The 72089-nt window shown below is 48.3% G+C and overlaps 1 protein-coding gene, 1 long non-coding RNA gene and 1 other non-coding gene across 5 annotated transcripts; all 3 read right to left on the bottom strand.

The window, feature by feature from the left end:
• Positions 1–3377: 3377 nt before the first annotated feature.
• Positions 3378–6519, bottom strand: LOC122365362. The gene is made up of 3 exons (XR_006253727.1): positions 6331–6519; positions 4590–4852; positions 3378–3419 (listed from the first exon to the last, which is right to left on the bottom strand). It is a non-coding gene; the product is annotated as an uncharacterized LOC122365362 (long non-coding RNA).
• Positions 6520–15178: 8659 nt separating this feature from the next.
• Positions 15179–37070, bottom strand: LOC122365366. Of its 3 annotated transcripts, none has more exons than XM_043336520.1 (24): positions 37017–37070; positions 36251–36337; positions 32481–32576; positions 32063–32278; positions 31003–31116; positions 30479–30596; positions 30023–30137; positions 29176–29391; positions 28640–28751; positions 28289–28372; positions 27235–27364; positions 25385–25493; positions 24371–24577; positions 24031–24079; positions 23656–23733; positions 22900–23020; positions 21822–21939; positions 21265–21531; positions 20560–20922; positions 20069–20221; positions 19354–19557; positions 18644–18832; positions 18108–18242; positions 15179–16265 (listed from the first exon to the last, which is right to left on the bottom strand). In XM_043336520.1, the coding sequence occupies exons 2-24, from the start codon at positions 36255–36257 to the stop codon at positions 16092–16094; spliced, it is 3375 nt and encodes a 1124-aa protein (XP_043192455.1). In that variant the 5' UTR covers positions 36258–36337; positions 37017–37070; the 3' UTR covers positions 15179–16091. The 3 variants fall into 3 exon arrangements, with proteins under 3 accessions (XP_043192455.1, XP_043192456.1, XP_043192457.1); XM_043336521.1 differs by having other exon boundaries at positions 18609–18832; positions 37017–37065; XM_043336522.1 differs by lacking the exons at positions 15179–16265; positions 18108–18242; positions 18644–18832; positions 19354–19557 and adding an exon at positions 19566–19719 and having other exon boundaries at positions 37017–37033.
• Positions 37071–71729: 34659 nt separating this feature from the next.
• Trnan-guu lies at positions 71730–71802 on the bottom strand. Its single transcript has one exon. It is a non-coding gene; the product is annotated as a tRNA-Asn (tRNA).
• Positions 71803–72089: the final 287 nt, after the last annotated feature.

Below are 72089 nucleotides of genomic sequence, written 5' to 3'. Positions count from 1 at the left end.
TTGACCTTTGGTGACCTCGGGTGACCTCGGGTCACTTTTTCGAGTTTTACATGTTTCTAGGCTAGTTTTTGGAGCTGAATTCGAATTTAGCAACCATTTGAACATTTACAAAGTAGTTTTGGTGACTTCGTAACATGTTACGAAGCTGTCAGAGGCGGTTGACACGTACTACGAATACCCGTCACGACGCCTATTGGTTGACCTGACCTGACCTGACTCGACCTGGTCTAAATGCTTCAAGACATCATCTGTGGTCAAAACTAACACGATATTCGTGATCAGCACCCCGAAAAACCCCTTAGCAGCCACACTTTACGACTTTCTAACAGGTCCCGATTTTCCCGACTTTGGGTCATTGACCTGACCTGGAAGGTCAACCAATGACCTAGGACCTTAACCCTCGCCGGACCTATTGGTTTTCTACATACGCGCCGGCCGAGGGGGGGGGGGCGGGTACGACCCCCCCTCGCCGTTTCGCCCCTGGTGGAGCTAGCGCGTCGCGGAAAAAACGAGCGTGTGCGCCGTTACGAGACGCAGAGATTGGTACCCGATTTTAAGGTCCTAGGTCAACCGATGACCTCTGAGGTCAGGTCAAGTGCCCCAAGGTACGGTTCAGTTTTTGGTGAATAACTTCGCAAAAAACGGCCGCAGAGCGCCGATTTTGGCAGCATCGTGTTCGTCTCGCTCAGGCGCGTCGAATGATATACTTTTCGTCCGGGTCAGGTCAACTTGGGGTGTTGACCTCAGGTCAAGGTCAGGTCAGCACCTCCAGGTCACGAAGCTGGTCGAAAGGGGTCATGTCGCATATCATTCGATTCGGCAGGTCTTCCTGAGTCCATTGGTGGCTTTCCCGACTCGCTAGCTTAATTTGATCAAGAGTTATTGACGAAAAACTAATATGACCTTGATGACGTCATAAATGACGTCACGCAAGGTCAACATTGCAAAAGTGACGCATCTAACCTTGCAAGGAGTGCATAAAATCACGATTCTGTGTGCTTGAGATAGTTGGAGATCGTTCCCGGCGCCAGAATAGCAGTTTGAATTTTTCCCCATTGACTTATAATGGTGAGGTCACGAAAATGACCTGACCTCATATGACCTTTAGGAAAAATCCGAGATATACAAGTTGTGGGACTCATAATGGATACTAGATCCTGCAAGTTTCATTTCCCTGTGACATCTCCTCTGGCAGTGAGGGCGTTGCGAAGTTGCGACATCTGAAGACCGTGCAGAGGTTCACTTATGACGTCATAGGTCAGTGACCTGACCTGACCCAAAAATGCGGTTGGTGTCAAAAGATGCGGCTTGGATCAAAGGTCAGGTATGCCAAGTTTCAGCTCTTTATCGCCAGCGTGTTCGGAGCTATCGCGAAAAAACCCTATGGGGGGGGGCGGCACCCGCCCCCCCCCCTCGGCCGGCGAGGGTTAAAATTGGGTATCGTCGGCTTCCTCTCGTCACGGGCAACACGCTCGTTTTTTCCACGAAGCTCTAGCTCGATCAGGGGCCAAACGGCAAGGGGGGGGGTCCAACCGACCCCCCCCCCCCCTACACATTAGAAGCTGGCAAACGCCGCACACATGCGAGGGTTAAGGCGTCGGCCCGCGGTGCGGGTGGCTCTGTGTTCGATTCCCGGTGTCGCCCGTTCCGCGGGCGTCGTCCCCAGCTGTGTCACCAGGAGTGGGGTGGGCTCCCACGTTAGCCGTAGCCTAGGGGGAAGGGGTAAGGAAGAGGAGGAGCAGGAGCCTTCCTGTAAGTGGGCGCATCAGCCTGTTGGAAGGATGACGAAATAAATAAAAAATAAAAAATCGTTTATACCATACATAACTAAACGAGGGCTAAGAAAAAAATCAATTTTTCAACTTTTTATATTGGCATAAAAATGCATTTTTCTAGACGAACTTTGTCCCAGGAATCTAGTGGTGCCATTTGTTTTCACATGCGATGTTCAGAAGTGCCTCTAAATCACGAAAATGTTTATGACATCACCATGCCCTATGCATGTTGGAACTATTTTTTTACAATTTGGGGGTCAAAAATCAAGATAGAAAGTTGAAATTTGGATATCTAATGTTCTAATAGAGCTCTATATCATATATTCCGTTTTTTTGAAATTCCCAAAATTTTGCATTTTATTGGCTGTTTTCCAAAAAATGTAGTTTTTTTAATTTTTAGGGGTGAAAAACGCAATTTATGGAAATTCCGAGATAGTCATTTAAAGTACTTATTGATCTGTGTCAATTCATGTCCCTAATTTGCAGTTTGCTTTTAACCTCGATTTTTGGCGATTTTTTAAACATTTACCAATTTTGACTGAAAACGCCGTGTAGTTACATCACTAAAATCGATGTATCTAAAAAAATTGAGGAAAAAAATTCTTAAAAATTACCCAGGACACGTCAAATTGATGGGAGAGAAGGTATGCAAAGTTTCAAGTTGATAGCGTAAGCGGTTCATGAGTTATTTAAGAAAAACTGAGGGGGTCGGATCCGACCCCCACAGGCGGTCGCGGGATAATGAAATCAATCACTTGGTTTTTCTTTGAAACAAATAAAGATACCTTGAAGCAAATAAAACAAAACAACGCCAAAGGTTTAAACCTATTAGAAAAGGCAGTGTTGGTGAGACAAACACTGCCCTCGTATTCGATAAATAAATCCTGAAATATATCGCATTCATATTTCATGTTTCTACTAGCGTTATTCATCAAAACTCTTAGTTTAACTCATTTCATAACGCACACGTGATGCACAAGCCGCTTCCTCGTACGGTTGAACGTCCGTCGCCGGTGTAAATTTATAGCGTTCGCAGACGGAAGCAAACAACCCTATTGCTACCGAGGCGAGCTAAAAGGCATACGGCCTGGCCGTGCACTCGGGCTTTTAAACAAGCACCAACACCACGCAGGCCATCCATCTAGGAGTGTGAGGTCAGAGCTGTGTGTTATCTGATACGATAAACACCCCTATTGCAGATGGGATCATATTGTCCTATTGACCTTAGTTCGGCCAAAGATTTCTGCAGAAAGTATGAATCAGACGTGATCGTGTCGTTTGCACGTAGCTAGGATCACGCCATATCATGACAGAGAATTGATGACGTCACGCCATTGGCATCACGCCAGGTTTCGTGACGTCACGTGAAGTCAGTTGTGGTCACGCGGACTTAGTTGCCAGGTGCCTGTGTTGCCAGGCCAGGCGTACGGGTGTGAAATAAACATGAACTCACGCTCTTATGTTGATTGTTGGTGTCATGTTTCAGTATGCCATTATTGACATTTTCGAGTGAGCAGGCAGTGTTTTAGATCCAGAGGTGGTTCTTATGTGTGTGGCGATAGGTGGTGGCGGTGAAAAAGTTTAAAAAAAGCGTGTACTTACCGGTGGCGGTCCAATACGTAGCTACCGCTCCCACTGACGCCTCTGTGCGGGCATAGGAAGAGAGGAGAGAAAGAGAGAGAGAGAGAGAGAGAGAGAGAGAGAGAGAGAGAGAGAGAGAGAGAGAAAGAAAGAAAGAAAAAGAAAGTGAGAGAAAGTGAGAGAAAGAGAGAGGCAGACAAACAGACAGACAGACAGATAGACAGACAGAGAGGGTAAGAGAGAGAAAGAGAGAGAGAGGGAGAGAGAGAGAAGGAGAGAGAGAGAGAGAGAGAGAGAGAGAGAGAGAGAGAGAGAGAGAGAAGAGAAGAGAAGAGAGAGAAGAGAGAGCGAGAGAGAGAGAGAAGACAGAGAGAGAGCGAGAGAGCGAGAGAGAGAGCAGAGAGAGAGAGAGAGAGAGGCAGAGAGAGAGCGAGAGAGAGAGAGGGAGAGAGAGAGAGGAGAGAGAGAGAGAGAGAGAGAGAGAGAGAGAGAGAGAGAGAGAGAGAGAGAGAGAGAGAGAGAGAGAGAGAGAGAGAGAGAGAAGTACATGGACAGAATATGGGAAGGCAGGAAATAATTAATTAGTAAAAGAATTATCTCCCCGAGACAAAAAAAAACTTTTTATCAGTTACGATTATTATTCTATTAATATAGCATTATTATTCTATCGAGGATTATTCTATTACATTGAAAAAATCTTGAAACTAATAGCATTCTAACCAGTTCAATTGTTTTGTACTAATGTCCAGAAAAATGTACTACTATACAAAAACATGAGGCGAAATATTTCACGCCATTTGTACGATGTGAAGCGGTAATTCCCAGCGCGAGCTTCAAGCTTGGGCTGCGACCAACCTCGTGTAGCCATGACTGTGACAGTGACGGAACAGTAAAAATACCATACCGTCACAAACCTCCGTCACATTTTATGCGCTTATTCACAATATGTGTTCTCCACCGTGACCTTGTAGCTTGTTATGTCCGCACGTTCCTACTGCGATTGACAGCGCTGAACAAATGCTTTGCCGTGTAGATAAGCCTGAAGGAACATGCCACATGGTAGCAATTACGATTTCCGGTTTGTTTTCCTTCCGTTGTATTATTGAGATTAAACGGATAAAATGACCAATGAACTTTCATTGTCAGCCTTTTTCATTCACGCAGGTAGACTCTGCGAATATGGATGGACGGACATGCAGTGTTCGAATAGATGATAGTGCAGTGAATCCTCACCTTCGGATTTGGTCGGCCGTCTCCAGTACCGCGGGTGGCGCAGGTAGCCAGTGACGTCATCCACAGTCCAGTCGTCTCCAGTGACGTCACCGTCGCTCCAGCTGGGCGGTGTGACGTCACTGACTGCGTGCTCGGTGCGTTCAGTGATGGCGCGGGGCGGCGGCGGGGCGGGGTGTAGTGAGTTGGCGTGCCGCGCGGGGGGCGCCGTCTTCGGTGTGGCACCACCCCGCCAGCGACGCTCGAAGATCGTCAGCATTGTGCACCTGAGGGATCAGATGTGTGTTCGGGGGTCGAGCATTCGGACTAGACAATCTCTGATCAGAGCATGCATATACTAGATGCCGGCAGCGCTCGTGCGTTGCCTTGGGCCAGAATTGAAGGATCCATAGCCCAATGAAATGTGCATTATTTTGGAGGCCTTGCCTGGGACTACCATTGAACCGATTTTGAGGTAGATAGCTTAAAATTTCTTTGAGCCAGAGGACCTCACGTCAAAACGGTTTTCCGACCCCAGCACGTGCAGCCTGCACCCCTCGCAGACGGTGACCCCCCTGGAAACTGGTTCAAGGTGTTACCGATGTGTCCCGCCAGTATGGCTTTGCCCGTTACCTCGGGTTGACCTGTAGCCTTGACAAAAAATTTCGTGCCACCGAAACTTTGAAGCGGAATAGCATGTGCCACGAAGCACCGAGCGAACCGAGGCCAGCACCAAAAGTTTACCTCGCCGGAGACGAATCAAACGGTCCCACTTTCGTCCCGATCGGTCCACCCATTTTGACTCCAGGTCCAAAAAAGCTTCGGACAAACTCACTCACATACTCACATACTCACTGACAAACAGGTTCAGCCTTGGTTCAGCCGAACTTTTTTTCAGCGACCCACCAATGGGAATTTCCGGATGCAAAAGCATGCTATCGCATGCTTTTGATCCTCCAATTCTGGATTATGCTTTTATACGTGCGACATGGTCACATGTCGCACATGCACATGCGCTGCGGTGCGTATGAGGTGCACATGTGTTGCACATGTGAACGAAAAAAGGAATGCAGCAGTTGTAGTTCGTACCTACGTCGAACTTTCCATATCTCTGACCTAACTATTTGCGAATATCCAACAATTTAGAGGCTGAGGTCAAGGACATGATCTTCAAGATCGTCGAGCCTTTACCTTTTTCTTCAAATATCTTCTGGGCGCATCTCGACGGGAACAACACAATGACGGTAAAACCATGAAGGCAAGAACCTATGTATTAGAGCGATTTAAGAAATAGACTGTTAGTTAAAAAACTGTGCCTCTACCTATTTGGAAGTTTTGGGAGCTAAACGTTACGCGAAAATCAACTACTAAAAGGTTATTCATGACATTGTGCTCATGGGTCGAGTTATAAAAAAAGAGAGACTGTGATCTTGGAACATCGGTGATGATACGTTTCAACCGTCCAAAAACCAGTTCGCACCTTCTTGGGCATTTTACGGAATTTTCAAAACTCCTTTTCCTGTGTTGAGCACGAGTCGATTACTGTGGGGTTCCGGACGTGACACGCCCCCCTTCCCCTCCCCCTCCCGCTGGAACCCTTCTCTCCTCCTTGCAATATGCATAAGACTCAGCGTTCCGTCCACGGATGGGACGGGATACGCATTATATGTGGGTTTAACGTCGGAAGATATCCCGCACATTCTAAGAGGAATTCTCGGACTCTACACTCAGTTCCCCCTTCCGTAGAGAGCTCGTGTCTACCTACCTGTTGCACGGATCCTGCAGATGTGGCTGCAACCGACGATCCTTCCGATGCTGGCTCTGCCACTAGCTACCGCCGGCTCTGATACTTGCTTCGTCGGCTAAAGCAACACGACACCGACACTGCTTGGTCGTCGCTTCCGACACTCCTAAAAATACCGACAACGACACGATCCCTTCCACTGCAGACCGTTCTTATCATTTAGCACACTAAAAGCTAATCTGGCAGACCACTACTCTTTATAAATAAACTACGCTACATGCACCACTGCAGGCCGGCTGCAGTCGCGCCTGCCACACCACCCCGACCACCCCCACTGCCTGCTCCTCAGCCGACGACATCGGACGGCGGCGGAACCTCGGCGCAGCGCAGGCCACGTGACCTGTCGCGTGTGCCCGCAGTGGTGGCCGGCGCCGGACATGTGACCGCTCACGTGCCCCGCTGAGTGGGTAGCCCCTGGCGGCAGCGGACCGTCAGGATTGCAGTCTGCTGATCGGGGGTCTTGGCCGTCATGGAACAGCGGCCCGAGTGGGTGTTTGAAAGAGGAGTACCTACATCACGTAAGAGGAGTGCCATGCAACTTTGACTGATGTTGATATCAACAGTCAAAGTTGTTGTTTAGGTACATGGATAACAATTGAAACGTCTCGTCTCGAAAACTTGCGACGTCTGAGTCTCGACAAAAATGAAACAATCGTGTGTGTCATCATTTATGCGCTGTATGACCTGTGGCACTGATATTCCAAGGGAGAGAACTCTATTATTCCAAGGGTGAAACTCTTCGTAGAAATAAGGCATAAACAAAATAATGGCGCACTCCCGTTTCGTGGCCTTTGGCGCTCGTTGTTATACAAATACCGTTTATCATACATCAAGACCAAAGTTGTCCCTCGACCCTCCCCATCCAGTCTTTATTTCAGTACCTAACAACTGTGCGTGGCTGCCGCTCCATTCGCCGGTACCTGTGTTGAACGCAGAACGGTCAGCCGAGGTGCGGCGTCAGGGACACCTTGAGCGCTCCCTCGGTCACGCTGCGCCACAAGTGTATTTGCAGAAGAACTCACGTGCTGCAGAGCGAAGCGTGCAGATGGACATTATTCGACCTCGAGCCCCGAGCGGGCACGGGATGGGACATTATTCAGGCACTGACCAGGGTACATTGTCGTCCCCGATAGTCTAACGGGACTGCCCCCGGAGCGGCTCGCACGGGTCGGCACAAAGTCACATGGCCTGATCATAAAACGGTACGGAAACCTAACGGAAAATGGAAATCAAACCTACGGGTACTTTTCTGTGAACAGCTAACTTCACACGTATAGTTTTGCTTCTTCGGTTTTCTCATCGGAGCTGTATCAGATAAGGATATGATCCAAGTTTGAAAGTTATATCATATTTACTTGTAAAGAAGACGGAGACGAATTTCACACGACTTAACCCGGCACCGCCTGGGCTATTTCCGTACCCACGACACTCGACAGCCTGGGGGGGGGGTCGGATCCGACCCCCCCCCCCCTGTTATCTCGAGAACCAATGGTCGTATCGAGCCCCGCGAGGCGGCGTTCGAAAGGTCAAAGCACTCTTAAGATTTTAAGATTGAGGTCAACTTTCGGGTCAAGGTCAGGTCAAAGGTCAAATTCAGGGGTTTTGCATGATTAGGCTTACGGACAGCGGAATCGATAGCTGCCGCTCAAAACTCACCAAAAATGACCTCAAAGGCCTAGTGAAGGTACCATGTGCGTATAGGGGCCATACTAAGTACGGGTCAAGGTCAGGTCAAGTCACGAAAGGTCACGGTTTTCACTTTCTGCCACATGGGCGTGCGACACATGTTTTATGGCTTATTTTTCACGCCGAATCCGATGGTAATGGTTATATGTGACCCCAAGTCCATGTGCTGGTGATAAGTGTGCATTGAAAGCATAAAAAATCGTTTATACCATACATAACTAAACGAGGGATAAGAAAAAATCAATTTTTCAACTTGTTATTTTTGACATAAAAATGCACTTCTCTAGACGAGCTTTGTCCCAGGAATCTAGTGGTGCCATTTGTTTTCACATGCGATGTTCAGAAGTGCCTCTAATTCACGAAAATGCTTATGACGTCACCATGCCTTGTGCATGTTGGAGCTATTTTTACAATTTGGGGGTCAAAAATCAAGATAGAAAGTTGAAATTCGGGGCATCTTATGTTATAATAGAGCTCTACAATATATATTCCGGTTTTTTGGAAATTCCCAAATTTAGATTTTATTAGCTGTTTTCCAAAAAATATAGTATTTTGAACTTTTAGGGGTGAATAACGCATTTCATTGAAAATCCGAGATAGCCATTTTAAAGAACTCGTTGAGCTGCGTCTTTTAATGTCCTTGATTTGCAATTTGCTTCAAACCCTGATTTTTGACGATTTTTTTAAACATTTACCACTTTTTGACTAAAAACGCCATGTAGTTACATCACTAAAATCAATATATCTCAAAAAATTTTGTAAATTTTTCCTTAAAAATTGCACAGGAGACGTCAAATTGATGGGGGAGAAGGTATGCCAAGTTTCCAGTAGATAGCGAAAGTGGTTCATGAGTTATTCAAGAAAAACGGCCCCCAGGCGGTCGCGGGATAAGACACAAGACACCTCACTCACCAAGACACGTTTACAATGTAGCCCGAGTCCTTCAATACCATTTTTACGCAAAGAAAGCAAACGACTACGCTTGCCCGAGCGCACCCGTTGATTTTCTCGGGAATCTGAAGCCTTCCACTCGTGTGGTTATATCAATGCGGTGTTTACATAGGTATCCGGTTATATGTCCGATTACCGGTCATTGTCTATTGATAAAAATATCACAATGAGCACGTGCCAAATGGTGTCGGAGCGCACGTGCCCCTTGGGGACAGGGGGGAGTAGGGGGAAGGGAGTGACTTCCGCACGAGACATATAAACACCGTGTAAAGGAGCCGGAGCCGGAAGCGGATAATAGATCAATTTAATAGAATAAGACATTCATCTTATTTACCGTCACACAATCAAGGCACTGCTGGAAGCGCGGCATGATATTTCTTAGAAAAGTGCAATGACTTGCATCTTTTGTTCACTACAATCGAGTGCTGTTTTCTCAATCGTGCGGAATGTTTATCACATGGCAGCAAACATCCCCATTCGCCACATTATTCTTGTTCATGGCCTGTCTTCTAGCTAATGTCTGTTGGCTAGCAATGTAACGAACCCTCAATACTGACAATCAGCATATGCAAGCTCACACCTCCAACCATGCCACCTGACCCCCTCCCCCGTCCCGCCCCTCCCCTGTCCGTGCCCCGCCGCTTCAGATCAGGAAAGTCCCCCCGCTCCCCCACCGCTCTGCTCAACAGCGCAAACAATACGGTCACGCGCCACGGACGGCGTCAAACGTTCACACCCGACCACGAGCGGGTGACGAGGCATATCGCGTGACCTTGACAGTGACCTCCCCAGAAGGGTGGAGTCGGGGGTCAAAGGGCACGGCAGGTGTGTGCAGGACTGGCGTCTCGAGTATTCAGTGGGGTCTAATTTATGACACGAATGACTGTGTGTATAGCGTGCGTCGGCATAATGGCTGATGAAAAACCAACGGCTGATTAAGTAAGTGCGAAGTCTTTGGAATGTAGGTATTCAAACGAATTTCAGCCCAGACCCCAACGCATAGCAAAGAAAAGATTCACGAAACCCAACGGTCACCTCTGAATAATAAGCTGCATTAAACCGTGCGCCGATGGGTTATATCATATATGACCCACGTTCCACTGGGCATCGAGAATCTGCATACCCTGCTCCACCTTATTCATTTATCTATTCACTTGTCTGACAAATGAACAACAAACAAGCTAATTATCAATTAAATAATGACCTTGTACCTTGTACCTTGTAGAATACGAGCTGTTTGAGGTGTTCTACACCTGTTTTGCTCGCTCTTTGTTTGAATTTCTTAATCTTCTAAGTAGTTTAACCGTGATTTTTTATCATGTAGCAAGTATCATTGTTATAATTGGCTCTTGACTTCTAAAGATGCCTGTATTTTTCTCTTGCCCATAGCTTGTCTAACAATGATTTAAACTCGTTCAGTGATGGGGCCATTACAACCTCTGCAGGTAGAGAATTCCAGTCATTAATGACTCGTATGCTCCAGTGATTGCTTCTTGCCCTCGATTGGGCATGGGGCTTTGCGACCTTGAGCGGGTGACCTCTTGTAATTCTACATGTGGGCTCAGCAAAGAAGTTTTCCCTTGGCAGATCAAGCTTACTGTGCATTACCTGGTAGCATAATATAACATCGCCTCTTCTTCTTCTATATTGGAGTGAAGGAAGCCTTAGAATTCGAAGACGTTCACTGTACGGCAGATCACGTATGTGGCTTACCAACCTTGTAGCCCGCCGCTGGACCCTTTCCACCATCAACTGGTCTTCTTTATTGTGAGGTCCCCAGATAGCGTTGCCATATTCAAGCAGAGGCCTTACCAAAGTCTTGTATAGGAGCGGAAGGGTCTGTGAGTCGATGTTGGCAAATGATCTGCGTATTGCACCAAGCACACGGTTAGCTTTTTTAACTGCTTCTGCTGCTTGAGTTCTGAATTTTAGCATTTCATCAATTGTGACTCCCAAGTCTCTTTCTTCTGAAACTTGCTGCAATGGGACGTCATTTACAGTGTATTTTTGCTTGGCATTGTTTGTTCCTAGATGTAGGGACTTGCACTTTGATGTGTTAAATGGGAGCATCCATTCTTTTGACCACATCTCAAGAGCATGAATATCTGCTTGAAGTGACTGACATTCCTGTTTGGACCCAGAACAGCCATATAACTTGGTGTCATCTGCAAACATGCGAACCTTATTTTTCAGCATGGTGGGAAGGTCTGCAACGTAGAGAAGGAACAAAGTCGGACCGAGGACTGTCCCCTGCGGAATGCCACTAAGTACAGGTGCCCACTCAGACTTGACTCCATTTACAACGACTCTTTGTTTTCTTCTTGTCAAGAATGCCTCAAGCCATGCTAGAACTTGGCCTCTTATACCAAAACATTGAACCTTCTTTAGCAGTCTTTGGTGTGGAACAGAATCAAAAGCTCTTTGAAAATCACAGTAAATCACATCTACAGGACGTCCTTCATCTAGTTGTTTAGTCCAGTCTTCAAAGCATGTAAGAAGCTGACTAATGCAGGAACGACGTGGTAGGAATCCGTGTTGTTCGTCACATAGCTGCTCGGTTTCTTGTAAGTGTTTTATAATTGAATCTCGCACCAATGACTCGCAAACTTTGGATAAAACTGAGGTTAAGCTGATCGGTCTGTAGTTGCTTGGGTCATGCTTGTCGCCTTTCTTAAAGATAGGCACAATCTCCCCTATTTTCCAGTCTTCTGGAACCATCCCCTCCACTAAAGACTTGTTGATCAGGACACACAGTGGGAAGCTGAGTGGGCCTGCAAGGTCTTTAAGTATCTTCGGGTGCAAGCCGTCAGGCCCCGGTGCCGCCGACGGGTTCAGCTGACGAAGTTTGGCTTCAACTAAGCCAGGAGTAACACTGATGTGATCCAGTACTGAACCAGTCCATGTTGATGCAGGATGCGGTATCGATGACAGATCCTCAACCGTAAACACACTGGAGAACACTTGGTTTAAGATGCTTGCTTTGCTGCCATCATCTGTGATATCAGGCTCAGCTCCGTGATTCATCCGCAGGTTGGCAACTCTTGCCTTTGTCTTTGTTCTGCTGCTAACGTAATGCCAAAAGGCTTTCGGGTTTTCTTTTATATTTGCAGCAAGCCTTTTCTCGTATGAAAAACGAAGCGACCTAGTCAAGCAGCGAAGGTCATTTCGGGATCTGACGTAACGAGCATAACTTTCAGAGTCCTGATGAAGTACGTATCTGAGCCACATCTTTTGTTTCCTGTTCTTCATACAAAGGGCTTGTTGGTTCATGTATATGTTGCGATGTTGGCCAAACGACTTTTTGACCGGAACACAAGTGTCAATGGCATGGCGGAGTTTCGTAATAAAACAATTGTAAAAAGCATCAGCGTCGATAGAGTTCATCTCAGTCCATGATGTACTACACAGCATTGCCGTCATTTTTGGCATGTCAGCCTTATACAAGACTCGCTTGTTGACAGAACTACGTTCTGGGGCAGAGTAGCATTCAAGCTGAAATTCCAGCATCACATGGTCGCTGCAACCCAAACCAGGTCTCGTTCCCAACCATTTGACCATATTCTCTTCATTGGAAAACACTAAGTCGAGCTGACTTGGGACAGTTCCTTGCCGAAACCTTGTAGGCTGCAGCACGTGCTGGTAGAGATAGCAATCTCTTACGACTTCTAGAAATTCGTGACTGTAATGGTTGCGTGGAGCTCTGCTGAAACCTAATTCCCAGTCTATATCACCCATGTTGAAATCCCCCACTATGAGCAAGTGAGACGGATTCGCTGCCTCTACTTCCCGAAATAGTTGATTGAGCTGCTTGGTGTTTGATGCATCCGTCGACGGACTTCTATAGATGCAGCCTACTAGCAATGTATCATTGCCAGCAAGTCCAACTTCAATCCATAATTGCTCTCTGAAGTTCGTCTTCGGATAGTATTCCCCGACTTTGAGGTGTTCGGCACAATATATCATGACACCTCGGAGTCCACTGGCTCCCAGATCAGACTGGGCTGGAGAGAAATTCAGGTGCATGGTGTATCTTGGGATTTGAAGAAAAGCAGGATTAATAGGTACAGTTTGCGCTTTAGGGATAACTTCTGAAATACAAATTATGTCCGGCTCATTTCCTGCGATTTCCATGCACAGCTCATCCCTTTTGTTAAGAAATTGATCCGCATTTGTGTAAAGTATATGGATCACTTTGCCGAATGATCTGGTTTTACTTGACTGACATCATAAGGCACGAGGACGACTTCCATCAGCAGCGCCAGCTATGCACCTTCCAGACGACGTACGTGACACTTCATCACAGTTAGAAGGATGATCACTTCCCATCGATGTTGTCTGTCCATTGGTGGTTCTTGGTTGGAGCTGTCTTCTCGTACTGCTTTGTACAATTCTTCCTCTTTGAATGACTAGGTTCAGCTCGCCACCAGCTCTCCTTCGGGCTAGCTCATCACGCAGTTGTTTTCCCTCCGCTCGCTCCTGTGCTGACAGATCTGGGTTAATGAATATTCTTGGAGAAAACCTGCAGTGCTTCAGCTGACTGGCTTCGCGTAGAATATCCCATTTGTTCGCCTCACTCTCGAGCGTCACTATTAATAGTCGTGGCCTAGTGTCCTGCCGCTTACCAGCTCTGAAACACCGCACGGGTGTCACGATCAGATGCAGCTCTTCGCGTACGACCTCGGTAAATTTGGTCAGATCATCTTTCATTCTGTCTCTGCCAGTCTCGCTTGTGGATTCCGGCAAGTTGAAGACAACCACGTTTTTCTTTCGCTTTTCTCTATCTAGATGCTCATCAAACATCGCGACGATCTGCTGCCGTGTCGCTGCAGAATCCTGCTCTTGTGTCTTGGAAATGTCCTGCTGGGGTCGAGTAATCGCTTTTGAACCAAATGCGGCACGTTCATCAGCTGACTCTTCCGTTCCCATGCGATGTACGACGTGCGAAGCTGGTCGTTGAGTGGTCTGTTCCAGGCGGCCTACCTGGGCCGATAAGTCACTTACATTTGCAGACATCTTGCGCAGCTCATTTGTCATGGACTCTAGCCTCGCGCCCGTAACGTCAACAACGGCGTCACAGAGTCCAGACACCTGGGCGATGCAGGAGAGCTGACTGTCGTTGTGTTTTTCTATCATATGCTCCAGCATTTTTGCTTGGCTTTGCACTACTCTTTCTAGGTCTTGCTGTCCGCGCTGGATAGCCTCAGCTACCTTTGCTTGTGTTTCTATAGCAATCTTCAGCTGATGTTTGTGATCGTGCAGAGACTGACTAACAACGTCCATCTCATCTATCAGTGCCACTGTTGGAGTTAACTTCTTTTCCACTTTGCAATCACGTACTTTCTTCTCCACTTTCGTGACAGGTGTGTCCAAAGTGACTTTGCAAGTATCGCAAATCATGGGTCCATTTTCTGTGTCAGGAATGTCACAAGAAGTCCCAACACTGATCATGTGCTGCCTTATCTTGTTACGGTGTTTTCTTCTGCTGACACGAACCCACTCGTTACTGGATGGGTCGTACCCAGAGACTGAGCAGTCAGAATCTTCAGTTCCGTCTGAACTGATCATGGTATTCCCCCGTTGACGTCAGAAGAGCGAAGGGAGTGCTTAGCTTAAAGCACGCGATCAACAACGAAAAATCGAGCAATGTAGGCGAGACTCGACAACTCGAAATTGATGAATTTTACTGAAAATATTATACTTTTCAAAAGCTTATATCTTTATCACTTTACATATTCAGTCATTCAAAATATCACAAAATTATGCCACGTTAAATTACGAGCACTTCGATATCATTTTTTATGCACAAAGCTGATCAGTTACGCGAAACGGGCAAAAGATAACGGGACGATCAAAAACACGTCCGACCTTTACCGTATTGAGTAAGTAGTGACCGTATTGATAAGTAATGACGACCGAATATTTTTTTAGCGGACCTAATTTAACACCGCATTGGTATATTGCTACCATATGATATAAGAACACCTTATGCCCTGTTTTGTAGTCTAATATATCCACAACAGGCGAGGGCAGACTACCAGATAAGGTGCGTGATGCAAAGATCCTCTCCCTTGGGCGTACGGGTGATCAGACCCGGGCCCCGCCTCAGCCAGTGGAAGCAGTGGAGCACGATTATAAAATCGTCTGCGATGCAATAAATATAACAACAAAAATATAATGAAACGTCCTATGTATTGTCGACAAATACATGAGCAGGTCTAAGTAAGTCCAAAACACAGTCAATGTAGCAATATATATCAAAGGCAGACAAATGCATGAAGTATCAAACCGAGATCACATGCACGCCGCGACAGCATTATCCTGAGATACACTAACACTAGCAGCCTCACACTTCAGGAGCCTACAGCCAAACGGTGCAAACACTGATTGTGACGCGAAAAAAAAAAGAGAAAAAAAAAACTACAGTTCCGTAGAAACGGACGCACTTTTCAGAAATGCTAGCGGAACAGTCAAAGTGCGTCATAAGCTCGTGCCATAAGACTAAATCGTCGATAGGTCCGCAAGACTAGGCCCATTCGTTTACAAACGAAATATATAGCGCACCCAGGCAGAGGGTATACAGAGCAGTTTCGAAATAATCATATCCTACTGTCGTCAATTAAATAGGCCACTCAGTAGAGGCTACACGGCTGATGAGACTGCGCCCTCGGCAGAGGCTACAAAGCTGTTCGTAACTAAATGCACACGGGGTATACCGTGTGAACTCGACAGTACTCGACAGGCTGACGAGACGGTACTCTTGGCAGAGGCTTTTCTCAAGAAGACAGCACTGAGCACTCATATCAGAAACTACAAAACCCACAAATCATCACACGTCCACTTCTACATACTAGTATCACTTATATCCACATGACGTGTCCACCCACGTCCTCCACACGTGTCCACATGATGTGTCCACCCGTGTCCACCCACGTCCTCCACACGTGTCCACATGCGTCCACCTCCCGTGTCCACCCACGTCCTCCACACGTGTCCACATGCGTCCACCTCCTGTGTCCACCCACGTCCTCTATACGTGTCCACCTGTGTCCACCTCCCGCGTCCACCCACCTCCACACGCGTCCACCTCAGGCGTCCACCTCTATGGGCGGCCCCGTGAACGGCATCTTGCAGAAGGGACACAGTCCGTCTCCCTCCTCGTGGATTTGTCTCAGACATGCGGCACAGGCGCCGGTGTGGCCACAGGGCCGAGCAGCGGCCCGGCGGACGGCACGCCACGGCCGCAGGCACATACGACACTCCTGGAGGGGGGGGGGGGGACGGTACAGTGACAGGCACATACGGCACTCCCGGAGGGGGGGGAGAGACGGTACAGTGACAGGCACATACGGCACTCCTGGGAGGGGGGTACAGTGACAGGCACAGGCGGCACTCCTGGGGGGGGGGGGGGGAGGCGGTACAGTGACAGGCACATACGGCACTCCTGGGGGGAGGGGGAGGGGGGGGGGAAGGGTCAGAGTGATATACGGTACAGTGACAGGCACAGACGGTACAGTGACAGGCACAGACGGCACTCCTGGGGGGGGAAGGGTCAGAGTGATATACGGTACAGTGACAGGCACAGACGGTACAGTGACAGGCACAGGCGGCACTCCTGGGGGGGGGGGAAGGGTCAGAGTGATATACGGTACAGTGACAGGCACAGACGGTACAGTGACAGGCACAGGCGGCACTCCTGGGGGGGGGGAGGGGGGAGACGGTACAGTGACAGGCAGAGGCGGCACTCCTGGGAAGGGGGGGGGGGGAGACGGTACAGTGACAGGCACATACGGCACTCCTGGGGGGGGGAGGGTACAGTGACAGGTACATACGGCACTCCTGGGGGGGGGGGGGAGGGTACAGTGACAGGTACATACGGCACTCCTGGGGACGCAATTGGGGCTCGTATAGAATGCTGCGCTTAGTGCACATACAATCTTTTAATCAATTGGGGTTGATTCTGACAGATGCTAGATATTCAATTAAACATACAAGTCGTTAGTGATTTAATCGGCGACTGGTAAAAGAGAGCCAGCTCAGCGTATATATCGCACCCTGTAATTGATTTTGAAAACTCAGCATCATAAGTAGAGGTTTGTGCCGAACTGGAGATTCCCGAGCTCTCCCAATTCCACGCCGGCTTGGCTTCGGAGCCGCAACAGGCGGCCGAGGTCAATGTCACCGCGAGGGCGGCGGCGGATTTGTTGCGCCCGGGCACCCCCAGCTCGGCACAAAGTTCCACCTTTGTTCAGAATCATAAATCATCTCTGCCTCTCCAGTTTAAAACTACATCTCTGTAGGAAGTATCATTAGAATATATGACCTTCTCCTCGGAAAATGACCAAATGAATGAAAATGATTATTTATTGATGAATTGATGATATTTCGGTCACAGACCTTCGTCTAAATCGAATTCGTTAAATCGTACAAGGCAAAAGTAGCGAGTGAAATGCGCAACAATTGTCGACTGCCTGTAGAAAGTGAAAAATTCAAAATTCGTTTGTCTCGTGGTCGTCATACAGGGCTAACATCACATTTCGAGGTTCGCATCGCTTTCGATCGTAAAAACGTATCGATATCAAATCGTACAACAAAATCGAACAACAAAACATCAACAAAACATCTGATCATACACCCTAAAGATACCATGCACTTAAAAAGCAAAAATATAGCTACGCCCTAAAAGGTACACATGAGCTATCACGAATGCTATCACATAAAAGCTATCACATGAGCTATCAGCGATGCGAACCTCGAAATGTGATGTTAGCCCTGTATGACGACCACGAGACAAACGAATTTTGAATTTTTCACTTTCTACAGGCAGTCGACAATTGTTGCGCATTTCACCCGCTACTTTTGCCTTGTACGATTTAACGAATTCGATTTAGACGAAGGTCTGTGACCGAAATATCATCAATTCATCAATAAATAATCATTTTCATTCATTTGGTCATTTTCCGAGGAGAAGGTCATATATTCTAATGATACTTCCTACATTTATCATGCTCCTCGCAGCAGCTCTCAACGATATACGAAACTACATCTCTGTAATTTAATTGAACAGCGTGGCAACATTACTGAGCCATTCCACGGTCACCCACCGATGTCGGCGCCGGTGTCAGCTCCACGGGTCGGGCGTGCTCCTCGCCCCTGGCCCGGCAGACTGCGGCCGCGGCGGCCGCCGCCGCTGCCGCCACACCGAGCTGCGGAGCTGGGTCGTCACCAGAGTCCAGCTCCTGCGGGGAGGAGGGGTACTCTTAGGTGGGCCGGTAGCTAGGGGAGGTGATCGGTCTGCTACATCGACGGTTATCGACGGGAAATTAGCTGATTAGACGTCATAAGCGTTGTTCGCAAAGTCAAACTCATAATATATCGGGGCTCATTACTAATGCGACCCTCCCCCACTACTGACTTCAGAGATCATACTCCTTCAATTATGGACAAATGACTAAAAATGTGCCGCAAACGGCCTAAGAGAACCGTTTTCGGTACTCCCTCTCACCAATTAATACGCACATCAACAGTCAACACTTCCACCACAGCATCAGACCATACAGTGACCAGGAAACCAGCAGTGACCATACCAGTTCCCATCACCTCACCTCACCGCACCCACTCCTCTCCACACCGGACCCACTTGTCCAAAGACCATCCTCTCCAGAGCCTCTATCCGCGCCGCGAACAGCACGGCAGCTGCGTCCAGATAGGCGTCCAGCGTGCAGAGTCCCTGGTCCACAGCGAACGAGAGCTGCCGGAGTCCCTCGCGGGCAGGGTCCGGGTCGGCGGCGGCGTGCGGAGAGCCCGACCGGCCGGCGCGGTCTATTACCTGGGGGGGGGGGGGAGGGAGAGATTTGAGGTAAAGTAATCTTGGATTTGAGGTTAGGTGAGACTGAGAGCCTAGGCAGAGAGGGATGAGGCAGTGGAGCACGGCGGAGAACAGACATGAGGGAGATGGATGAAAAACGAATAGGTGTGTGGGGTGCGATAGGTGACAAATAGAGCACGAAGAAGTTACCGGCGCAAGCAATGAAAAGAAATTTTTCGAAAGAGGCCTCGATGATATTTTGGCTGAAGAGAAAAAGGAACAGTTGCGGCCTGCCGCGGGGCTTGCCACGGCGAAACGCAACACACAAAAACACTGCATATTCAAAGCGGGACTTGTTTGAATAACTTTTATCAGTTTGTCACAAACATGGCCAATGCCTATTCCATTTCACAGCATTCGCCAGTTCCTTTCGTTCCGTCCCGCTCCGCACTCTATTCTAAATGCATCCAATCATGCTGTCCTGTCCTACCTTGTTCTAATATACTTCATCCCTCCGCTCCCTCTCTCGTTCCCCTCCTCACCGCGTTAATATGCCGGACGAACATCCAGAAGAGCGGGTGTTCGATGAGGATCTGGCCCTGCAGCTCCGTGTAGAGCCCCTGGACGTCCGTGGTAGAGCTCAGAGAGGGCGAGTCGAGCTCCGAGAGCCGGTCGGCCGGAACTGAACGCCAGCGCTGCTGTAGGTACTGCGTCAGGCGGACGGTGCCGGGCTGGGACTCCAGCGGCTGTGGGGAGGGGGAAGGGGTAGTTACTGACACTACAGGACTACTGTGTCAGGCGGACGGTGCCGGGCTGGGACTCCAGCGGCTGTGGGGAGGGGGAAGGGGTAGTTACTGACACTACAGGTACTGTGTCAGGCGGACGGTGCCGGGCTGGGACTCCAGCGGCTGTGGGGAGAAGGAGGAAGCGCGGGGGTGTTACCGAAGGTCTAAGCTGTTACACTCGCCTCAAACGGGTCACGCCAGAATGAACATCAGGCAGCCGCGGCTGCGCCGACACAAATAGAATAGACCAAAGGCGTTTTTATAACCGTGCGTGGATCAGATTGAGATAGATAAACATATATCAAATAAGCTGTAAGAAGTTTGCAAAGCGAAAAATATTACGACAAAAGATACACTTCACGTTGGTAAAGAGGGGGAAAGGACTTCGTCAGCGAGTGAATATTGTGCAAGTAAGAGTGAGCGTGACAACAATTGATCACAGTGTGCAAGTAACAGTCCGGCCTCTACGCACCTCAGCGGGCGCGTTGTACAGCAGGTGGCCCCAGGCCACTTCCAGGTGTCTCTCTGCCACCATGGGCATAATGAGCAGGCTGCGGGCCCACCGGCCGAGCTCCGTGTCTCCCTGGGACCGGGTGTACGCGGCCTGGAGGTCACAGGCGCGGAGCTGGAAACCGAAGGGCGTGGTCAGTGGGGGATAGATACGCTCGAAATGGCAGGTGTGTAGTTGGCTTTCCGCCTTTGTGATTGACATTGAGAGCATGAGAGCCAGCACAGCTAGAAGACTCCAAACCAGGATATGCGGGAATAAAAAAGAAAATGTTTCATTTCAACAGGCTCGCAAATCGTTGCGGTGTTCGGCATGACCTCTTCCATATTCTAATAACGATTTGTACAAAATTGTAGCAAACAATTACCTGATAAAATGCCACCCTTCTATCCACTGCAACAAACCCACTACCACTTCATTCACACATTACTTCCCTCCCCCCCCCCCTACCGTACCTTCTCCAGGACGGCTCGCGCGTAGTGCAGCCAGCAGCTCTCGCGGGGCACGGCCGGCCAGACAGCGGCCGCCGCCTCCCGGAGCTCCGTCTCACTGTCCGGCACCACCAGCCGTACGGCCGGCCGGCCCAGCCGCTCCGCCATCCTCCTCAGTAGCTGCTCGTACAGAGACCAAGCTGAGCTCGTCATCAGGACGTACCAGCCGGGCTGCCGGGGCCCGGGTCCACAGCTGACCAGTACCACTAGAAGCTGGGTGAAGAGACGCGGTACGAACCGGCGGAGTACCTCAGCCTGGAGCTCCAGCGGCTCGGAGCTGTCGGCCGCAGAGTCCAGCACAGAAGGCATGTGGAACGCGATAGCAGTCTGGAATATAGAGACGCGGAGGTCAGAGGGGCTGGTGAGCCGGGGAGGGAGGTGATGGGTGCCGTATCAGAACAACTGTAGAAACTGAGACAGTCACTGAGCGTCGATTTCAGTTTGGATTGATTCCGATCATGGAACAGAAACAAAATAGCACCCGCCAAAACTATAGAACTATAAACAAAGATAGGATATACCACTGATTGCTATTAAATTATTATGCATAAGACCCAAAAAGCTACAATAATATACCTCGTGCAACTCCCAACGCAAGTCAGCCCCTAAACCACCCACCCGCCCCACCAAGCGACCCCTCCGACCTTCCCCACACTCCACAGCACTCACCTCCTCTCCGACACACAGACTGAAGGCGTGGTGTCGCCTCTGCATCTCCCCTGCGGCCGACAGGGCCTCCACGGCGTCGGCTGGGGTCAGCGGCAGCGCCGGCGCCTTGGCCCGCCGCCGGTGCCGGCGCAACATCTGTTGTACGGAGGAGTAGGAGAGCGAGGGGCCCCCCGCGTCCGCCACGGCCGCACGGTAGATGTCCAGGTTGGAGCGCTGCCCGCCGTCCGTATTGGCCATCTGGCGCAGTCGGTTCGCCGCGGCCATCGCCTGTGGGGCATGATGATGATGATGATGATGATTTGGGGGTGTAGGGCGCCCGAACTGCAGTGGTCATTGGTGTCCAAATATCATATCACAAAAAACTCAAGTAAAAAAATTAAAGCAAGGGGAGAAAAACAGCAATCTGTCAGAGATACTCCCAATTATTCAACAGCTGATACACGGCCTGGGCGGTACAATATCTCCCATCTCCCCCACCCGGTGGCGACCCTCCTCTCCCCGTCTCCTGTAGATCCCCTCCCTTCCGTCCCAGTCGGTACCCCGCTCTGTGACCTCACCTCCAGTTCCTTGCCGACCGTTTCCGGGGGATGGTTATGTGGCCGACAGGTAGTGAGCTCTGTACCGCTGGTCCGGGCAGAGCCACTGCACTGGGCCGACTTCGTAGCCTGAACACACCTGGCGACAGGACAAGGGCAGGACATTTAACACACTCCACGACTCAACTCTCACCAAGGCACACTGCACTCTAAACGACTCAGCTCTTGCATGGCAGAGAAAAGGCACAGGGCACATGTGACATTCAGGATACAGACTCCGCCAGGGGCAAGGGTGTAACCCAATTTGAACGATTCAGCCCCTGAATTCAGATACTATAGTTTGTTTATTGGGGCTTTAGGACGCGCCGACTACCAAGGTCATTTAGCTCAGATATTATAGCATGGACAGCGCGTGCTGGATTATGGATATATTACTGTATGAGCCCGAATGGTCACTTGTCAACCGGATAAGTTACGATGGTGGGGTAAAGTCTTATCAGGTGACATTACGCGATGCATTACGATAAAAATAAACGATAGGCGATGATCTTAAGCATTTTTCATGTATCATTTATTGCATTGACCAAATCATGAGCATATTTGCTGCGGAGAAGCAGCTACCCGAACCACAACAGCATATTGAAATGGGGTCCAAACTCCAAAGCGACAGCTAACAAATGCGCGGGCCGCGGAGACAGGATAATTAGGACCTGGGGCACCTGACCACCAGTACCGCACTTTAGATTTGTGACGCTGACGGGTCCCAGTGCCCCAAAATGTGCTGATTTGGGTTAGCAACAACATCCAATTGAATACAATTTTAAACTTTAAACAATCAAACAATTTTAAACATCTCTAATTTCTAAAGCAATTTTTCACTCAATTTTTACCGAGAAAAATATTTGCATGGATGGTCGTTTTACCTCGTACAGTTTGCTACACTTAAATATAAATACATGCCATTGATCCCTTTTCCGCTCTTTTTTAGCCCTATCTGACTGGCAACCTTCCACTCTCATCCCCTTTTGGAGATGAATTTCCATTCCGACACCCCAGCCAGAATACAGTTATGGGCCACTGACGGTGCCCTGCAGCACACCTGAGGAAGGTGACGGCTCCGGTCCGCTGCCTGGGCGAATACACGTGCCCGTCGTCAGCGATGAACTTCCGCGTGCCGGCGCGACGACCCTCCACGATCCGGAAACCCATCACACGGCGAGCTGGAACGGAGCAATCGATGAATACCGACACCCGACCAAATACCAGTCAAAACCACAGGGAAACAAAAAACACCGAACCAGCTCGGAAATTGAGAGAAATATCAACTTTTTGCCATTTCAGAACTTCTTAAACGTTAGTAAGCATTCACAATACCACCAAATAATTAAGATTTAAATACCAAACACCAGCTTGGTTGGTGGTGCTGGCATCCATTTGACATCTCCAGGCCTAATAAGTAAACAACACATAATCATAGTCAACCTACATGATGCCTGCTGCTGTAACAAATTATATCTTACGCCATGTACAAATGAGAACACATTAGCCTGCCGGCAAGAGGACAGCTTTTTGAAATTATAAGAACCAAAACACAGCGCATGAAATAAGACGCATCTGACATCCCACTGCCTCGAGCGCAGTAACAGACCTCTATAAATTGCTGACCATAAGTGCACCGGTGAATTCATTTGGTGAAACCAGCTCCCCGTAACTACCTTCTACAACTGAAGCGTCCATCAATTCACCAGCCATGGCTTCACCTACGATGGTTTACCTGTTTACCAGATCCTGTAGATTTACCTGACGTTACCAGCGCCGTGTATTTACCATCTGTTACCATTGCCCGTGCATTTACCTTCTGCGGGCGGCCGCGCTGGCAGGCTTCTCCGGCCCCGACGAGAGGCCGAGACCCGCGCAGCATTCGATTCACCAGCTGGGAAAAACAGCCTCAGTGAATACAAGCCACACAGAAACTACCAGTATATCAGGATACAAGTGCCGCGTGAATACAGAATGAAAACTGCGCAGTCTTTCGCAAATCCACGGCGTCATCTAACAAATTCATGTTCTATAGAAGATTCCCTTGTCTTTCAAACATTGTCAGATTTCAGCAGAAGGAAACACTCGACAAAGGTTGATGAACAAAAATGTTATTCAATTAATCTTGTAAAGAAGTTCATAAAATTATAGATCGAACTAAGCGGCCTGGTCTTTGCCCACAAATCACTACCTGCGGAGGGACTGGACGTTCCGTCGCCGTCCGTGGCTGGCTGGCCTTCCTGAGAAAATCAGAGATATAAAAGTCAGTAACTGCGTTTTACGGGAATAAATCCGTAAAAATAGTCATCAAGGAAAAAATATCAAATAAATATTCAAGCTAGCCTCCATTTAGATACCTAACGGAAGGTCGTGTTTATATCGTTATATCGTTCATAATTTCTCACTTTACGAAGCATGCAGACGCGAGAGCTTCCATCTAAAGGTGAGTGTATTCAATAATTAGGTAGCATCCTAACAATATGGGGATCGACCTCGTTTGGCTTTTTCTCTACGAATTCTACCAGACTTACCGCGCCTTCCCCGCCGGTCAGCGCCGCTCCCTGGCGTTCCTCTAACCGCTTTCGATGTCGGACCAGCATCTGCCGCACGGTGCCGAAACACAGCGTCGGGGCGTCCGGCCCCGCCTCGGCCTGCACCTTCTCGAATATCTCCCGGTTGGTGAGATGGTCTCCTTCGCGGTCTACCAGCTCCCGCATCTTGACAATCATATCGGCGGCCTGGAGAGGTAGTTGAGGGATAGCTGATGGACATATAAAACAGATGAGGGACAGTAAGGACAGTCCCCATATCTTCACAGTGCAGAAACGCCTGGGAGAGGAGAGCTATGATTGGGAAATAGCTGATGAATAGATGGATGACACTATTACACGCCGGTCGTCAGGTCAATCTTGTCTTGGTCCAGTTAAATGACAGTCCAGGGTAATACAGTTGTAGTTGAAGACAGACTAACAACAAATGAGGGGAAGTCGAGGGTTAGTTCAGGGACAGACACACAACAATTGAAGGACAGATGAGGGCTAGTTGAGGGACAGACTGAGAAAAGTCGAGAGAGTCAGTTGCAACGGAAAGGCCAATGGCAGATAAGGGACAGAAGAATGCTAGCTGAGGAGGAACGGTCAATAGACATCGTCCCTGGAGCTTCATCCCTAGTTGTCTGGTAAGCGGCAGGTTTATCCCACCATGATTGACTAATAATGGACATAGGGCACAATATCTAACTACCCTGAACTTACTAATTTCAATGCGTCGCGGTTCATTACTCCGTTCTATAACGGTTTGTAATTAATCAGTTGAAAAATTCCCAGTCTATCTCTCTATATAATACACATGTACTGCGGCGTGCGTCGCGTCGGTCTTCCGCGCCGCCCTGCCGTAGCCTCTGTGACCTGTAACCTCTGTGACCTCTGTAGTCTGTGACCCCTATGACCCTTGTGACTGTGACCTCTAACCTCTGTGACATGGTGACCTCTGTGACCCCTGTTATCTCTGTGACCTCTGTGACTTGATGACCTCTGTGACCTCACCTGTATCTCTGTGTCGACCGTCTCCGGCGGGTGGCTGTGAGGAAGTAAGGTGGTGAGCTCGGTACCGAAGATCCGGGCAGAGCCATTACACGACCGCACCTTCACACACCTGGGGACACAGACGATTAGTCACTGAGCCAGCCCCTTTGGAAGTCGATGTTAGGATATTGAGAGGTTATGGTCGGATCAGACTGATGACCGGTACGCCCCAGCCGAGCTAGTCTATGGGAAATGCACCAGGGGTGGTGGGAACTGGAAGCCGCCTCGGCACCCAAGCAGTATGACTGATGGGGGGTTGGGACCTTCAGTCACCGGCTGCCTGGGGGGAGGGGGCTATATCAGCACCCGGGAAGCATGACTGATTGGGGGAACCTTCAGTCACCAACTGTCTGGGGGGGGGGGGGGGGCTATATCAGCACCCTGCGGAGAGTATGACTGATTGGGGGACCTTCAGTTACTAACTGTATGATGGACTAGGTAGATAACTATCAGAGTAGCGGGTGGTGGTAGGTGATAGAGATGTCAATCGGATACCAACTTTTTGGTATACCGATACCAGTATAACGCCTTTTGGGGCGACTAACGGAGCGAGCGAGAGGGTGAGCCTTGCACGTGCGAAATTTCGAGGGGGTACCTCCAAGTGACTTGTGCACGGCACCCTACTAACCGGTCTCTAGCGACGTGCCAAATTTGGGCACAATCGGCCCAGTCGTTCTCGAGATCTGGAAGCGGCACCCTGCAAGTGCGCACGTGCAAAATGGGTCCCAACTGACTTGTGCACGGCACCCTACTAACCGGTCCCTAACTGTGTACCAAATTTGAGCGCAATCGGTCGAGCCGTTCTCGAGATCTGGAAACGACCCCTGCACGTGCGCACGTGCAGCAGCACCCCAACTCTGGCACATGGATATGCAGTGCCTAGTGGGTGCCTACCTACATGCCAAATTTCAGCGCAATCGGCCAAGTAGTTACCGAGACATTGCAACAATTACAAAACGGACACCTCTTCGTTTTGCACGTGGCACGTGCATAAGGGGTCACCCACATGCATCGGGAATAGTCCAATACTTGGTAGAAGGAATGAAGCTACCCTACAAAAATTACCGCGTGTAAATCGGTCAAGTGGTTGCTGAGATATAAGCGTCGCAGAATCGTGACCACGGCCGGCCGGCCGGCCGGCCGCTCATACTCAGAAATTTCCGTTATTCTACGTAAGACTCCGCTCGCTTCGCTCGCTCCGTAACCAAACCGATACCAACTTGGTTTTTGGTATTTCAATCGTAATGTGTTTGGTATTTTGTTGGTATCATAAACCCTCACTTATGTATACGAGGCTAAGAAATCGGTAAAAAGTTGGTATTTCCCTCATTTTCCCAAGTTGGTTTGGTTTCGGTATTTTCCCGTGGCTTTGGTTGGTATTTGGTTTGGTATCGGTATTCCGATTTTCCGTAATTGACATCACTAGTAGGTGAGTGGCGATACGGATGGGTATAAATTCTAAATATAATTACATGGATAATCAGATGTATGTGCAGTCCACAGCTTAGGTAATGTGAGGTTCTGCCAATAGCAACAGATGGCTTTGACTGACGATTTTTAAAAACGGAGTGATCAAAAGGAAAACAGCAAATTATAAGGGTGCAGCTGCAAGGATAGCTAAATTTCAAATGTCATGGTAGTTCTGACAAAATGTTCCTAAGATACAGATGCAAAACTCAACCACCACTGACACCTCACATTATTTTAGCAGTCGACTGTACACCGGCGGCATACTATATGATTTATTGCGGTACGTTACGTTGACCTCTGTAGCGTACCTCGTATAATTCCCTAGCAGGTACCGAACGCACCTCAGATAGGTGAACGTACTAAGGCGCTGCTTGGGCATGTACACGTGGCCGTCGTCGGAGACGATTTTCCTGCTGCCGGCGCGGCGACCCTCCGTGACCCGGAAACCCATCACGGTGCCCGTCTGTCCCCCTGAAATAGAGCAGAATGTTATTGACCACATATCTTGGTGCCGGTCTGACCGTTTGAAATAGAACAGGTTGTTAGTGACAACATAGTTACTAAACTGTCAGCCTCACCGTCTGAAAAAAGAATAACACATCACAGCGTCGATGTGAGATGTGCCATTTTATGACGTGATTGTTATAAATGACACATCATAGCGCCGGACTAACCGTACGAAATCGAACGGATTGTTATCAGAAATAGGTAAAGCACAGGATAAGCTTGGTAGTACACCGTTCCGTGCTTCTATCCTCAGGATACTGAAATCCTTCTCCTCCACGCCGCAACCCCCTTCCGGGCTGGACAGGCAACTTTATCTCATGCGGGCTGCTCCCTTGGAGCGGCACCGCTGCTCCCGAGGGAGCGCACCCCGAAGCCGGGTGCAGTGAGTACCTTGGGGCTGGGTGGCCTGTCCTCTGGACGGGCTCAGCCCCGGTGACTCACTAGGGTGCCTGTTCAGACCAATGTCTCCCCCTATATACTATCATCCTCCCGGCTCTGAAATGGCCCCATTGGACCGAAAGGGCCTAACCCAACAAAACAAAACAAAAAACTTGGTAGCAGGTATCTGAAATAAAACGTCTCAAAGGACACATACACGAAGGCCTGGTGTCCTTCGACGAGTTATGAAAGCTTAGCTATGCAAAAACAGTTATAAGACAAAGGGTTATGAAAAAAGGCCCGGTGACCTTTACAGTAAAAGTAAGTCAGTAAAATAACTATATAACAATACGGAACCAGCCGTTTCAATAGCTGGGTTTGCTCAGAACGCGGACAGGTGCGCTCCCGTGGTGAGCGGTCGACAAGACGCTTCATCCAGCGGCCCGCGGCTCCACCCGTGTCCGGCGGCCCGCGGCTATAACACCCGTGACCAACCGTCCGTGTACTTACCTGCCGTGGCCAGCTTCCGCAGCAGCTGAGTCCTCTGCCGCTTCCGACGAGAGGCCCTGAGTTTGGCAGCTTTAGCCGCGTCGCCTGGGGATACACACTTAGTGAATAGATGGTCTGAAACTGCTGAGATATGTAACTAGCCACCAGCCAGAGCCAAAGAGAAACATGCCGAGCCTTTAACATGTGGCAATGTTTTACAACAACTACAGAAGACTTCCTCGTTATCTAATTCTTGCCAGCCTTCTCCACAGAACATTATGATGTACAATTACAACATCCATTACGCTAATATTGAAAGACACACGGGTAAAAACAGACTGCTCTTTTACATGGGAAGCGCTAGGTACCTACCCGTTTCTGAAGCCGCCAGCGGGTCTCGCGTCTCCTCGTGGGACGTCGGTTGGGTGTCGGGGACAGCTGAGGGAGAGGACGGTCCGGTGGCGTCCGCGGCTAGCTGGCCGTCCTGGGAAATAAGCGTGGAGGGAACCAAAGAAATTGGGACTAAAAGCGGTAACGAACCATCTAGTCAACGAGACTATATCATGAATAAGACTCAAGATAAGGCATAGCTAAAACAATATCTATTATGCTATCATATCTACCGCGGACAAGGTCATAAATTTAGTTCAAGGGTTTAAAATCAAAGAAGTTTAACAATGAGCACAGGTTTAATGATAAAAATATCTTTTATAATTCCTGCCAAACTTCAAGAACAAAAAGGATGAACTGAATCTTGGAGAAAATCGTACCAAGCCGTTTCCGGGTGACTTAGTTATAACAAAGCCCTGTAGCTATTCTCGGTTTTGTCGAAAGCCAGTGAGTGGCTACAACCCCCCCCCCCCCCCCCCCCAACAGTGATATCAGGACCGAGCCTTTTCCACACTCACCATTAAGATGAGATCGCCCTCGCCGATCGGCGCTGTTCCCTGGCGCTCCTCCACTCGCCGGCGATGCCGTCCAATCATTTGAAGCGTGGAATTGAGAGGCAGGGCCGGCGCGTCCGGTCCCGCCTCGGCCTGGATCTTATCGAATATCTCCCGGTTGGTGAGACGGTGTCCCTCGCGGTCTAGCAGCTCCCGCATCTTGACAGCCATATCGGCCGCCTGGGTAGGTGATTTAAGCGTTACGCTTTTGCACCAATCCTACCTATTTGTTTCACTTTTGCACTTAGTTTGTCTTTTTCTGCTGAAAATAAATGAGATGAGATGAGATGAGGAGACAGAATATGAGGGACAGTTCCGGAAGTTTTACAGCCGTGTTGGCTGTCTCGGGAGGAAGAGGGTACCAGAATAATAATACCAGGATAGACGTGGGTCATTGCATGAGAGTTGGAAAAGGGCCTATAAAAAGTTAAAAGCAGCTGGACTTTGCTGAGGGACAGTTGAGGATTGGCTGAAGAACAGATGAGGGGAAGCAAAGAAACAGTTGAGGGTTAGTTAGGAATAGTTGAGAGGAGTTGGAGAAAAGTTCAGGGACATACAGGGTACGGCAGAGATCTAAGGGTGACACAAAGTACAACTGAAGGCCGGCCGGGGGGGGGGGGGGGGGGGAATATACTCGTGTGGCCTCACCTCCCGTGCCGGAGGGAATATACCCGTGTGGCCTCATTTCCCGTGCCGGGGGGAATATATCCGTGTGGCCTCACCTGCACCGTGCGGGGGTTGGCCGGGGGGGGGGATATACCCGTGTGGCCTCATCTCCCGTGCCGGGGGATATATATCCGTGATGCCTCACCTGCACCGTGCGGGGGTCGGCCGGGTGGTTGTGAGATGTGGTGGTAATCAGCCGGTCACCAGAGATGCGGCCGCTGCCAGGGCACCTGTCCTTGGACGTTAGCGTCCTGCGACAGCTGGGGAGACGAATACGGCAGTGAAGGACTGTCCAAACAAACACCCCCTACCCCCTTCCCCCAGCATAAGCGTCCGCCAGTCTAAATTCAATCCAAAATAGATATCCGCGCACATATTACAAACAAAACAACCGAAGGTTTGTTGTCAATAGTTAAAACACTATTAGTTAGAATTGTGTTTTTCTATTGAAAACAAATCTGCGTTCCCTGACAATTTGGCAAAAGTTTGAGCTCTTGTACGTGTTTTGTTATTCACCGTCTAAGTTTCTCAAAAATGGAATGTCGTGCGCTGCACAATAACTATCATTTATGTAATGTAAAAACCCGCTGCCCGTTCTCACCGTAGATATATCGTGCCGCGGAGCAGGTGCCGCTTGTTGTAGATGAAGCCGTCGTCGCCGATGTAGATCAGACTGCCGGAGCGCCGACCCTCGCTCGTCCGGAAACCGACCGATTCCGCTGGCGAAGACAGGGACAGGGTCAGGGGAGGGTGACCAAGAGGACAAGGTACCCAAATCCGGCTCAAGTTCAACAATCTCATTACCTATGTAATACAATATTCAGTGAGGTATATGCTTAATTTCCAGCACACAAATCACCTTCAGCAAAAAAAAAATATATGTAGGGAAATGTTCATTGGGCGACCCATTGGGCAACAGGGATTAGTAAGCATGAATTAGTAATTTAGCTACATAGTGTCTGTTTCTTTATTGGAGTGCGACATCCACAAAGGTCATTTTGCACCTATCTGCAGAGAGTTGCTTGCAGCTGAGTGCTGACACCTGCCTCCCGGCCCCGCTCGCTGCTGAGTGCTGACCCCTGCCTCCCAGCCCAGTAGGCCCCGGCTGACCGGGACGTCACTCACGGGAGGGTCGACTCCTGCGGCGCGGGGGGCGTCTGGAGCCCGGGGGTCGGTCGGGCCGCCGCCGCTGCTGCACGGGGGACGGCGGAGCTACGGCCGACGAGTCGTAACAGAAATCTGTGGAACACAAAACACAGCCGTGACTACAGAACACCGGAGAATGACAACAAAACACAGCCGTGACTACAGAACACCAGAGAATGGCGACAACAAAACACGACAGTGACTACAGAACACCGGAGAATGGCGACAACAAAACACAGCCGTGACTACAGAACACCAGAGAATGGCGACAACAAAACACGACAGTGACTACAGAACACCGGAGAATGGCGACAACAAAACACAGCCGTGACAACAGTACACCATAGAATGGCGACAGCAAAACACGACAGTGACTACAGAACACCAGAGAACGCCGACAACAAAACACAGCCGTGACTGCAGAACACCAGAGAATGGCGACAACAAATTGTGTTTTATCGTGTTAAATCGTGTTTTAAACACGACAATGACTAAAGAACACCAGAAAATGAGCGGCGAAAAACCAACACCTCATCAACAACAGAAACCCAGGAAATGGTGACAACAGAACACAACTCACCAGCTGATACTCAAGGTACATATATGCGGTGACGGTAAACACCATTGTCTAGCCACCATCGAAATTGCACAATAACCGTATAAACAGCGTCATAATATCCATTTCAATCACCACAATCCTCAGATTGGTAAAACTCCGCACTAATAAAAAACGAATATTTGTCAAGCAGTGCTCTATCTCAAGAGCTATCGAAGAAAGCCAATTAGAACCGCGTCATCTAGCAGATAGGCCGCCCGTGTTTACGTGGTTACTGCTCTGTGTGTTGTGCCTGCCTAGTGCTTGGCTAGAACTACTAGTTATATCCCCGTGAGAGGCCCTGCTCACCTGTAGTGTTCTGTGAGAGGCGTGCTCACCACTGCTCACTGCCTATCAGAGACTATGCTAACCTCATTCCAGCTCTGTCACCTCTGTGCCATCTGATTCCCACCCACTTCCTGCCCTGTAAGAGATGGAGCTCACCCGAGTACTGAGTGCCCGGACGTCGTGCCTGTCTCCGGAGCCGCATTCCGGAGCCAGTGACACGCCGCCCGGACTCCTCCTCTTCCTCCGGCTCATACTCCGGATCTTCCCCTGAATCATCCCCTGATTCATCTTCCAGCTCACTCTCCGGCTCAACCTTTATATCGCCAACTCCCGCGTCGTCTTCAACGTCCATCTGGTCATCGTCTGGAGCCTCTGAAACAGAGAGTTAAGACAGAGTTGCAAACTATTACACATCGAGACATTTTAAAAAAGACATCCTACGACCAAACTGTGTTTTAAGTTATCTATCTAAAAAAATAAATATAGCAAATATAAGAGATAGGATAAGATGCATCAGCAAAATCTGCCAATGCAATACATGACTGCACTTGCTGTGCGGTGTCGAATCCCGCACCTGATTGGGGCGATGAGTCGGCCGGAGTTTCGTCCCGCTCGGCGTCGTCTGAATGTACAGACGCGACCTCCTGTTTGACCTCTGGCAACTCGTCACCTGGCAACACAGAGCACGCAAACCTCGTCTGACGTCCACAACAGGAAACCGACCAAAGGCCAGACACGAAATTGCAGGACAGCTCAATTTTACGGTAATTGGAAATGTGAGGTGCATGCTTGTACGGTTTGCAAAAATAATATGACCATTTCCTCAACAATTTGTGATAAAGACTAGCGAACAGCGACGATTTGGGGCAATTTACAATCACAGTAACAGTTCGGAGTTAAGATGAAGCGATTTATAACAACAGTTCAAGTTTTGAGAGCCTCCCTCCCCACATACCGATTACCGATTACGCTGAACTATTACTGAAGTACGTTTTTTTCAGAATCGGGTCAGAACAAAACACTGATGACATTTTGAGATCCAGACGCATCTGTCTATTTCAGGCACTCACTTGCGTCGCAACGTCGTTTGTAGCTAACAAGAGTAGTTATACACTCAATCATAAACCGAACCACTGCCCCCTCCCCAAATTAAACTTATGTCACATCGACCAAGACAATCAGACGCCTATGTTCCCCGTCAATCCGATTAGAAGCGTAGAGGCGACGACTTTGCTACCGCGGTGTGTCGCTCGTGAATGAGTACGTGTCGAGCCTGGGACGCCATCTTTCTGCGCGAAGGCCATTCCACCCTGAGTCTAATCTAGATGCATGGTAGCCCTGTCTGTTCTACCCCACATCCACTCTATGTAGATGAATGGTATCCCGTCCATTCTAACCCCAATCCACTCTATAATTCGCCTTTTTAAGTTCACCTCTCCTGTGAACATCTTTTTGAGCATAGCAAGAGATTTGCTGATAGAATGACTGAGAAAACTGGTTAGCGCACATTGTATTGAAAATATCAATAGGTAATGTGGTGAAAATATCTTTTCAACGCCCATAAGATATTGTAGCGCTAAACGCCTTGTGCTCCATAAGTTCAATTATACCCCCAACCAATCGTATACAGGGTGTCCCAAAATAACTGGCACACCCTCCTACAACCTTGATTTTGCCCACGGCCAGGTCGCCGAGGCACTGGGCGTGAGTCGCCGCACGATTTGGCGCTGGTTGTCTCACGCGACAGAGGCGGATAGACGCTTGAGAACTAGCCGGGTCACGGCATGCTGAGTTCCGTCAGCCGGGTAGCCTATACTTGCCTCACCTATACTTAGTACTTACACTCCTACTTGCCAGGTGCGCACTCCCATCGAACTGGGCGCACCTCGGGCTTGCACATGTCATGTTTTGCAGTCAAGGCGACGACTGCTTTGGATCAGACCCAGTCTGCAAACTTGCAAAGTATGGCAATTTCGACGAGATCTCGTCGGTGCGGACTTGTTCAGCTGGTGCGGATTTGGTGCGGATTTGGCCTGGTGCGGTGCGGATATGGCTTGGTGCGGTGCGTATTTTGTGTAGCGCGGTGCGGATCTGGCTTGGTGCGGTGCGTATTTTGTGTAGCGCGGTGCGGATTTGGCTTGCCGACGGACATGACGGACCACACGAGATAGATAAGGAAAATCGAAAAGCTTTGTTGGAGCTTCTACCTACATGTGATTCAGTGTGCTCTCCGGTCCAAATGAGTGTGCAGTGGTCAGAACTGGCGCCGGCGGTAGGGTGGGAGGGATGAGCACGGCCGATGGAAGGGACTCGAGATGAGCAGGCCGATGGAAGGGACTCGAGATGTGCACGGCCGATGTGAGGGACTCGAGATGTGCACGGCCGATGGGAGGGCTTGGGGACCACCGCCCCGCCGCTTCCAGCAGTAAACAGGTACAATGTGAACTGTGAAGTGTGAACACTTTATTGGCGAAGCAGCTTAGAACGAGGTTGTTGCGTTATGCAGCATTGAATGAGATGCGCTGATGCGCTGAGATGCGCTGGCTCATGTGTGGGTTCGGGGTTGTCGCCCAATGGTAGGGCATGAGGTGCACAGCCAGTGGCAGGCTTTGAGGACCACCATTTTGCTGTGGCTCAAGTAGTCAAATCCACTGCAAATGATTTGCCTATCAGATCTATTCGACACAACTAATGAGCTAATGAGTGATGTTGAAAATGCTTGCCTGCAACGGGCCCACATTCAAACATTCATATTTTTCCTTTTTATAATTGAGGACTTAACCCGCGCCCCACTGGGGTCTGCGTATAACACGCCCTACTGGGGGGGCTATTCATAGCCCCCCCTCCTAACTCCGAAACTACTGGGCCGATCGTCAAAATTCAAACGGCGTCTGATAGCCCCGGAAAAACTGTCGAGCGAAAACTAATTTCATTGACCTCAAGGTCACCGATGACGTCACAGGTCAGGTCAAAGTAAAAATTATTAGCATTTTGGCTTATTCACGTTTTGGGCTCTGGCCGCCGTCTTACAAGTCAGATCAGGCTCATTTTTGGATCACACACTCGGGGACAGATGCTCTAGTTACCCTGAGGGTACCAAACTTGTACTTTGATTTTCAGGTCAAGGTCAGGTCATCACAGGTCACGAAAATATTATATCATGCGTCGGTCACGTGACACATGTTTTATGGTCCATTTAGGTCAGAGATTTCGAATTTGATGTCGTCTGTGTCATTCGATGTCATTTTGAGTCGAATTTAGCTTATGTTAGGTCATTTTCAGGTCAAAAAAGGTCAAATTTTGAAGTTAAAATTTTTCAATAAAAAAGGTGTCTATTGGATGCAGTTTGAGCTCAGGAACACGATGGTGCTATTTATATTGGCATACGATGTCAAATACGTGCTGAAAAATTGATTTGAAAAATAAATAATTGATAATTTTTTGCAATAATGCTTAAAACTTGGCCATTTTTGAAGATATTTAGCTAAAACTTGCTAGAGTTAGTCATAATAATGCGTTCTATCACATATATTCCGTTTTTTTTCGAAAAGTCAAAAACTTTTTGAAAAAAATGTAAAAATATAAATTTTGGATATTATTATATCAAATTTTCAAAATTTTCAAAATTTCGAAAATCCGAGATAGCAGTTTGATAGCGCAGTCTATTCTAAGTCCTCTCATGCAAAGAAATTGGATCTAGCCAAAAAACTGAGCTCTTGGGAGCGATTGCCGTGGTTCAATGTTTTGCGTCGAAATCGGCCGAACATGACGTCACTCTGACGTCATTTCCGGCCGACCTATAGTAGGTACGAAGTTAAAATTTTGACACAAGGTGTCAAATTGATGCAGCCTAAGGTACTGAAAGTTTGGCGTCGATACGTCAAGCGGTTTGGAAGTTATTGCAGAAAAACGGGAGGGCCCCTAAATAGCCCCCCCCCCCCCAGTGGGGCGCGGGTTAACATGTCGCCAAGCCGTTTCGCTAAATCTCAGGGTCAACGGCGTTGGGGTAACCAGGGTACATAGCACAATAATCACCCTTGATGAATCACCTGGGGTAGGTACTTGTTATTATCCTCACATTGGTGTGACATGCTTTTGTTTGGTTGAGTCATGTCACATGTGGTACTTATTTCTCATTTCAATGAAGATGGTGGGCTTGCGGCTTGTCGTTAATTGAGAGCAGTGCGGATTTAGACTGGCTATTTTTGGCTTCGGTGCAGACTTTTAGGACTAGCAGCCCGCTTTGGCGTGGATTTTCTGGCTCTACATATCTGAAGGGTCGGTACAGATATTTAACTTGCGCCGGTGCGCCTTGCATACTTTGCAGTATGGGATCAGACTCACCAAGCATGCTGGACAGAGCATCTGCCAAGTCCTAGACAGCTTCCCCGCCTCCAGGTGCAGCAGTGGCAGGTCTCTAGGTGCCAATATCTGGAAAATAACTCACAAGTAAGGACTGAGACTTCTGCATCTATCTACATACCATTTATCTCAACCACAGATTGAGCTACTCGAATAACAAAATGTTGATCTGATCATGATAGACATACACCATGGTCATAATTCATGAATTTTCATCAAATTATTTGAAATGCATTTGTTCACTTGACCGCAATCTTGGCCTTTGAGGGCCCTCTGCCGGCCTCTGGGGTCCAACGCTTGCCTATGAGTTCCTCTTTAAAATGGTTAACTGTGCATGTTCATATCTCCAGCAGTTTTCTTACAAATAGCGTTTTTCGTCTACCCGTCTTACTTTTTACGCTTCTTACATCCAACACAAAACAACAGCACAAAAGGCTGTGTTCAAGAGCGTAGGTTGCAACTCCGCAAACACTTGTTGACAACTATTAACGGAGAAGTGGTTGACCAATCGTCATAACAACAAGTAAGTATTACCTTGGTATTACCAATTTCAAACACCATCAGGTGCGCCGAAATTGACTACATTAGTCGTGTTATAGCAATTTTGACGACGTCGATCAATTGACTTTGAGCAGGAGGTTTATATTTGTGAATATCAAATAATATGATATTCGGACGGGGAACGCAATAAGTAATAACTCATAAACCAATAAACCGATTTTTGGGAATAGGACCTCATTCAACTCACCGTTTCTCAAAGCAGATTGCCAGCGATTTTAAGGGACGACGGTGAAAACAGGGCGCCTGGGGCGATTTGATCAAGGTTCGTGAAATTCATGTAACGGAAGTTAGCAGGGATTCAGCAGGGGTTCAGCAGGGATAGACGGCCCCTACGATTTCGCTGAATTTTGGTGGAGAGGTGCAGAATGGTGTCCTCTATCGAAAATCCTAGTGCCAAAATGCGGGGAATCCATCAGGGGGGCCACAAATCCCAAAAAACAGTATGCCCTCAGGGCACAATCGACGAACTTTGAAAACCCTACTTCTAGCCGTCAAAACAGCTAAAAATGCACGTCATTCGAAAGAGGACAAAATTTTACATGCAACGGTACCAAATTTAGGGGGCTAGCGCCCCCCGGAACCGAACAAAACAGCTTCAAATATATGGGCCCGGGAGTATGCCCTCGGGGCATAAATAAACGTTTTCAACAATTTGAGGCCTATAACATCGACAAAATCCAGCAATATGCACATCATTGGAAAGAGCGTAATTTCCCAAACAAAAAACCCAAGTAACATTTTTCGATGGGGCCCACCTGGGGCCCACGGGACCCAATTGAAATTTGGGGCCCAATGGGGCGGCCCCTACGATTTTCTTCAAAATTTGCAAAGACACTCTCCTGGGCCCCCTCTTCAATCCGGCTGAAGAAACCTACCGGGGAATCCAAAGGAAGGGGCCCAAAAAGGGCCCCAAAGAGGCCCTTTCTAAGTATTGCCCCTAATTTCGCGACCAACCCCGGCAATATGCACATCATTGGAAAGAGCGTAATTTCCCAAACAAAAAACCCAAGTAACATTTTTCGATGGGGCCCACCTGGGGCCCACGGAACCCAATTGAAATTTGGGGCCCAATGGGGCGGCCCCTACGATTTTCTTCAAAATTTGCACAGACACTCTCCTGGGCCCCCTCTTCAATCTGGCTGAAGAAACCTACCGGGGAATCCAAAGGAAGGGGCCCAAAAAGGGCCCCAAAGAGGCCCTTTCTAAGTATTGCCCCTAATTTCGCGACCAACCCCGGCAATATGCACATCATTGGAAAGAGCGTAATTTCCCAAACAAAAAACCCAAGTAACATTTTTCGATGGGGCCCACCTGGGGCCCAAGGGACCCAATTGAAATTTGGGGCCCAATGGGGCGGCCCCTACGATTTTCTTCAAAATTTGCACAGACACTCTCCTGGGCCCCCTCTTCAATCTGGCTGAAGAAACCTACCGGGGAATCCAAAGGAAGGGGCCCAAAAAGGGCCCCAAAGAGGCCCTTTCTAAGTATTGCCCCTAATTTCGCGACCAACCCCGGCAATATGCACATCATTGGAAAGAGCGTAATTTCCCAAACAAAAAACCCAAGTAACATTTTTCGATGGGGCCCACCTGGGGCCCACGGGACCCAATTGAAATTTGGGGCCCAATGGGGCGGCCCCTACGATTTTCTTCAAAATTTGCACAGACACTCTCCTGGGCCCCCTCTTCAATCTGGCTGAAGAAACCTACCGGGGAATCCAAAGGAAGGGGCCCAAAAAGGGCCCCAAAGAGGCCCTTTCTAAGTATTGCCCCTAATTTCGCGACCAACCCCGGCAATATGCACATCATTGGAAAGAGCGTAATTTCCCAAACAAAAAACCCAAGTAACATTTTTCGATGGGGCCCACCTGGGGCCCACGGGACCCAATTGAAATTTGGGGCCCAATGAGGCGGCCCCTACGATTTTCTTCAAAATTTGCACAGACACTCTCCTGGGCCCCCTCTTCAATCTGGCTGAAGAAACCTACCGGGGAATCCAAAGGAAGGGGCCCAAAAAGGGCCCCAAAGAGGCCCTTTCTAAGTATTGCCCCTAATTTCGCGACCAACCCCGGCAATATGCACATCATTGAAAAGAGCGTAATTTCCCAAACAAAAAACCCAAGTAACATTTTTCGATGGGGCCCACCTGGGGCCCACGGGACCCAATTGAAATTTGGGGCCCAATGGGGCGGCCCCTACGATTTTCTTAAAAATTTGCACAGACACTCTCCTGGGCCCCCTCTTCAATCTGGCTGAAGAAACCTAACGGGGAATCCAAAGGAAGGGGCCCAAAAAGGGCCCCAAAGAGGCCCTTTCTAAGTATTGCCCCTAATTTCGCGACCAACCCCGGCAATATGCACATCATTGAAAAGAGCGTAATTTCCCAAACAAAAAACCCAAGTAACATTTTTCGATGGGGCCCACCTGGGGCCCAAGGGACCCAATTGAAATTTGGGGCCCAATGGGGCGGCCCCTACGATTTTCTTCAAAATTTGCACAGACACTCTCCTGGGCCCCCTCTTCAATCTGGCTGAAGAAACCTACCGGGGAATCCAAAGGAAGGGGCCCAAAAAGGGCCCCAAAGAGGCCCTTTCTAAGTATTGCCCCTAATTTCGCGACCAACCCCGGCAATATGCACATCATTGAAAAGAGCGTAATTTCCCAAACAAAAAACCCAAGTACCATTTTTCGATGGAGCCCACCTGGGGCCCACGGGACCCAATTGAAATTTGAGGCCCAAAGGGGCGGCCCCTACGATTTTCTTCAAAATTTGCACAGACACTCTCCTGGGCCCCCTCTTCAATCTGGCTGAAGAAACCTACCGGGGAATCCAAAGGAAGGGGCCCAAAAAGGGCCCCAAAGAGGCCCTTTCTAAGTATTGCCCCTAATTTCGCGACCAACCCCGGCAATATGCACATCATTGAAAAGAGCGTAATTTCCCAAACAAAAAACCCAAGTAACATTTTTCGATGGGGCCCACCTGGGGCCCACGGGACCCAAATGAAATTTGGGGCCCAATGGGGCGGCCCCTACGATTTTCTTCAAAATTTGCACAGACACTCTCCTGGGCCCCCTCTTCAATCTGGCTGAAGAAACCTACCGGGGAATCCAAAGGAAGGGGCCCAAAAAGGGCCCCAAAGAAGCCCTTTCTAAGTATTGCCCCTAATTTCGCAACCAACCCCGGCAATATGCACATCATTGGAAAGAGCGTAATTTCCCAAACAAAAAACCCAAGTAACATTTTTCGATGGGGCCCACCCAGCCAGCAATTCGTCCGGGATGCGGTTGGGGACGGTCGGGATAGGCTCCGGATGTCCCGACTTGTCCCTACCGGGTTGGGTAGGCTTGGGTTGTCCCAATCGATACCGGACCTCGATGGCCGGCGGTAGGGGCGACTCGGGATTTCCGGACCGCATGCTTAATCGGTTGGGACGCGGTACGGATAGCCCAATCGAATCCCATGTTTAGACAGGCTTGTGATTTACGTTGTTATCCCAACCGATCTGAGAAGGCGCTTCGGGCACCATATCCGGTGGCCCAGAAAGCCTGGAAAAGCAATCAGATGGGCCGCGTGCAGGCAGACGCGTCCTCTGAGCGCAGCGGCCAGTCTAGCTGCCGCGTTGGTCAAGTGTCGATCCCTCCTTTGAGCTGCTGCCTTAGGATATTGCTTTTGAACTGGCTCTAGCAAGCGGTCGGTTCAACTGTTGTCGTTGCAGGGAAATCAGTCCGTCTTTGAGAACAGGGTGAGTATAGTGCACACTTCATCCGTGATGTAGGGAGCGGGAAAGCTATAGGTAATACAAATTTTTATGTTCGTTGTGGTTGTACGGCATGTGAATTACACTCGTGCTGTCGCATGTTTGATCAGTTATCATGGACAGAAGATGTTTGGTCTCATTGTCCAGCGTCGTTGGTTGCATTGAAGGCTTGAAACCTGAATTACCCGGCATACCATGTGAAATGTCAGATGTGGGTTATTTCTTAGTGATTTTTAGTGTGTCCCAGACTTTGATTAATTACCTCTTGGTCATTTTCAGATGCTCTCTTCGCACAGTGGTGAACCGCCCGACCAGATGCCAGCCGTCCACATAGTTTCGCGGTGGCTCTCTGAAGCCCGTGACGGCACACGGACACACTGTCCGCAGAGGAGCCGACACGAACAAGGCGCAGGCCTGCTATAATGACTGTGAACACCGGAAGTGAGTCCGCTGTGCCAGCGCCTTGCAGCGGCGCTAAGATGTTGGCCGACGCCACGAATGTGCTGGCCAGGCTGTGAATTTGTAAAAATTTGACCTGTGTGCAACCAGTAAATTTGTGAATATATTTCAGTGTCCAATGTAATTCATTTTGTCGTGCAGGCATTATAAAGGTTGAATTGGAGAATAATGAAGAGGCGAGGGGTTGCGGTGGCGCAAGCAAAGTGGTCGCATCTGCATAACAGCAATCTGCGGTTATAAGACTGCGGTTAATATGCCAGATACCTGCGGTATTCCCGAACCGGCCGTGCGGGCCGAGTTGGGACATCCCGATCGGGATCGGAGTTCATCGCTTGTTAAAATGCCATAAGGCGGTTCGGATGCGTGCGGGATTTCCGAAGCGGTTGTGCGGGGAGATTTGGGGAATCCCGATCGGGATCGGAGTTAAGCGCTTGTTAAAACGTCATAAGGCGGTCCGGATACGTGCGGGATCTCCCAACCGACCGTGCGGGGTAGGTTGGGATATCCGGACCGTTCCAGCCCGTACAAAGTGTCTCATTTCCCAATCCTGTCCCACTCCGGTCCCGATCGGGGTGGTGCGGGCTGAGTCCGAAAAACCCGATCGGGAACGGAGTGGGATTGCTGGCTGGGCACCTGGGGCCCAAGGGACCCAATTGAAATTTGGGGCCCAATGGGGCGGCCCCTACGATTTTCTTCAAAATTTGCACAGACACTCTCCTGGGCCCCCTCTTCAATCTGGCTGAAGAAACCTACCGGGGAATCCAAAGGAAGGGGCCCAAAAAGGGCCCCAAAGTGGCCCTTTCTAAGTATTGCCCCTAATTTCGCGACCAACCCCGGCAATATGCACATCATTGGAAAGAGCGTAATTTCCCAAACAAAAAACCCAAGTAACATTTTTCGATGGGGCCCACCTGGGGCTCACGGGACCCAATTGAAATTTGGGGCCCAATGGGGCGGCCCCTACGATTTTCTTCAAAATTTGCACAGACACTCTCCTGGGCCCCCTCTTCAATCTGGCTGAAGAAACCTACCGGGGAATCCAAAGAAAGGGGCCCAAAAAGGGCCCCAAAGAGGCCCTTTCTAAGTATTGCCCCTAATTTCGCGACCAACCCCGGCAATATGCACATCATTGGAAAGAGCGTAATTTCCCAAACAAAAAACCCAAGTAACATTTTTCGATGGGGCCCACCTGGGGCCCACGGGACCCAATTGAAATTTGGGGCCCAATGGGGCGGCCCCTACGATTTTCTTCAAAATTTGCACAGACACTCTCCTGGGCCCCCTCTTCAATCTGGCTGAAGAAACCTACCGGGGAATCCAAAGGAAGGGGCCCAAAAAGGGCCCCAAAGAGGCCCTTTTGTTTGGGAAATTACGCTCTTTCCAATGATGTGCATATTGCCGGGGTTGGTCGCGAAATTAGGGGCAATACTTAGAAAGGGCCTCTTTGGGGCCCTTTTTGGGCCCCTTCCTTTGGATTCCCCGGTAGGTTTCTTCAGCCAGATTGAAGAGGGGGCCCAGGAGAGTGTCTGTGCAAATTTTGAAGAAAATCGTAGGGGCCGCCCCATTGGGCCCCAAATTTCAATTGGGTCCCGTGGGCCCCAGGTGGGCCCCATCGAAAAATGTTACTTGGGTTTTTTGTTTGGGAAATTACGCTCTTTCCAATGATGTGCATATTGCCGGGGTTGGTCGCAAAATTAGGGGCAATACTTAGAAAGGGCCTCTTTGGGGCCCTTTTTGGGCCCCTTCCTTTGGATTCCCCGGTAGGTTTCTTCAGCCAGATTGAAGAGGGGGCCCAGGAGAGTGTCTGTGCAAATTTTGAAGAAAATCGTAGGGGCCGCCCCATTGGGCCCCAAATTTCAATTGGGTCCCTTGGGCCCCAGGTGGGCCCCATCGAAAAATGTTACTTGAGTTTTTTGTTTGGGAAATTACGCTCTTTCCAATGATGTGCATATTGCCGGGGTTGGTCGCGAAATTAGGGGCAATACTTAGAAAGGGCCTCTTTGGGGCCCTTTTTGGGCCCCTTCCTTTGGATTCCCCGGTAGGTTTCTTCAGCCAGATTGAAGAGGGGGCCCAGGAGAGTGTCTGTGCAAATTTTGAAGAAAATCGTAGGGGCCGCCCCATTGGGCCCCAAATTTCAATTGGGTCCCGTGGGCCCCAGGTGGGCCCCATCGAAAAATGTTACTTGGGTTTTTTGTTTGGGAAATTACGCTCTTTTCAATGATGTGCATATTGCCGGGGTTGGTCGCGAAATTAGGGGCAAAACTTAGAAAGGGCCTCTTTGGGGCCCTTTTTGGGCCCCTTCCTTTGGATTCCCCGGTAGGTTTCTTAAGCCAGATTGAAGAGGGGGCCCAGGAGAGTGTCTGTGCAAATTTTGAAGAAAATCGTAGGGGCCGCCCCATTGGGCCCCAAATTTCAATTGGGTCCCGTGGGCCCCAGGTGGGCCCCATCGAAAAATGTTACTTGGGTTTTTTGTTTGGGAAATTACGCTCTTTCCAATGATGTGCATATTGCCGGGGTTGGTCGCGAAATTAGGGGCAATACTTAGAAAGGGCCTCTTTGGGGCCCTTTTTGGGCCCCTTCCTTTGGATTCCCCGGTAGGTTTCTTCAGCCAGATTGAAGAGGGGGCCCAGGAGAGTGTCTGTGCAAATTTTGAAGAAAATCGTAGGGGCCGCCCCATTGGGCCCCAAATTTCAATTGGGTCCCTTGGGCCCCAGGTGGGCCCCATCGAAAAATGTTACTTGGGTTTTTTGTTTGGGAAATTACGCTCTTTCCAATGATGTGCATATTGCCGGGTTTGGTCGCGAAATTAGGGGCAATACTTAGAAAGGGCCTCTTTGGGGCCCTTTTTGGGCCCCTTCCTTTGGATTCCCCGGTAGGTTTCTTCAGCCAGATTGAAGAGGGGGCCCAGGAGAGTGTCTGTGCAAATTTTGTAGAAAATCGTAGGGGCCGCCCCTTTGGGCCCCAAATTTCAATTGGGTCCCGTGGGCCCCAGGTGGGCCCCATCGAAAAATGTTACTTGGGTTTTTTGTTTGGGAAATTACGCTCTTTCCAATGATGTGCATATTGCCGGGGTTGGTCGCGAAATTAGGGGCAATACTTAGAAAGGGCCTGTTTGGGGCCCTTTTTGGGCCCCTTCCTTTGGATTCCCCGGTAGGTTTCTTCAGCCAGATTGAAGAGGGGGCCCAGGAGAGTGTCTGTGCAAATTTTGAAGAAAATCGTAGGGGCCGCCCCATTGGGCCCCAAATTTCAATTGGGTCCCGTGGGCCCCAGGTGGGCCCCATCGAAAAATGTTACTTGGGTTTTTTGTTTGGGAAATTACGCTCTTTTCAATGATGTGCATATTGCCGGGGTTGGTCGCGAAATTAGGGGCAATACTTAGAAAGGGCCTCTTTGGGGCCCTTTTTGGGCCCCTTCCTTTGGATTCCCCGGTAGGTTTCTTCAGCTAGATTGAAGAGGGGGCCCAGGAGAGTGTCTGTGCAAATTTTGAAGAAAATCGTAGGGGCCGCCCCATTGGGCCCCAAATTTCAATTGGGTCCCGTGGGCCCCAGGTGGGCCCCATCGAAAAATGTTACTTGGGTTTTTTGTTTGGGAAATTACGCTCTTTCCAATGATGTGCATATTGCTGGATTTTGTCGATGTTATAGGCCTCAAATTGTTGAAAACGTTTATTTATGCCCCGAGGGCATACTCCCGGGCCCATATATTTGAAGCTGTTTTGTTCGGTTCCGGGGGGCGCTAGCCCCCTAAATTTGGTACCGTTGCATGTAAAATTTTGTCCTCTTTCGAATGACGTGCATTTTTAGCTGTTTTGACGGCTAGAAGTAGGGTTTTCAAAGTTCGTCGATTGTGCCCTGAGGGCATACTGTTTTTTGGGATTTGTGGCCCCCCTGATGGATTCCCCGCATTTTGGCACTAGGATTTTCGATAGAGGACACCATTCTGCACCTCTCCACCAAAATTCAGCGAAATCGTAGGGGCCGTCGATCCCTGCTGAATCCCTGCTGAACCCCTGCTGAATCCCTGCTAACTTCCGTTACATGTGAAATTCACACGTGATGTTTCACATGTAGAAGGCCCATGAAGGGGGAGAACTTCAAAATGTCACGTGACTAATATGCCCTCCGGCGCCCTGTTTTCACCGGCGTCCATTTTAAGGTCACTTGGTCATGACCTCAGGGGGGCGACACGGCTATTCGCGCAATGTATTCATTTTTGGGCCGCGCGGGGCCTCGCGATGACGCGGCTGGAGGCAACTGCTCAGCGCGGTAGGATACTTCTGGCGGGGCCGGGCGCTGAACGGTGTGCAATGAATGGGTTATGGGCGGGAAGACAGAGATGAGGTATTGAATTTGAATTGACATCAGCAATCGGGTGGGGAGGGAAAACGTGTCTAATCGAGCTTGGAATGGGGAAAGCCGAAAATGTCACGATCGGCTCAGAGCTCCGACAGGGCCGGGTGCCGTACCATGTGTAGTAGACGTAATGACATGATGTGGAGATGGAATTAAATTGATGAAATACTAGGACTTACTCCACAAGGAGATCGAATGGGTCGACCCATTCGATCTCCTTGTGGAGTAAGTCCTAGTATTTCATCAATGTGTAGTAGATTTAGGCGGGCAGACTGAGATGAGTAATTGGTTTTGAAATCACCTTACCATCGGTTTCTGGTGGGGTTTGACTCGAAGACGTTTTTAGTAAAGCAAGGGGTGGGACTGGCGGATCCAGGGGAAGGCATTTGGGGCAAATGTCTTCCCACAACCCGGGCAGCGTCCGAAATCGCTTTTGGAGAATAAAAACTTCATAACTTTTCTGAGGGAATATTGGTTAATCACACTGCATAGCAGGCGCAAGGAAACGAAATCCGAGTTTTTTTAAATTAATTCGGAGAAACCTTATTGGGGTAATCCCCCGAAGTGTCCAAGACCGCTTCATGGATCCGCCAGTTGTGAATAAGTCAGTCGATACCGAGCTTTGGCGGGACCAGGCGCTGTATACGTTGTACCTAGAGGCGAACAGACACCTGACCCCATATCGTACTGCTATACCCGTGCTTCTGTGGGTGAAGCACTGAAGCATCACGGAATTCCACAGGACCTGCGAGTCGACGAGGTGGCCGCTTTGGGTGGCTATCAAAGCATACAAAAGCGCAGCGTACAATCCTCAAAACATACAAAATCGCAACATACAACGAGCAAAACTTACAAAACAGGCCAGGTAGGGGACAGCCCAAACGTACAAAAGCGCAGCGTACAAAATCCCAACGTACAAAAGCTTACCGTCCAATGGGTAAAGCGTACAATGGCAAATCAAACAATGATCAGAACGTACAAAATTGGAACGTACAATGGCAGATCAAACAAACGCGTATCATACAAAATTGCAACCTACAAAACGAGATGATCGTATCATACAAAATCGCATCGTCTAAAATCGGAAGGTACAAAATGCCTCTGGTTGACGCCGGGTGAATTGATATTTAACAAGTCCGCCACCAGATGGGGTAATGGTGCTGTGGCAGTGGTTTTTTGGAAGCCACCAGGAAATAGAGTGGAATGCCACTAAGTCCCTTAGAAACACGATACCTCTGGACGCTGCACCGGCCGGCTATCGACGCTGCGGGCGGTCGGAGGGTGCCGAGGGGAATGGTTCCGAGCAGGCGGGAACACGATACCTCTGAACGCTGCACCGGCCGACTATCGACGCTGCGGGTGCCGCGTGGACCGGTGCCGAGCAGGCGACGAGGAGAAGCGGGCATCAAGACCGTGAGAAATCTATTATATTGGCGGGTGTGCATATGTAGGTAAATGAGGCAAACGTGCATAGGTATGTAACACCTTCATCCTTGGTCACATAGCCCTACCCACGCACTGCGGGGGGGGGACTGTTTGAACAACCCCTCCGGTTTCTCGCGAATATCTAAAAAACGGCGGCTCAGAGTGCCGCCGTGTTTTGCACATCTTATCATACATCTTTTCTACACCTTCTGTGAAAACTTCAGACCAAAGTCATCCAAGGTCAGGTCACCATATCACGTCAAGTGACCTTACTACATGAAAAGTTTCAATGCCTGTCACAGCTACACCGAGTGACTGATCACTTTGAAACTTTGAGCAACTGATAAAACAACAGTATACACAATACACATAATGTATACAATAATTATAATAATGATACACAAAATGTATCTCTCGGAATTTCGATATCGGTGACCTAAGGTCAGTTCAATTTTGCGACCTCTCCATTATAAGTCAATGGGAGAAAATTGAAAGGCGCCTCTTTTGGCCGAACGTCATTCTAATCACTTTCAAATATCGAATTACAAGTAGACATGACAAACTGAACCGGAAAATGGTACCCGTGACCCCTCTTTATGTCCCTGAGGTCATCTCAGGTCACGAATGGTATCCTACAGTTTTTCGCGAATAACTTTTGACAGAGACATGCTAGAGCAGTGGTCGGCAGGTCATTCGGGGTCGTGCCCCCTTTTTGGGCGCCAGGCAGGGCCATTACCCCACCTACCAGACCCCATTGCTGACACAACCAAGTTTACTGAAATTCCATACCGTCCTGGAACTCTTTAGGTATTTGTGCATTTCAAATGCATCAAATTTAAAACATGACACTTCCTCCACAAAACATTTAATACCTACCCAGTAGCGGCGGAACACCTTCAATCAAGGGGGAGGGGGGGGGGGCACTGCCGACTTTTGGTCCCATTCTTTCCATGCAACGCCATAGGGCTAATGTTAAAATGCAAAAATTAAAGGGGACACGGTGCCCCGGTGCCCTCCCCGTTCCGCCGCCTATGCTATATCCCATTTAACCCTTGTATGTATAGGGGTGGCGGATGGTTTTTCGTTAAAAGCTCACGTAAAAGGCATTGGATCACGACCAAATTGTACCCTCGAGCCCATCATTTTTTTTTACCAGCCCGGAAAATATCATGACCTGAGACCAGTTTTACCAAAAGAAAAATAACCGCCTGCCGGAATTTTTGCCTCAAGACCGCTTCACATACGGAGCGTAAACGCGATGGGCTCGTAAGCGGATAGGGCTTTACCGTTTACGCTCCATATGTGAAACGATCTTTAGGCAAAAAATTCCTGCAGGCGGCTATTTTTCTGTTGGTGAAACTGGCCTCTGGACCCATAATGACCGTTGGCTTATGAGCTTTTTCTGGAGATCATCTTGAGCCATAAATTCTCACTTCAAGAAGTTATAGCGGGTTCTGATTTTCTCGACACTTGTCATTGCCCTCTTGAATGAGACGGAATGACCAAGGACCTTAAAAATGGGCAGCAGCGGCTTCCTATTGTCACGGGTAGCACGCTTGTCTTTTTTATGCACAGCTCCATCTCAGAGTCCGAGAGGCCGCGGGGGTCCGATCGACTCCTCCCCCTTACGTTAGCGGCTGTTGAAACGCCAACAGACGGGCGACGGTTAAAAGTTGCAGCTGCTTTTGTACGACTGTACGGAGGGGTGAGATGGTGAGGCGAGCAGGTACATGAAAATTGGTATCTAATCAATGTGTGCTGTGCCTTTGGCCTGGGCTAATCTTTGAACCCTGGGATGCAACAGTCACGATGGCTCCATCACTGGAGCTACAAACTCTAAAAAGATAGGCTTTCTCAGAATCCCTAATTACCCATACCGAAAGGGCTCCATTACCCCCAAAGGGGGCATGCCCCACCATTTGCCGACCCCTGTGCTAGAGCGATGAAAAAACCTTATATGTATGTGTTTGGCTCGACAATACCTACGGATCGACTGATGCAGCATGACCTTTTCTGGTCAGGTCATGACATTGACCTGAGGTCATGACCTTGTCATGAGGTCATGACCTTGACCTAAAGTAAATTTTTCAAGTTGAACTTTTGAGGTCAACTTATAGTTCTTTCGATGCGTCGCCTTGACGAGAGGAACATGATGCTGCTGAAAGTAAGCTCGTGCATGTTTTGAGTCAAAAGGTATTGCAGAAAAACAGTTCCCGCAAAAACCATCTACCTATTCTGGCAGTTTTTGGCCCCTGCACGCTAAACCGTTCCTAATCTATGCGCCGGTTTGTCGAAATTATCGAAGTTTGACCTGGAAAGTGGCGAAATTTTACCTTTGGTGACCTCTGTTGACCTGACCTTTGAGCTGACCTAAAATGTGGCCGATATAATTTCTTCATTACTTCTGCCGCTCTTTCGAACGCCGTCTACGGCGTGTCGCTACGTGGCCCAGGAGCCGAGTGAGAAGGGGGGGGGTGTTCAAACACCCCCTCCCCCCAGTGCAGGTGGCGCCGAGCACCGGCCCGGCGCCGGTTAGTCAATCGCATGGCGTTTAACATAACGGTACATCATCGGTGTTTAACCCGCGCCCTGCTGGGGGGGGGGGTGTTTGAACACACCACACCCCCCTGTGTTTTTTTCACAAATATCTCAAAACCGGCAGCGCGGAGCGCCGCCGTTTTTGGCACACCTTATAAAAAGAAGTACCGATGTCGCGCTAATTCTCGCTCCGGTCCCATTGTGCATTGTAAGAAATAGTTTTAGTGTCTATGCTACATATTTTGCGACCGATACCCCCTGAACCCGATTACGACTCGCTGACGAAGTTTTGTAAATACAATTTGAAAGCTCCGACCCGAACGATTTCTTGTGGAGTGAAGCCCTCATTCACTTATTGCATTAACAAACTCCACAGTCCACATCATATCTTTATGTGTAACTAAGCTGTTGGTGGCGGTAAACACCCATTTGGATGTCGGCGGTGACGCCTAATGGTTGAGCTGACCTGGCCCCACCTACCCAAAATGCACGGATACATCGTCTTTGATCAAAACTAGCACGAAATTGGAAATCAGAACCCCGAAAAAAAAACTCACTAACAACCTCATTTTAAAAAGTTAAAATAGGCCACGATTTCCCTGACTTTTAAGTCATTTACCCGAATTGAAATGCCAACTAATGACCGGCGATCTTAAAATCGGGTACCATCGGCTTCCTTTAGTTACGATAGGACGTTCATGTTTTCGCGAAGCTATAGTTCGGTTAGGAACTGAACGATTGGGGATCCAACAGAATTCCCCCCCCCCCAATTATATGCTAGCGGCTGAAAACGCGGTCACGGAAGGGTGACAAAGAGCACCTACAAAGAGCATACAAACACATAAGTCCTTAATCCTCGCCCGTACTGGTGCTTTGCCAGCCGCGAACGTATATGGGGGGGGGGGGGGGTCCGTTGGAGACATAGTTTGTTACGAGAGACGCCCAGTTCGAGGTTTAAAGTCCATGCTATTAACCCTCGCCCGCACATGGGGGGGGGGGAGGGTTGCCACCCCCCCCCCCCCCAGGTAGTCTTTCTGCTCTGCACTCAACATTTTTAGAGCTAGAAAGCTGATTTGTCGTATAGCTGCTCCTCTATCCTTTCTTGATGTCCCCTGAAAATTTCAAGTTTCTGTGGTTTTTGGTTTCGGAGATATGACCTTGTTTCTCAGGTCATGTCATGACCCAAATGGCCAATTCTCAACATCTTGCGTTGGCTATGGGTCTTGTGAGCTTTTGACACCTTGATTTCGGCCTTTTTTACCAGTCTTACCTCCCACCTATCATGGAACATGTTGTTCGACGATGTACAGATGCCAAGGTCAAGGTCAAGGTCAACCTAGGTCATCTAAGATAATTGCGTTTTAGGCAAGCGGAATTTACTTTTTGTGAATTTTTTTGACTGCATTTTTGGTAAAAGCTTATCAGATCATGATTTCATGTAATATGGACACATAAACAATCGGTGCACACATCAGTATACACACAGACACACACAGACATACAAACACATATAACCCTCGCCCGCACATGGGGGGTGGTTGCCACCCCCCAGGCAGTCTTTCTGCTCTGCACTCAACATTTTTAGAGCTAGAAAGCTGATTTGTCGTATAGCTGCTCGTCTATCCTTTCTTGATGTCCACTGAAAATTTCAAGTTTCTGTGATTTTTGGTTTCGGAGATATGACCTTGTTTTTCGGGTCATGTCATGACCCAAATGGCCAATTTTCAACATCTTGCGTTTGCCATGGGCCTTGTGAGCTTTTGACACCCTGATTTCGGCCTTTTTTGCCAGTCTTACCTCCCACCTATCATGGAACATGTTGTTCGACGATGTACAGGGGTCAAGGTCAGGGTCAAGGTCAACCTAGGTCATCTAAGATAATTGCGTTTTAGGCAAGCTGAATTTACTTTTTGTGATTTTTTTTTTTGCATTCTTGGTAAAAGCTTCTCAGATCATGATTTCATGTGATATGGACCCAAAAACAATCGGTGCACACATCAGTATACACACAGACACACACAGACATACAAACACATATAATTTACCTTGACCTAACTTGACCTGAAATGACCTCAGCAGCAAAATTCTGGTCGGATAGTGTGACAAAGAGGTTCTAGCTGGCTTGGCACCAGAAAACAGCATCGTCATCGGTATTTGATAAGCAGCGCACTTGATATCCAACGGTGACCCAAAACAGCAACATTTTTTAGTTTGACCTGACCTGGAAGGTCAATGACTGACCTGAGAAGGTAAAACTGGGTATCATTGGATTCGTCTCTTCCCAAAGAATCTTTTTGGTCTTTACTGCTAAGCTCTATCTCCAACAGGAACGAAATGGCGCGGGGGGGGGGGGTGGCAACCCCCCCCCCATGTGCGTTCTAGGATGGGAAAATGGCATGTGCGGGCGAGGGATAATTGACCTTGACCTAACTTGACCTGAAATTACCTCAGCAGCAAAAACCTGGTCGGGTAGTGTGACAAAGAGGTTCTAGCTGGCTTGGCACCAGAAAACGGCATCGTCATCGGTATATGATAAGCAGCGCACTTGATATCCAACGGTGACCCAAAACAGTAATATTTTTTTAGTTTGACCTGACCTGGAAGGTCAATGACTGACCTGAGAAGGTAAAACTGGGTATCATTGGATTCGTCTCTTCCCAAAGAATCTTTTTGGTCTTTACCGCTAAGCTCTATCTCCAACAGGAACGAAATGGCGCGGGGGGGGTGGCAACCACCCCCCCCCCCCATGTGCGTTCTAGGATGGGAAAATGGCATGTGCGGGCGAGGGTTAACCCGCGCCCTGCTGGGGGGGGGGTGTTTGAACACCCCCCCCCTTGTGGTTTTTCGCGAATATCTCACAAACGGCGGCGCGGAGCGCCGCCGTTTTTAGTACACCTTATCATACATCAATTCTACACATGTTGTGAAAATTTCAGACCAAGGTCATTCAAGGTCAGGTCACCAGGTCACTTGAAGTGACCTCACCTCATAAAAAGTTTCAATGTCTGTCATAGCTACACCGAGTGACCGATCGCTTTGAAACTTTCAGCGATTGCTAAGAGCACTAGCATGCACAAAATGTTTATCTCAGAATTTTGATATCGATGACCTAAGGTCAGGTCAATTTTGCGACCTCCCCATTATAAGTCAATGGGAGAAAATTGAAATGCGCCTCGTTTGGACGAAAGACATTATAAACGCTCCCAAACACCGAATTACAAGTGGGTTAGACACACTGAACATGAAAATGGTGTCCGTGACCCTTGTTTATGCCCCGAGGTCATCTTAGGTCACGAATGGTATCTAACAGTTTTTTTGCAAATAACTTTTGATGGAGGCATGCTAGAGCGATGAAAACGCCTTAGATGTGTTCAGCTCGACGATACGGATCGACTAATATGCAACATGACCCTTTCCGGTCAGGTCATGACCTTGACCTGAGGTCAAATTTTCAAGTTGACCTTTCAAGGTCAAGTTATAGTTCATTCGATGCGTCTTGACGAGAGGAACACGATGCCGGTAAAAGTAAGCTCGTACAGGGTTTGGGTCAAAAGTTATTGCAGAAAAACTGTTTCCAAAAAAAATCGGCTATTTTTGCACTTTTTGCCCCCTGCCTGCAGGCAAAACCATTGACGTTAGGTCAAATCTGAGGGGATTATTCAGAAAGGGCGTTAATAGGGCTATCGAATGCGCTTTTCCGCGGCGCTGTAGCTCTATTGGTTCCCGAGTTATGCGTTGGCTTCTTGGAAATTTTCGACATTCGACCTGGAAATCGGCGAAATTTTGCCTTCAATGACCTCTGGTGACCTGACCTTTGACCTGACCAAAAAATTGACCGAAGCGATTTCGTCATTATTTTTTACGCTCTTTCGAACGCCGCCTTCTGCGTATCGCTACGTGGCCCAGGAGCCGAGTTACAAGGGGGGGGGGTGTTCAAACACCTCCCAGCAGGGCGTGGAAATCCAGGACCCCCAGCCGGGCGCCTAATTTCAGGTATTCAAAATAATCTTGAACCGACCTGTGACCTCGGAACTCCACTTGAAGGTACTCATCAGAAGCCTCTCGTAGCGTTATTTTGTTTGCTGCCTCGCCCGTTTCGCTGCGCCTCGAGCTATGGGCTATGGGCTATGGGTTCTCGAGCTATGGGCTGGGAAAGTTTACCCCCCTCTCCCACCCCCACCCAGTAAGTGGTGTGTGGCGAAATACTCCAGCAACTGCCGGGTTAACCCTCGCCCGTATTGGTGTTTTGCCAGCCTCGAAGGTATAGGGGGGGGGGGGCGGGTCCGTTGGACCGCCCCCTTGCCGTTTGGCCCCTGATCGAGCTAGAGCTTCGAGAAAAAATTTAAGGTCCTAGGTCATTGGTTGACTTTCCAGGTCAGGTCAATGACCCACAAGTCTGGAAAATCGGGACCTATTAGAACATCGTAAAGTGAGGTTGATGAGGGGTTTTCGGGGTGCTGATCACGAATATCGTGTTAGTTTTGATCACAGATGATGTCTTAATGCATTTAGGCCAGGTCAGGTCAGGCCAATCAGTAGACGTCCTGCCAGGTATTCATAGTACGTGTCAGCCGTTACTGACAGCTTCGTAACATGTTACGAAGACACCAAAACAACTTCGTAAATGCTCAAATGGTTGCTTAATTCGAAATCAGCTCCAAAAAGTAGCCTAGAACTCGAAGAAGTGAACCTAGGTCATCAAAGATTAATGATCTGACATGACCTTCAGGTGACCTTGACACCCACCATAATGCATGGGACCAACATCATATCACATGTTTGAACGCTTGAAACCGCAAAAATACTGCAAACGCGCGGCTAATACGAGCCGACATACGCCGAATCGCGATTCCGGCCAAACATGGTCTCGAAAAATAAGCCACAGGTCAAGGTTCATTTGGGACAGGGTCATGAACTTTTAAGGGTAAGTGTACAATTGATTGACTCGACATAACTGAAAGTTTCATCGCGATCAACCGCTTTTTACGCGAGTTATTCGCGAAAAACCATGGGGGTGGGGGTCCGTTCGACCCCCCCTATACGGGCGAGGGTTAAGTCAGTTAACCCTCGCCCTGGCAGGGCCTTTTTCATAACACGGCCTGGCAGGGGGGGGGGGGGGGTCGATGCGACCCCCCCTCGCGATTGGCTCCTATGGCACCTAGAAACACCAAATTTGGTAGGTAGGTGGGCCCTATGGAGTTCTCGCCCCTGTGCAAATTTGGTTGTTCTAGGTCAATATTTAGGGGGGTTTTGGGGGGTATAAATGTAAAAATTTCGCTAAAAACAGGTCAAAAGTTTTTCGCTTATAACTTTTGATCTAATTAAGATAGAGCAAAAAGAAAAGCACCAGTGAACTCAGCACGTCAAGGCGCGTCGAATGATATACTTTTTAGCTTGCTTAAGAGTACTTAAAGTTTTTCTTAATTTTTAAGTAAACTTTAATTAACTAATTAAGTTCAAATTAACCAAATTGCATCATATCGCATATCATTCGATTCGGCTGATCACCAGGAACACAATGACACCATTTTTTAAGCTCTAGCGTCATTATGTGCCAAGTTATTGGAAAAAATGTGATTTGACCTCAGTTGACCTCATTTGACCTGACCCATGGATAAGTACACCAAACAAAGAAGCACCAAGTGACCTGCTGTTAAGTACTGTAGTTTCAAAGCACAAAAGTGATAGAACGAAGCGGATATCTCCAGTATTTTTCGAATTTAGTATTTTCCCATAGGCTTAACATTACGACGCAATGACCTCTAACTGACCTCAGGTCAGTGACCTCAAAAAAAACCGAACTATATGTTATACAACTCGGTGAACTTAGCACATCCTGAAAGTTTGAAGGAAATCAGTCGAAAACTGTGAGTTGTACAGGTGCAAAAAGAAAGTTGAAATTTGACCATGACCTTGTACCGGTTTTTCTGACCTGGTGACCTGACCCAAGGTCACCCGGACCTGAAATTTTCAGGTCATATGTAAAAAGGTTGCCCTATAGGCTGTGCCAAATTTGGCGGCGCTGCGCGCCGCCGTTTTTACGCTATTTTCGAAAAACCTTAGGGGGGGTCGCATCGACCCCCCCCTGCCAGGGCGAGGGTTAAATTTCTTTCGCAGTTTTCAATTTAATTTACGAATTATGTTCCGGCAGCTATAGTCAAAATGAGCAGAATGCTGCTCAATGCACCAAGCGCAACTTCGTTCTCCGGCCCGCAGAGAGCGGGGATGTAAGTCAGGCACGGCCTTGGCCGTTTCCTCTGGGGCCGCGCCGTCTGCCGAGGGAGGGGAGACCTTGCCCAGTCTGAGGGAGGGGGACGACGGCGCCACCGGGACGCCCCGTCGCTCCGAGACCGGCGCTCACTGTATAAACAAGCAAAAAACGCTGGCCGTGCAAAGCTTGGCTGTGCTTTGACAGAGGAGGCATCTAGTGGAATATTTCGTAACTACACAAACTTCTAACAAAGATGTCGCTTGAAGCGCGGTTGAGATTGTAGGTTTTGATCCAACTGAAAATTGACATCTCAAGGACGACGAAATGATGTAAATTTATATGAAATGGTTTTGTATGATGCGTACTTTGATTAATGCCATTAATTTTCCACTGCCTTTTTGTGTGAAACGATTTTGTACCTTGCGATTTTGTATGACACAATTTTGTATGCTGCGCTTTTGTATGTTTTGACTGTCCCCTACCCGGCCTGTTTTGTAGGTTTTGCGCGTTGTATGTTACGATTTTGTATGTTTTGATGATTGTATGATAAGATTTTGTATGCTTTGATATGGAGCCGGCCGCTTTGGCCGCCGGGTAGGTACTGCAGCTCCCTGGAGTTGCCTGGGACCGATGGTAAAACAACAGCTTCGGCGGTGCCCCTATGGGCCGTCATAGTAATTAGTGAATTCCCGTAATGTAGAGATCATATCCTCAATGATCTCCATTACGATTTTATATTCCTAAACAATATTACAGACCAATTATGCTTGCCTACGTCCAGGCATTACCTCTGATGGTTATACGCCCAGTACAACATGTGTTGTCTGTCAAACAACAATCGACGACGGGATCCCTTCTCATCATCTCTTAAACCAATCGGTTGTCAATTCACCCACCCTGTTTCCCTAAAAATAGACGGTCAGATTGGGCCTGTGTCCTTAGGACCCCGTCTAGATTCGTCAGAGACGTGATCGGGTCACCGTTATTGCACTCGTCTTAGTGTCTTTAGATACATAGACAGCTTCGACCAAGATTCTTATAGATAGCTTCGACCACGGACGTCGGAAGGGGTGATCGTTCTACGAATGTACGCACCACACCATCCAGGCCTAGGATGCATCGAGGTTTATAATACAGTCTGTAGATCAATCAACATAACAATGGTGGTATGCAACCACATTAAAATATCTCCACGGCTCCCGCAACGTTCCAACGCCCCTCCGTTATGCATTCGCCCGATGTGTCCGCCGAGCCGGCTTGCCTCCAATGACGTCATCGGCCGGCCGGCGGCGTTCAAGGTCAAACGGCTGGTGTCCTTACCTGGAGTTCTATAGCCTTGCATGACCTTTAAGGTCAAGAATCAAGATCAAGGTCAAGGTCAGAGGACGAGGAACGCTCTACAAATTGTCCGAGCTCTGGCCTCTGAATGGCCTGAAAATGGTCTTAATCGATTCCCAAATCCCGATTCAAGGTTGACAGCGACTTCCAGGTCACTAGGTCATCACCTTCAAAATGTAGGGGTTTCACGCATCGGAACCTGCAAACTTTTAAACGGTTCCCCCATATAGAACTTGCGTTAATCAAAGCTATGCCCGCCTGCCACCCGGGTGTATTAACCCGCGCCCTGCTGGGGGGGGGGGGTGTTTGAACACCCCCCCCCTTGTGTTTTTTCGCGAATATCTCAAAAACGGCGGCGCGGAGCGCCGCCGTTTTTGGTACACCTTATCATACATCAATTCTACACATGTTGTAAAAATTTCAGACCAAGGTCATTCAAGGTCAGGTCACCAGGTCACTTGAAGTGACCTCACCTCATAAAAAGTTTCAATGTCTGTCATAGCTACACCGAGTGACCGATCGCTTTGAAACGTTCAGCGATTGCTAAGACCAATAGCATGTACAAAATGTATATCTCAGAATTTTGATATTGATGACCTAAGTTCAGGTCAATTTTGCGACCTCCCCATTATAAGTCAATGGGAGAAAATTGAAATGCGCCTCCTTTGGACGAAAGACATTATAAACACTCCCAAACACTGAATTACAAGTGGTTTAGACACACTGAACATGAAAATGGTGTCCGTGACCCCTGTTTATGCCCTGAGGTCATCTTAGGTCACGAATGGTATCTAACAGTTTTTCGCAAATAACTTGTGATAGAGGCATGCTAGAGCGATGAAAACGCCTTAGATGTGTTCAGCTCGACGATACGGATCGCCTGATATGCAACATGACCCTTTCCGGTCAGGTCATGACCTTGACCTGAGGTCAAATTTTCAAGTTGACCTTTCAAGGTCAAGTTATAGTTCATTCGATGCGTCTTGACGAGAGGAACACGATGCCGGTAAAAGTAAGCTCGTACAATGCTTGGGTCAAAAGTTATTGCAGAAAAACTGTTTCCGAAATAATCGGCTTTTTTGCAGTTTTTGCCCCCTGCAGGCAAAACAGTTGACGTTAGGTCAAATCTGAGATAATTACTCAGAAAGGGCGTTAATAGGGCTATCGAATGCGCTTTTCCGCAGCGCTGTAGCTCTATTGGTTCCCGAGTTATGCGTTGGCTTCTTGGAAATTTTCGACATTCGACCTGGAAATCGGCGAAATTTTGCCTTCAATGACCTCTGGTGACCTGACCTTTGACCTGACCAAAAAATTGACCGAAGTGATTTCCTCATTATTTTTGACGCTCTTTCGAACGCCGCCTTCCGCGTATCGCGACGTGGCCCAGGAGCCGAGTTAGAAGAGGGGTGTTCAAACACCCCCCCCCCCAGCAGGGCGTGGAAATCCAGGACCCCCAGCCGGGCGCGGGTTAACCCTCGCCCGTATAGGGGAGGGGATCGAACGGACCCCCCCATGGTTTTTCGCGAATAACTCGCGTAAAAAGCGGCCGATCGCGACGAAACTCAGTACCCTCGCGTTCATCAATTTCACACCTACCCTGAAAATTTCATGACCCTGACCCAAATGACCTTTGACCTGTGACCTACTTTTCGAGACCATGTTTGCCTGGAATCGCGATTCGGCGTATGTCGGCTCGCACTAGCCGCGCGTTTGCAGTCTTTTCGTGGTTTCAAGCGTTCAAACATGTTATATGATGATGTTATATGATATGATGTTAAACAATGTTATATGATGTTGCTCCCATGTATTAGGGTGGGTGTCAACAGTCAAGGTCACCTGAAGGTCAGGTCAGGTCATTGACCTTTGATGACCTCGGTTCACTTTTTCGAGTTTTACATGTTTCTAGGCCAGTTTTTGGAGCTGAATTCGAATTTAGCAACCATATGAATATTTACGAAGAAGTTTTGGTGCCTTCGTAACATGTTACGAAGCTGTCAGAGGCGGTTGCCACCTACTACGAATACCCTTACTGGTTGACCTGACCTGACCTGACCCGACCTGGCCTAAATACATGAAGACATCATCTGTGATCAAAACTAACATGATATTCGTGATCAGCACCCCGAAAACCCCCATAGCAGCCACACTTTACGACGTTCTAACAGGGCCCGATTTTCCCGCCTTTGGGGTCATTGACCTGACCTGCAAGGTCAACCAATGACCTAGGACCTTAAAATTGGGTATCATCGGCTTCCTCGTCACGGGCAACACGCTCGTTTTTTCCGCGAAGCTCTAGCTAGATCAGGGGCGAAACGGCAAGGGGAGGGGTCCAACGGACCCCCCCCCCCCCCTTATACGTTCGCGGCTGGAAAAACACCAATACGCGACGGTTAACCCGCGCCCCGTTGGGCTCTGCCGAGCAACGCGCCCTGTTGGGGGGGGGGGGGGCAATTTGCCCCTCCCCCCTAAGATCTCAAGAACCACGCAACCTAGCGACAAGCGGCAAACGCTGTTGGATATCCCTATCAGGGAACTACCTTGTGACCCAATTTTATTGACCTATAAGGTCAAATCGATGACGTCACAGGTCAGGTCAAAGGTAGAATTTTCACCGTTTACAGGCATTTCAAGAAATGTGTTGTAAAATCGAGTAAAATGCATTTCATTGAAAATCATCGATGGGTAAATGACGTTCTTCAAACACATATTATGCTATTTGAGGTCACTGATACCAGGTCAGGTCACAGAGGTCAGGTCACTGGGAGGTCACAATATGAAAGTGTCGTGTGAATTGTGATACATGTTTTATGGTCCATTTTACATGACAAATGCGATTATGTGCGTCAGGCAGCCTTTGCGGCCAGCTTAGCTTAGGTCACGTTTTGGTCAAGGTCGGGTCAAGGTCAGGTCAAGGTCAGGTCAACTTAGGTCAAATTTTAAAGTTGATATTTTGCATAAAATGGGTATCGATTCGATGCAGCTCATCACGGGGAGATCAATGGTGGTCTTTGTTTTGCTCACGTGGTCTAGAATCGCTAAAAATTGAGTTCAAAAATTTTGACGTCATCATTTTTGAACAGTTTTTCGCTATAACTTGGCCAAAAAATGAGATATGGATCTGAAATTTGGTATGTATATAGAAGAGCGGAGGACTATCACACATGTTCCGTTTTTTCGAAATTCGGATTTTTTTTAGGTTTTCTTTAAAAAATCTTTATTTTTTTAAATTTAGGGGGCCAAAAACCCAATATTTTGAAAATCCGAGATTGCAGTTTTGTAGCGCCGCTTTTTGTCTACTATACTATTTTTATTTTTATTTTTTTATAAATTTAATCCGAACCTTTTGATGGGAAGGCTTCACAAGGACAGGGCCACCGCTAAGCGAAGCTTGTTGCGATGACCCTGCCCTCTACCCTCCGATCGCGCAATTCCGATTCTATGGCAGAATTTGGAGTCCAAAGTTTAACGTGCGCACAAAGCCGCGCACGGCCGGTCCCCTCGCTGACTTCGCCTGGCTACGGCCTGCCACCAACCGCAACCATACCTGTCAGGAGGCCCATAAATGTCGAGCGCCCGTCGCGCTTCGAACCCGGACTGTCATAACCGGGAACGCGTGCTCTCACCACGCGGAGTCCAACGCTCTAACCAACTGAGCTACGGGACCGGCAATATACTATATAAAGAACTTTGAAATTGCTTGGTAACTGTAGATTTGGTGAGCATTTCCAGATTGCATGTTTTTTTGCTCATTTTTGCTCGACCATGACCTCAGTTTGACCTCAATAACTCCTGACCTAAGATGACCTAAGACTTGAAATTTGGTGTGAAGGTGTCAAATTGATGCCCGGGAGGGTACTGAAAATTTGGCGGCGCTGCGCGCCGCCGTTTTCTTGCTATTCAAGAAAAACCACAGGGGGGGGGCAAATTAGCCCCCCCAACGAGGCGAGGGTTTTAACCCTCGCCCTGGCAGGGCATTTTTCATAACACGGCCTGGCAGGCAGGGGGGAGGGTCGATGCGACACCCCCTCGCGATTGGCTCCTATGGCACCTAGAAACACCAAATTTGGTAGGTAGGTGGGCCCCCTGGAGTTCTAGCCCTTGTGCAAATTTGGTTGCTCTAGGTCAATATTTAGGGGGGTTTTGGGGGTTATAATGTAAAAATTTCGCAAAAATCAAGTCAAAAGTTTTTCGCTTCTAACTTTTGATCTAATTAACCCGCGCCCCGCTGGGGGGGGGGCAGAATCTGCCCCCCCCTCCCGTTTTTCGCCAATAACTTCTAAACGCGTTACGCCAGCAACGTCAAACTTTCAGTACCTTATCATACATCAATTTGACACGTTCCCTGAAAATTTGAGCGAAATCCGTCGGAAAATTTTTGAGAAATTGACGTTTTAGTGACGTCATGTTCGCCATTTTCGCCTCAAAACGGCAAAATTTCAAACGCCGCTAACATCTTCATTTTTAAAGGAATCAAGACGTAACAAAAAAGGTTATACGTGATTCTTCTTTGTCTATCAAATGGCTATCTCGGTTTTTTGAAAATTTTGGATTTTGGCCAAAATTTTTCCAAAAAACTGACTTTTTTGGGAAAATATTTATAAAATCCAAAATTTTGAGTTTATCGAAAAAACCGGAATATATGTCAAAGAAGTGGTCTATATGCACCTACATACCAATTTTTAGAAGAATCGGTTCAAAAATGTGGGAGTTATTCAAAATTTTATGACGTCACGACGCACAAATTTTTTTGAAAAATGATTTTTTTTGGAAGTTCTAGACGTCGTACGGAAACAAAAATAGCACCATTCGATTCGCCGTGAAAAACTGCATCGGATAGACACCTTTTTAGGCCTTAACAACCAACTTCAAAATTCGACCTCACTTGACCTGACCTTGACCTGACCTCGACCTGAAATTCATCCAGAGGTGGTCCATATCACTTATTGAGTGTGCCTATTGAATTCCATGAGTAAAATGACCCATAAAACATGTGTCGCACATGCCCTTTTCTATATTTTGTTTTTGGTGACCTGACCTGACCTGACCTGACCTTGACCTTGACCTTTGAATGACATTGTGTGCAACGAATATTGTCTTGGTAGTCTAAGAACACGTTTTGGGCAATCAGTCTCAGTCCATTCTTCGGCAACTACGGTGCAAGGCCGATACTGTAGAAACTTGCATTTTGTACCCTTGACCTGACCTTGACCTGACCTCTGACCTACTTAAGCAAAAAAATTTGGGCTCTTAAGATCCGCCTTGTTGAGAGCTTTCGCTTGCCGTTTTCCCCGTCTTTCTACGACCATCGGTTCGGAAGTTAGACAGGGGGGGGGGCAGAATCTGCCCCCCCCCCAGCAGGGCGCGTATGGCTGAATAGCCCAGCGGGGCGCGGGTTAAGATGGAGCAAAAAAAGCACCAGTGAACTCAGCACGTCAAGGCGCGTCGAATGATATACTTTTTAACTTGCTTAAGTGTACTTAAAGTTTTTCTTATTTCTTAAGTAAACTTTGATTAATTAATTGAGTTCAAGTTAACCAAATTGCATCATATCGCATATCATTCGATTCGGCTGATCACCAGGAACACAATGACACCATTTTTTACCCGCGCCTCGCTGGGGGGGGGGGGGGCAGAATGTGCCCCCCCTCGTTTTTCGCCAATAACTTCTAAACTCGTTACGCCAGCGACGTCAAACTTTCCGTACCTTATCATACATCAATTTGACACGTTCCGTGAAACTTTGAGCGAAATCCGTCGGTTTTTTTTTTAGAAATTGACCTTTTAGTGACGTCATGTTCGCCATTTTCGCCTCAAAAACGGCAAAATTTCAAACGCCGCTAACATCTTCATGTTTAACCCTCGCCCCGTTGGAGGGGCCATTTTGGCCCCCCCTGTGGTTTTTCCTGAATAGCAAGAAAACGGCGGCGCGCAGCGCCGCCAAATTTTCAGTACCTTCTTGAGCATCAATTTGACACCTTCACACAAAATTTCAAGTCTTAGGTCACCTTAGGTCAGGAGTTATTGAGGTCAAACTGAGGTCATGTTCGAGCAAAAATGAGCAAAAAACATGCAATCTTGAAACGCTCACCAAATCTACAGTTATCAAGCAATTTCAAAGTTCTTTATATGGTCTAGTAGACAAAAAGCGGCGCTACAAAACTGCTGTCTCAGATTTTCAAAATATTGGGTTTTTGACCCAAATAGTTCAAAAAAATGATTTTTTTTAGAAAAACAAAAAAAATCCAAAATTTTTCGGAATTTCGAAAAATCCGGATATATGTTATAGTCCCTGCGCTCTTTTGTATATATATATATATATATATATATATATATATATATATATATATATATATATATATATATATATATATATATATATATATATATATATATATATATATATATATATATATATATATATCCCGCGCCCTGGTGGGGTCTGTTTATAACGCGACCTGGTGGGGGGGGGGGCTATTTTTTGCCCCCCCTCGTATCTCCGAAACTACTGGACGGATCCGCAAAATTCAAACGGCGTTCGAAAGGCCTGTCAAATTTGTCGAGGGAAACCAAATTTCATTGACCTCGGGGTCACCGATGACGTCACAGGTCAGGTCAAAGATGAAATGTTTCACCGTTCACGGGTCATCTAGGGAATGCGCTATAACACCGAAGAAAACGCATTTTGTCGAGAATCAGCGATAGGGCGTCAGTTGCCTAGTACATATATTGCTATAAGAGGTCACTGACATTACCAGGTCAGGTCACAGGTCAGGTCACAAGGGTCACAGGTCAGGTCACATGAACCTAACTTTAGGTACTAAGGTTGTGCGATGCATGTTTTATGGCCAATTTTTCATTTCCAACTCAATGGTGCTGGTTATAAGACTATCAGGTACGGCTTAGGTCACTTTCTGGTGGAGGTCAGGTCAAGGTCAGGTCAAAAAAGGTCAAATTTCAAAGTTGATATTTTTGCATAAAATGGGTATTGATTCGATGCAGCTCGTCACGGGGAGTCTAATGGTGGTCTTTGTTTTGCGCTACAAGGTCTAGAATTGCAAAAAATTGAGTTTGAAAATTTGACGTCATCAATTTTGAACAGTTTTTTCGCTGTAACTTAGCCAAAAAAAGAGGTATCGATCTCAAATTTGGTATGTAGATAGAAGGCGGTAAGGACTATCACATATATTCCGGTTTTTTCGAAATTCAAAAAACTTTTTGGATTTTTTGGCTATTATAATCAAAAAATCTATTTTTTGATTTTTGGGGGTCAAAATCCAAAAATTTTAAAAATCCGAGATAGCAGTTTTGTAGCCCTGTCAATTCTACAGCTTTTATGTCTTTATCGTTTTTCTGTATTTGCAAAGCTATAGGCCTGACAGCTCTTCCCGCGAAACCCTTTTTTGGGTCGAAAACGGCAGAACATGACGTCACTCTGACGTCATTTCCGGCCAACCTATCATAGCCTTTGGAAAAATTTTTGGTCACAATGTGTAAAATTGATGTCCGGGAGGGTACTGAAAGTTTGGTGACGATCGGCGCAGCGGTTCTGGAGATATATCGAAAAGTCTGGAGGGGGGGCAAAAAATAGCCCCCCCCCACCAGGGCGCGGGATATATATATATATATATATATATATATATATATATATATATATATATATATATATATATACCAAATTTCAGATCGATATCTCGTTTTTTGGCCAAGTTATAGCGAAAAAACTGTTCAAAAATGATGACGTCAAATTTTTGAACTCAATTTTTAGCGATTCTAGACCACGTAGGTACGGCAAAACAAAGACCACCATTGAACTCCCCGTGACGAGCTGCATCGATTCGATACCCATTTTATGCAAAAATATTAACTTTCAAATTTGACCTAATTTGACCTGACCTTGACCTGACCTTGACCTGACCTTGACCAAAACGTGACCTAAGCTGGCCCCAAAGGCTGCCTGACCCACATAATCGCATTTGTCATGTAAAATGGGCCATAAAACATGTATCACACGACACTTTCATATTGTGACCCCCCCCCCCCAGTGACCTGACCTCTGTGACCTGACCTGGTATCAGTGACCTCAAATAGCAAAATATGAGTTTGAAGAACATTTCCCCATCGATGATTTTCAATTAAATGCATTTTACTCGATTGTATAACGCATTTCTTGAAATGCCTGTAAACGGCGAAAATTGGACCTTTGACCTGACCTGTGACGTCATCAGTTTGACCTGGGTCAATAAAATTAGGTCACAAGGTAGTTCCCTGATAGGGCTATCCAACACCGTTTGCCGCTTGTCGCTAGGTTGCGTGGTTCTCGAGATCTTGGGGGGGGGGGGGCAAAATGCCCCCCCCCCCAACGGGGCGCGTTGCTCGGCAGAGCCCAACGGGGCGCGGGTTAAAGGAATCAAGACGTAACAAAAAAGGTTATACGTGATTTTACTTTGTCTATCAAATGGCTATCTCGTTTTTTTTTTTTTGACTTTTTTATTTTGGCCCTATTTTTTTCTTCAAAAAACTGAATTTTTTGGGAAACTAATTATAAAATCCAAAATTTTGAGTGTATCGAAAAAAAACAATATGTCAGATAAGTGCCAAGTGGTCTATGTGCACGTACAGCCCACCGCTAAAATAATGTAGGGTTTTACCAATCTCAACGATTAGCTTTGACTGGCGATTGTTTAATGCGGAGTGATCGAAAAGAAGATGTCAATAGCTAAAATTGCAGCTGCAAGGGTGACGATACATATAAGCTACATTCAAAGTTTCATTGTAGTCTGGCTAATCGTTCCTAAGCTTCAGAAGCAGAACATACCCATGACTGAAACCCCACATTACTTCTGCTGTGGACTGTGCATACCAATTTTTAGAAGAATCGGTTCAAAAATGTGGGAGTTATTCAAAATTTTATGACGTCACGACACACAAAAATTTTGAAAAAAATGATTTTTTGACCTAGTTGACCTAGTAAGTTCTGGAGCACGTACGGAAACAAAAATAGCACCATTCGATTCGCCGTGAAAAGCTGCATCAGATAGACACCATTTTAGGCCTTAACAACCAACTTCAAAAGTTGACCTCACTTGACCTGACCTTGACCTGACCTCGACCTGAAACTCATCCAGAGGTGTTCCATATCACTTATTGAGTGTACCTATTGAATGCTATGAGTAAAATGACCCAAAAAACATGTGTCGCACATGCCCTTTTCTATATTTTGTTTGTGGTGACCTGACCTGATCTGAACTGACCTCGACCTTTGAATGTCATTGTATGCAACGAATATTGTTTTGGTAGTCTAAGAACACGTTTTGGGCAATCAGTCTCAGTCCATTCTTCGGCAACTACGGTGCAAGGCCGATACTGTAGAAACTTGCATTTTCTACCCTTGACCTGACCTTGACCTGACCTCTGACCTACTTAGGCAAAAAAAGGGCTCTTAGCACGCGCAGTGGAAGGGTTGCGAGTACTACGCCCAGTGGAAGGGGGGGGCGAATGGCGCCCCCCCCTAAGATCTCAGCTCCCACTGGAGCTAGAAAAACGAAATTTGGAGGGTAGGTGAAGGCCCTAGGGAACTCTGTTGTATGTGAATTTCATGACCCTAGGTCAATATCTTCAAGGTCAAATGAGGTCAAATGTGGTCAAATCTGCAATATGAGCGACTTTTTTGCGTTTACACGCCGATAACTCAAAAAGTTACCGGCCGATTTTCTTTTTTCTTTCACTATACGAAAGAACATACATTTGTGATTATGTATGGTGAATTTCTAGCTGCTCCAACGATAAATATGGCAGTTAGATAGAACTTAGAAGCCTGCTAAGCGTAAGATGTCGCCGGCTGAAGCGGGATCGGCGGACGCGGGAAACGATGTTTGACTTTACACCGCTATTATTAGAAAAGTTGTGAACCGATTTTCTTATTTCTTGCACGAGAAGATCGGCAGTTCAATTTTGGACAGGTAGCCAAAATTTCACATTAATATTATGCTTGCTGTGCGAGTTATTGGCGAAAAACAGGATGGGTGGGCGAAATCCGCCACCCCTTCCACTGCGCGTGATTCCAGATCCGCCTTGTTAAGAGCTTTCGATTGCCGTTTTCCCCGTCTTTCTACGACCATCGGTTCGGAAGTTAGCAAGGGGGGGGGGCCGGGGTAGAATCTGCCCCCCCCCCCCCCAGCAGGGCGCGTTTGGCTGAATAGCCGAGCGCACTGGCGGATCCAGGCTTGCGTTTTTTTTGGGGGGGGGCCAACTGATGCAAGAGCCAAACCTAGGGTACCTACCCCCAAATCCTGTTTTCTCATCGGATTTAGGCCACTTATTTTTCGTCACAGCCCTGACACTATGAATTTTTTTAACTAAAAAGAAAAATATATAAATGGTAGCCCACCCGACCCATGCCTTTACATTACTTTGTAAACACTTACCATTGTTTTTATCGACCAGTTAAAGGGACCCTCCCACCTCAACATTAGATTTGAGCTGAGATAGCCAAAATGGGGTCCCTGGCTCACAATTACCGGTTTCGGCACGCACCCACAACATCGAGAAATGCCTTAAATCGGAAATATTGAATTTCAAAATTGCAGCATTTTGATTCAGAGGGGCTAATGCTTTTGAATACCCCTCTGAATGTGTGACGTCAGCGGAGATCTAATGATTTTTTAATATTTTACTAAAACGTTTGGTAGCATGCGGTGGTATAGGCTGCTTTGCGCGCAACAAATGCCGCACTTTCAAATAAAGTCGCTAGGAATAGCAGCGGATATCCCAAAAAGTAAACAAAAATAAAAGTCTAATCTCTTGAAAACCGGTGAATATTTTTCGATAAAATTTGGTAGATATTCGTTTCCGCCCTTTCTGAACCTAGCGACATCACTTTCATGCCGATTCATTAACTTTTTTGAAGGTGGGAGGGTCTCTTTAACCCGCTTCGAGTCAGTGCTTGGGTCCCTTTGCGGGCCGGGAGGTGGTAAAACAGCCCTGTCTAACTCGGCTCCTGGGCCACGCCCTGATTGAACTATGTTTCATTATCGTTTGGGGGAGGGGGAAAACGGGCCACTTTAGGCCTCTGGGAAGGGGGCATGGCCCTAAATGCCCCCTCCCTGGATCCGCCAGTGTAAGAAGAGACCATTGGAGCTGCAGTTGGGTACCTCAGACATCAGGGTACGCCCTCAGATGTATGTATAGGACTCGCATGGAGACCTCTTATGCTATAGTGTACTGAAAGGACCCAAAGGAGCCTGTCTATATGGGCTCCCGGAGATAGACGTGGGCCCTCAGGAGCCCGCCAGAGCCCCAATGAGGGATAAGTGAGGGATACCAAGTGCCTGCAATTGCATATTGCATAAGCCATAACGCCTTTACAAATCAATATATTATGCATCAGGGGCAGATCCAAGGGGGGCCACATGGGTCATGACCCCCTTGGTGCCCGGGGGCACCACAGGCCTAGCAAGGGCACCGCGGGCCTGTGAGGGGCCCCACAGGCTTGTCAGTGGCACCCCAGGTCTGTCAGGGACACCAGAGACCTGCCAGGGGCGCCGCCGGCCTCGCAGGGGCACCATGGGCCGTCAGGGACACCAGAGGCCTAGCAGGGGTACCACAGGCCTTACAGGGGCACCACCGGCCTTGCAGGGGCACCTTGGGCCTGTCAGGGGCACCACAGTCCTGTCAGGGCCCAGGGGCACCAGCGGCCTAGCAGGGGCACCACAGGCCTGCCAGGGGCACTACCGGTCTAGCAGGGGCACCATGGGCCTGTCAGGGGCCCCACCGGCCTCGCAGGGGGCACCACCGGCCTCGCAGGCATCACGGCATCACGCAGGGGCACCTTGGGCCTGTCGGGGGCATCACGGGCCTGTTGGGGGCACTTTAGGCTTGTCAGGGGCACCACAGTCCTGTCAGGTCCCAGGGGCATCAGCAGCCTAGCAGGGGCCTGGGGCACCCTAGGCCCGCCAGAGGTACAGCCCACCGCTAAAGTAATGTAGGGTTTTACCAAACTCAACGGTTGGCTTTGACTGGCGATTGTTTAATGCGAAGTGATTGAAAAGAAGATGTCAATAGCTAAAGTTGCAGCTGCAAGGGTGACGATACATATAAGCTACATTCAAAGTTTCATTGTAGTCTGGCTAATCGTTCCTTAGCTTCAGAAGCAGAACATACCCATGACTGAAACCCCACATTACTTCTGCTGTGGACTGTACCACAGGCCTGCCAGGGTCCAGGGGCACCACAGGCCTAACAAGGGCACCACGGGCCTGTCAGGGGCACCTCAGGCTCCCGTATCCCCCCCCCTCCCCCCCAGATCCGCCAGTGATGCCACACCACGCGAAACACCGCCAACTACCAGCTGCCGCGCCATAAACACGTGCCAACAACAGTCTTTTTTTTAAGGTCGACTCCGCTCGCGCAACTTTTGACTGACCCTCACTGCTACTATATTGCTTCCATATTAAGCTGTGGAAAGCTTTACTTCACCAAGTGGCTAAAAACCTCCATCAAGGTATATTTTCTTAGCAATTTTTCTGGCGTTTTGGGGGGGCCAAACAGGCCACTTTAGGCCTTTGGGGGGGGGCCATGGCCCCCGTGCCCCCCCCCCCTGGATCCGCCAGTGGCCGAGCGGGGCGCGGGTTAAGAGCCTTCAAAGCGGGCTCCCTGGTGTGCAAGCTCAAAGCTGCAAACCGCTTTGCCATTTTCACTGTCTTTATTGGTGTCAATTGCCATAAATTTTGAGCAGGCCTTCCTATTCTGGAAGAAATGGACGCAACTGCCATGAGGAACAATCAGGCTGGAGGCATTTTTAGAGAATTTATGCACATCGTTAGAATCAGCATATGTAGCCTAAGCTGGTATCCAGCAATAGCCAAAACAAACCGATTCTTTTCTTCACACGACTTGAGATGATCGCAAGAAATAAGCAGGGGTCAAAACACAAATGTGTCATTTTCTAATGCAAAATTTAATTATAACCTGCTGAGTGTTGTCTAACGTTTGAAAGTGTAGGCATAATTAAAACGTCGACAGACGTAGTTGCTGTTTCATAACAACTAATTAGGTAAGTGGTCAAAGCAGCCGCAAGGAATGTTGTCCGTAAATAATCATTTTGTCTGCGAAGACGCTCTTTTTGGAATAGGATATGACGTTCAGTCTAACATGACATTCCGACATCGGCTGACAAACCACCCTTTGCTGGAGGGCCGTACCTGCCCTTATATTTCCAGAAACAGTAGGTACCTAAACCCACGGCACAGCACAACCCTGCTCCATGAGAAAAACAAATACCCTGACGACCCACTGGCTGCTTCAGTGACCTTAAAATAATACCAAATACTTTACATCCAGCATCGAAAAAAAACTTACAAAATAATGCAAGCCTCACTGAACGAACCAAACACAGGAATGTTGAATAACTTGAACCAAAAATAACATCAACATTACCACTGCAAGCTAGGGCTCTTTGAAAGTAGAACAGACCTCGCTAGACTTCGTACTTTGTAGATTCAAAAGTCTCATTTCAAACCATCCTTCTTTCAATCGCCTTCCTTTTCTGACGGAATGCTGGCCGACATCCCCTGAAGCGTCGGACCTTCCGGGTGCTGTTGAGGTCGGTCCGTCAGCTACCAGGTACATGGCGGTACATGGCACCAGGTACATGGCACCAGGTCAGCATACATGGCCAGCGTCGGGGTTGGATCAGCAGCGGTCGGGGTTCCACCGCAGTGGTACCGGTACCCGGTGGTACTGGTACCCGGTGGTTCCACCGCCTGGACCCGGTGGTTCCACCGCCTGGTACTGGTACCCGGTGGTACTGGTACCCGGTGGTTCCACCGCCTGGTACCGGTACCCGGTGGTACCGGCGGCCGGTGGTCGGCTAGTAGATTTGCAGGGCGCACAGGAAGCGGTACTTCCAGTCGCAGTCGTAGTCTGCCCACTCGCCCACGGCGTACATCTCCTCAGCGCGCAGGCCGTTCACAACCACACAGTCGTGGTCGGGCCCGAACTGGTCGCCGTCGGGCTCGTCAGAGTTCAGCCGCAGCCAGTGAGTGGCGGTCACCCTGCTGCCGTCAGCTCAATACAGCCGACCGCCGGGGCCCGGAGTCGAGCGGAGACCCACCCAGAAGAACGTGATGTCGTCCATACGCAGGGCAGAGGGCAGCTGGCTGTAGTCGGACACCGTCGCCAGCCGCGACATCCTGCTGGCGCAGAACGCCTCGGCCTCGGAATAGCTCAACTGCTGCTCGACTATAGTTCGTTTTTTCTAAGTTTGCCCCTCACTGTAAACATCTTTTTGAACACAGCACGAGAATTGCTAGCTGAATTACTGAGAAAACTGTTCAGCGCACTTTGTATGGGAGATATGAATAATATATTCAAAATAAGTTTTGAACTACGATAATGTATCGTTATGTTAAACGCCGTGGGATTTATTAATTAGGTCAGTTATAATTTCTGATGAGTCTTCTATCCCTGTGGGGTCATAAATAAGGTCAAATACGAGCTACGAGTCTGAGAAATAGGAGCCAGGTAGAAATAATTTTGATGAAGTTGATCGTCTGTGAAATCGATGTGCGCCAACCAGTTTTCTCAGTAGTTTAGCTGGCAATGCTCGTGCTGTGTTCAAAAAGACGTTTACAGTGGGGGGCAAACTTAGAAAAAACGGACTATAGTAGGTAGCAGTGTCATTCTTAGGTGTTGTTTTTATCCGCTGGGACTGAGAGCGTGAGATGATGTTTTTCGTACTCCAGCGTAGATGGGTAGCCATACGGCTGCCACGGTTGACAGTGATGAGACATCAGTCATCTTTTGCAAGCTCGTTAAAGATTTGGGCTATACGGGGATTCGAACCCCGGACCTTTGGATTAACGCTCCAATGCTCTACCTCTGAGCTATACAGACCAAGTACTTTAACGAGCTTTCTGCCAAGTTTTTATGCGGATCATTCTTAGGTGTTGTTTTTATCCGCTGGGACTGAGAGCGTGAGATGATGTTTTTCGTACTCCAGCGTAGATGGGTAGCCATCATGCATTGACACGCTTATTAGATAGACATGCGCCCATCCGTAGGTTTAAGGTCCGTAACCCCGCTCCTCCAGCGGTCACAGAGGATACGCTGGACGTCATGCGGCAGCGCAGGGAGGCCTTGCGGTGCGCTGACGCTGACACCTATCAGCGTCTGAACGCGTTA

Source organism: Amphibalanus amphitrite, unplaced genomic scaffold, assembly GCF_019059575.1.
Source record: "Amphibalanus amphitrite isolate SeventyFive unplaced genomic scaffold, NRLGWU_Aamphi_draft 000735F_arrow, whole genome shotgun sequence".
Classification (NCBI taxonomy): domain Eukaryota; kingdom Metazoa; phylum Arthropoda; class Thecostraca; order Balanomorpha; family Balanidae; genus Amphibalanus; species Amphibalanus amphitrite.
This window is presented reverse-complemented; position numbering and strand designations above follow the sequence as displayed.

Coding starts and splice junctions, on each gene's coding strand:
- LOC122365366 (XM_043336520.1), bottom strand. Junction 28,752..29,175: donor AGGGCGATCTCATCTTAATG/GTGAGTGTGGAA, acceptor CTTATTTCCCAG/GACGGCCAGCTAGCCGCGGA. Junction 24,578..25,384: donor CGGTCGACACAGAGATACAG/GTGAGGTCACAG, acceptor CTACCTCTCCAG/GCCGCCGATATGATTGTCAA.